General features: G+C 36.8%; 3 protein-coding genes and 1 pseudogene across 4 annotated transcripts; all 4 read left to right on the top strand.

Annotated features, from left to right (window-relative positions):
* The first annotated feature begins 49585 nt into the window (after positions 1–49585).
* On the top strand, positions 49586–52842 carry LOC113288424 (putative F-box/LRR-repeat protein 23). Of its 2 annotated transcripts, none has more exons than XM_026537454.1 (3): positions 49586–49672; positions 49846–50215; positions 51949–52842. In XM_026537454.1, exons 2-3 carry the CDS (start codon positions 50169–50171, stop codon positions 52580–52582), a joined length of 681 nt encoding a protein of 226 aa, XP_026393239.1. In that variant the 5' UTR covers positions 49586–49672; positions 49846–50168; the 3' UTR covers positions 52583–52842. The 2 variants fall into 2 exon arrangements, with proteins under 2 accessions (XP_026393239.1, XP_026393240.1); XM_026537455.1 differs by having other exon boundaries at positions 49624–49672; positions 49850–50215.
* A 1281-nt stretch (positions 52843–54123) lies between these two features.
* Positions 54124–55264, top strand: LOC113291094 (annotated as a pseudogene).
* Positions 55265–55408: 144 nt separating this feature from the next.
* On the top strand, positions 55409–56407 carry LOC113291095 (putative F-box/LRR-repeat protein 23). The gene is made up of 2 exons (XM_026540666.1): positions 55409–55746; positions 55861–56407. Exons 1-2 carry the CDS (start codon positions 55409–55411, stop codon positions 56405–56407), a joined length of 885 nt encoding a protein of 294 aa, XP_026396451.1.
* A 137-nt stretch (positions 56408–56544) lies between these two features.
* On the top strand, positions 56545–58364 carry LOC113291096 (putative F-box/LRR-repeat protein 23). Its single transcript, XM_026540668.1, has 2 exons — positions 56545–56588; positions 57536–58364. The coding sequence occupies exons 1-2, from the start codon at positions 56545–56547 to the stop codon at positions 58362–58364; spliced, it is 873 nt and encodes a 290-aa protein (XP_026396453.1).
* Positions 58365–64457: the final 6093 nt, after the last annotated feature.

Below are 64457 nucleotides of genomic sequence, written 5' to 3' on the forward strand. Positions count from 1 at the left end.
ACATGTTTGATACCTTTCAAATAAGGAAAAGTAGAAGAGGCATGCACGAAAAAAAGTTGTATTGGTAAAACACTTTTACTTGCTAAAAATGACAACGGGGACTTGTTATACAATACAAAGATCACCAAGTTGTAACATGTTCATATCGTAAGAACTCTCGACTTTGGTGAAGCCACTTCATCACTAATTATTAACACACATTTTTGTGTCTTTATCTTTACTCGAGAATAATATTTTGTTAATACCAAAATTTAACCAAAGAGTACAAAAAACTCATTTTAAAGGGTGAGAATAAAAAATTTATCTAGACTTTAAGCTTTTATGGATACACATTTATGTGTCTAGTTTGATCTAAATTCGTTATTTAGTTAGCACTTGATTGTGTACTTATGCTGGTAATTTATGATAGACGCATTCATGTGTCTAATATGTCTCAATTCTATATATTGTTAGTGCTCAATTTTGTATTTATTATGGTGTTTTATGTGTGTAGATATTTTTGGAAAAGAAACATTTACTGGAGAAATCACCTCGAAAAATTACTAAGGGCACCTAGAAATGCGTTAAAGGCACCCTGAGGAGTTGATAAAAGCGCCCCAAGAGTTTTTCACTATTTACAGCCCAAAATTATTCTTTGTACCCCATTTATTGCTATTCGCACCCGAAGAATTGATAATTGTACCCCAAATTTCTAAAGGGACGTCGGATTTGGATAAGGGGCAGTCATCTTCTTCATTTGAATTTCTAATTTTGGCGGGAAAAATTAGGGTTTGGCTTTGATAATTAAAGGGGTTTCACTGAGACTAAGGTCGTGTTTGGTACCCTGAATATCTCATCCTAGGTGGGTTATCTAGTAAAAAATGGTTAAAATGTGTTTGTCTCACTGAAATTCCAATCTTGGATAAGGATTAATAAACCTTCCTTGATTTTAGGAAGCTGACAAGGTGAGGTTATGGTATTCTTTTAAGTACCTGGGATACAAATATCCTTACCTGGGTTAGGTTGTTATTTTCCTTTAAGATAAGTAGTTGTCTAAAAAATAATTCTTTATGTTGGTTGTTATTTTCCTTTAAGATAAGTAGTTGTCTTAAACATAATTGTTTATATTAACCTTTTTCTAGCTGTTATTTTCCATTAAGATAAGTAGTTGTCTTAAGAATAATTGTTTATATTAACCTTTTTCAGGAGTCAAACAAACACAATCTAACCTAGCCTAAGAATGATATAATTTTAGACAAATAACATAAATACTAACCAATAACAAGGTTATCATAAACTAATTTAAGATACACTATTCTAGAATATGTTATCCCATTTCCAAGCTCCCAAACAGACCCTAAGTTACTGAAATTAAATGGGTTTGCTCTAATTGATTAAACAGAGTTGGTAATAGTCTTTGTTTTAACCAGAATTGGCTAGATAATCGGGATTTCATGATAAACTGAGTTCTCAATTTTGGCTGGAAAATTTGTTCTTCATGGCAGAACTAGGGTTTGATTTTTAAAGTTATTAGATGGAGATTCAACCACTGGATTTTCTTTAGATGGGCATGTTAAGCCGAAAAAGGAAGATATAGTCATTAGATTCAAAGGAATTGGGATGGATTGATGGACAGAAGCAAATCAGGGACTGGAGTTGTTTTCGAGATTATGTGAAGATTTTGGACAAACCCGAAGAAGATTAAATAGTTGCAATCGATCATATTATCCTGTTTCATCAAAACATGGATGGTAAGTGATTTGGTTTCGAAGAAATATGAAGTATTATGTGGATTTGATCAAAACAGAGTATGAGCAAACTCAGGTTTTTCTTGGGTTTATTCGTGGAAGATACGTGGAGTTATCAGCCATGCACGAGTTTAACTCAATTTGTTGCGAGAAATCAGAGTGTTGGGAGAGAGTCAACAGCTGCAGACGCGTGGAAAAGGAAAATATAGAAATTATTCCCGAGAATAATATCTTTTCGTTGTGAAGATTTGTGCAGTTATGACGAAAGATTTGGCCCATGTCGAGTATATATAAGTTGCGGGGAGCTTGTAGAAAGGAGTACGGAGAGTTTGGAGGAAAATTGTGGAGCTAGAGATCGAGAAATTGGAGTTACAGGAAGTTATCTTCTGCTGCTGTAAGAACACGATGAACAATAGTCAGTCCAAGTCAGTCGTGAATCAGTCAATCGACGACGGTTCAATAATTTTTATTTGAACTAGACTTCTTGCAATTGTACTTCGTTAGTAGCTGAACTTATCAATTCAGTCGTTAAAGACTTTACGCGACCGCATAATCATTGTAAGCAATTTTTATTCTTTTTGAATCTAATGAATAATCAAAATTTCTCTGATTTTGAATTCATGAGTAGCTAAATATATTTTGTAGGATTTTGGAAGAAGCTATTTTCTAAGAGCAATTCTTAGTAATTATTTCCTTTGACATATTCACTCCATTTTTGTGCTTTAAAATTATTAAAAAATTTCTCTTCTTTACATGCTTCCTAATAATTGTTATGGGTAGTTTTGCTATCTATCTTTCACAAGCGAAAGAAAATTAGGCTTTAGAATAGCGATGAAGGTCAATAAAAGAGCTTGTAACGTTATATCTTCCAGAGCATGAGATTGAGTTCGAATTGTTTTGAGTAATTATGAGTATTGTGTCAAAGATAAAATTATTGAGTTTACAACCATAAGAAGTAGTGAAATCCAAGACCCTAGATTCATCTCTCCTTGGTAAAAAAAAATAGAATAGCATTTTCTTTTATAATCTTGAAACCCATCCTTTGAAAAGTTCAAGAATCGAACATTCTACTTACGACTTCTAAAACTACATCATTTTATGTGTTTGTAGGTGTTTTTGGTAAATAAACTTTTGTGGAAAAAATGGCTCGAAAAAATGTTAAAGGCACATGTGGAAAGTGATAAAGGCACACGTGAAAAGTGGTAAAGGCATCCACATTTTGGATATGGGCATCCCAGTGGCTAAATGCACTCGTGTTCTAGATACGAGGGCACCCGTCTTCGTCACCAATTAAAATTGTTTTTGGCGGGAAAGTTTCAGTCTTATCTGCGAAGTTTTCTCTTCTCTTAATCAGGATAATTACCGGCCTGTTATGACTAAATAGGATTGATAATTGCGTTAGAAATGGAAAAAAAAAATGAGTTGATTATTTTAAGATAACACAGGGGCTGGAGATATTATCAGGTTTCTTTTGGTCTTATTTTGGGAAGTTAGGTGTTGTTAAGAGAAGATATACTCTCTGAGATCCGTATCTTTCAGATTTGGGAGTTTTTTAACAACCCAAAGATGTGTAAACAGAACTAACAGAGACAGAAATAAAATAAAAAAAATAAAATAAAGATATTTTGGAAATTTTTGAAGATTTCTTAGCCCCGTGTGTATAAATAGGGTGTTGGGGGTCACTGATGGAATATTGAGAGTTTGGGTGAGCGGCAGAGCGAAGAATACGCTGCAGAGAAAGTTTCAGAATTCTTCTGCTGCCGCAAAGAGGAAAAACACGATGAATATTTGACAACAACATTTAGTCATAGAAACCGTAGCCTACTCAATTGCAGCAGAAGACCGTCGATTATGCTATAGTCTTATTTAATTGTTTCCTTTATAATAGTCAATTTGCAACACTTATAAACGTTGCAATTTCGTTGTTTTATTCTTTCTTTTTTTTTAGATTTTGATCTTTTAAGCACTTTTGACCCATGGATCAATATTTTGAGAGTGTTTGAGCATGATGAGCTAACCTCAACACCAGGACAATTGAGGAAGCCATATTCCATAATTTTTTGGTAATTATCATTGATCCTTACGACTTTTTGTACTTGTTTTAATTGACTTATGAGTTTTACCGATTAGTTGTGATTTTGATTAATGATGTATGCTTAGGCTTAGATTTTTTGATGAACTATGCTTATCATTTGTAACTAATGTTTTAGAAATCTATTTTTGACAAGAAAATTGAGTCCATAAAAGAGCTAAAATAGTTAAGAATTTTAGTTTAGATGCATCACTCGAATATGATAAATGGTGGAAGCCCGAGTCCCACTTTCTCTTAATATTGTTATCATATTTTATTTATTTGCTAGTTTAGATTAGGATTAGATCTATATCAAATCTTAATAAATCCGAGTAAACGATCGTATTTACCACTTTAATAAAACTCGTCAACTTTTTGTGTCGCGGACGTTGACTTATTTTTACATTTGTTTTTAGTAGCAGTTTTATTATTAGATTTTTATTTCTTTTGTTCTATTTTATATTTTTGGATATTTTATTATTTGTTACACGTTTTGTATAAAAAAAACTTGTATCGAAGGAAAGGTTCAGATTTGTGATTGTCTAAAGACTTAGAGGATTAAAGCTAGAGACAAAGCAAAAAGAATGGAGAAGAAGACAAATAATTTTATTTTTAATTTTATTTTTATTAGTTTTCTTTTTATTTAGAAATTGTATTAGGGTTTGATATTATTTTTTTGTATTTTTGGACACTTTTTGAACTTTATTTTTGGGGTTTTATTTTTAAACCTTACGGAAGGGTGGTATTAAATATAAACTGCAACAGGTAATGACGACAATTACGATATCATCTCGTCCTTTTAGGTTCACACACTGATATGGGAATCGGTGGTCTGAGTCAACCTTAGCGGTTTGTTGCCCGTCTGGTATTGGAGGTAAGACTCTAACCACCCACAAATCCCATGACAGTGGGTTTTATTGGACTAATTTGTAATGCTCGCTCGTTTTGCAAGGCCATGGCCAGGCAATACATAGTCCTCATAAGCTAAATATGGTCATTTACAAATGATGCGCAAGAATATGCATCATCGACCATGCCATCGGAAATGCATCAAGGTAATGCACTACTTAGTTCTCAACATGGCATAGTGATGCATAGGCATCCTATGATCTATCAACAAGGCTACGCAACAATAAATGAATCCTTAGTATCATTTGTGTTATGCCGGAAAATATATGAAGCTTACTCATGTGAATAGTTCGCATATGCACCTTTGACCAATTACCTCTCCTTATATATATCTTATTGACATTTCTACAACCGAAATTTGGGAAGGATTTTTACATTCACCAAGTGCCAGTTTTACTAATAATTGTTGTTGCCAAGTCAAAGTCTCGTGAAGCGCCATGATAGTTGTGTTTCTTTTCTGTACCATGGGCCAACTCGAATGTTAGACAATGATGGTGCTACATTGCTTCGGACGGCCTTCTATGACCTGATGTACCATTGTGGTGCGATATTGCATTGGCCAATATGACTTACATATTGCACCCTAGTAGAACAATGTTGTCTCTAGGCCAATCTTATCCACGTAATGCACCATGGTGGTGCGTCATTGTACCTAGGCCTATGTTCCTCTTGATACACAACATAAGCTTGAGATAAAGCTGCTTCTCAAGACAATGACACATATTTGGGTGTGCGCAAATACCAAAAGTGAAAATGTGGGGGTCTAACAACCACACCCAACAATTCTTTTGTAAATATGAGAGGACTTACTCCAATACACTTCTAGAGAATCAACTAGACAGTCAGACTCAATCTAGATAAAAGTACAGCAGAGAGTATTATATCTCTAACTCTTTAATTTAATCTGCAATCATCAATTAGAAATCTGCGAGCCCGATTGAATATAGAGGAGTAAACTTGAACGGTATCAAAAACCAATGTTCAAGTTTCAATCAATGTAAATCCACAACCAAAGTTTTGATATTCTAATTGATTGATATTAACGCACAACCTGTGATATTTCAATTATATAACAAAATATAATGAGGAAAAGAAATAACACAGATACACCAGAATTTTGTTAACGAGGAAACCACAAATGCAGAAAAACCACGAGACCTAGTCCAGTTTCACCACACTGTATTAAGCCTCTACAGATACTAGCCTACTACCAATTAACTTCGGACTGGACTGTAGTTGAACCCTAATCAATATCACACTGATTCAAGGTATAATTGCGCTCCTTATGTCTCTAATCCCAGCAGGATACTACGCACTTGATCCCTTTAGCTGATCTCACCCACAACCAAGAGTTGTTACGACCCAAAGTCGAAGACTTGATAAACAAATCTGTCTCACACAGAAAAGTCTATAGGAATGAATAAATTTGTCTCCCACAAAAATACCCAAGAGTTTTTGTTTCGTCTTTTGATAAATCAAGTTGAACAAGAACCAATTGATAAACCGGACTTATATTCCCGAAGAAAAACCTAGTGTTATCAATCACCTCAGAATAATCAAATAGTATGATGACGAAACTAGATATTGTGGAATCACAAACGATGAGACAAAGTTGTTTGTGACTACTTTTCTATCTTGCCTATCGGAGAAATAAATCTCAAGCCAATTTTACAATTATACTCGTATGATAGAAACAACAAGATCAGATCACATAATTACAAGAGAAGTAGTATCGGTCTGGCTTCACAATCCCAATGAAGTCTTCATGTCTTTAACCTACAGGGTCTCGAGAGGAAACTTAAGGTTAAAGGAGAATCGACTCTAGATATACAACTAGTATCACACATGAGGTATGGGGATTAGGTTTCCCAGTTGTTAGAGTTCTCCTTTATATAGTTTTCAAATCAGGGTTTGCAATCCAAGTTACCTTGGGAAAAAAGCATTCAATAATCACCGTTAGATGAAAAACTTGATTCAACCAAGCTAATATATTTCAACTGTTAGATCGAACTTAGCTTGTTACACACAAATGAAAGGTACCCTCATTTAGGTTTATGAACCGTACCCAAACGTGTACACTCATGTTGGCTCATCAAATAGTTAACCGAGGTTAGCCATATGGTTACTCTCATATTAACCTTATTCATCTTATCCAGAACTAGTTCAAATGACTCAAATGAAACTAGTTAAAAAGTTGTTCAATTGCATAGAAGATACAATCAAAATCAAATCTGTTTGATTCACTTGATCAATCATGAACATTGTAGCCACGGTTTGCAAATATTGCATTTCTTAAGATTTAAATGTTTAAGTTCATTAACTAACCGATTTAACAAAATAACCAGCTTAATTATGCGTACGGGTGCATACTTAAGCAACCGTATTTGAGTTTGTCAAGTTTCCAAACTCAGCAGAATTTTTCGGTTGGAAAACTTACGCCAGTATGCGTACGGGTACGCATACTTAAGGTGATCAATTTAGGAGTTTGTAATTCCTAAACTCAGCAGATATTTTCGGTTCGAAAACTCCCTCTAGTATGCGTACAGGTATGCATACTTAAGGTGACTAGTTTAGGAGTTTGTAATTCCTAAACACAACAGTTATTTTCGGTTCCAAAACTTCTACCAGTATGCGTACGGGTACGCATACTTATCTCGTCCCATTTACCAATTTTGTATACACACATATGCATACACTTGGTTCCCGGTTTATGGATTTATACACTAATGTGAGAACACACTATATATGCTTATATCCAAGGATGGTTATCTCATCAACTCTTAATTTCAATCATTGAAACTTTCTTAGAGGACGTTATATAATTTTTTTTCACAAACTATTTTTCGTCAAAGCGATTTTCAAGTTATTGAAATTATCATCACGAAACGTTCCAAGGTAACATCAAATGATTGTATCACACAAACCATGTTAGATGTAACTCAGCAATTTTCATATGATCTTATTCGGTCTTTCATCACGAATGTAAGATGAACATGGTTAAAGCGAAAGCTTGCCAACACATATTTCGAGAAATATATAAGCGAGATAGACTCAGCTCGAAATTTCAAATGTGTGTAATAGAAAACTAAATTGTAACACGACTTATGTCTCAATATAGGAGATATAGAAGAAATAGAATTTCCAAGTGATAGATGAGTTTAAGTCTCCACATACCTTTTGTTGATGAAGTTCCACAAGCCCCCCTTAGTAGTTCTTCGTCTTCAAATGATGAACGCTGAGAGATATACTATCTATGTCCTAGTCCGAGACATCTATAAATAGGCTAGAAATCAAGACTTATAGTTTTGATTACTAACATTGACAAACATGCTTTAGATAGCAACGCATGCGAGTTCGACCGAGAAATGCTCTAATAATTCCCCCTTTGTCAATTTTAGTGACAAAACTATCAATACATATGGATTACAAAATAAATAAAACTTGAAGCTTCTCGTCCACATGCTTGATCTCCTTGGCATCTTCAACAGACTCGAAATCTTCGTCACTTCCAAGTACTCCAATGATTCCAAAGGTTGTAAGTTTAGCATCATTGTTGTTGAGGATCCGTAGCTATACCAATGAGAAAACAAATGCTCTCAATCATTGTTATACAGTTTCATAGTATTATTACACAGTATCAAAGTTCAATTGTATCACAACTTTGACAACAATACTATGGTGATATGTATCGCTCCCCCTTAGTCAATACTTTATCTCAACAAGAAAACCACTCCCCCTTACATAAGGATCCGTAAACCATATGTATTTGTAGTATGAACTACACATTAATTCTCCCCGTTTTTGTCAATAAAATTGGCAAAGGTACGAAATTTAGTGGGATCCTAATAAAATTTCCACGGAGATACTTCAAGACCAAATGTGTATTAACATACCAACAAATTTAGATGCAATCATAAAGCCGAAGCTAAATGCATTCATCAATGAGTTTATAAAGATATACAAGATAACCCCTAAAATATTCCACAACCGCACTCCCCACAAAGATATGGAAATTAAGTACAAGTTCAAAAGAACTCTCCCCATAAAATGTCATTCCCAAAGGAACAACAAAGGCGACCTTGCTTTTACAAGAAAATAAGGATTTCTTTGGATATAGCCGAATCACATGAAAACATGAATTTGTATCCAAATAACACAATTAAATTAATCACAAGAGAACCCATGATTAATTCAATCGGAATACACAACTAAATTAACCACAAGAAAGTGATCAATTCAATCGGTCATGCTCAACATAAGAGAACTTGCGGAGCAACACAACTAAACGAATCATGGAAATGATCCATTCAATTGATTATGCTCAATCATAAGCAAACTTATGGAGCAACAAAGTACATACACAAAGATGTGGATCAGAGATCGACCAATACTACGGAATATACAAGGATTCGTTCTATCTTTCGTCATTATTTGCATAATGACATATAACAGACTTTAATCCTTGTGAAACAAAAGTTTTATCCTTTCTTTTATCAAAACAATGACAAAAAGGCTTTTAACTTTTGTAAGTAAAAATTTCATTCTATTTTTTATCAATACATTCATATCAACATAATAGAGATAACTTTTGAACGAGTATGGTATAATCATAGTTAACGGATGCAAACACACATATACCATAACAATTTGCAATATATAAAACCATAAAGATTAAAATTGCAAAAATCATCCTCCAAATAATTTAGAATTTAAATTAAAAAAACTAAAAACATTGAAGATGAAAACGTCTGGAACTAGCTATGTGTAATCACAATAATGGCTATTCCAAACCCTAGTTATTCTTATAAACAAGAAAAAAGAATAAAAATTCTCAAAAGAAGATTTACTAGACATTGAGACCTCTGAAGAATTCTTTATCGTCCCCGAACTTCTTGTCGTCCACAACCATGGGAACATAAGGTTCGTGAAGAAATGAGTTAATTCAACCAAACCTTCAAGGATGATGATGTCGAATCAGGGTCTTCTGAATTTCAAGAGTTCTCATAACAAGAGCCTTTATTTGCTGAATCTCCTTCCTTGTTTCCTTAAACTCTTCAAGAACACCAGAAAACTTATGAGAATTTGAAGGAACAGTTCTTGGCTTCCTCACATTCCTTCGTTTTCTTTTCAAAGTTGGAGGCACTGGAGATTTCTCTTTTTCCTTCATGATTGATGACTTAACAATCATATTAACATCTTTTCCATCAGAAGACATGATGCTTGGAGTATCCATACGTGCATGGGTTTGTGAGAGGAAATCACAATTTAAACTCAACAGGCAATCTTAGATGAAAAGAGTTTCAGAGAAGGAAAAAGGAATGTATGGTTACGGAACCTTTATCCACACATGTTCGCGCACGCACAATCACAACCCTAAAAGGAGTATAATTGTCGAGAATAACCCTTATTTATTGAATGACAGGGAATTCCAAATTGCAAAAACTAAGAAAATAGGAAACCAAAACTTTTCTTAAAGCCTTAGGAGTGCATAATATTGTCTCTTTTGAGCAGGCACTTGAGACAAGAAACACTAATCAACACAACCAAGTTGTGCTGCGGTGAACAACAATCTGTCCAACATGTTCCTTTTGAAAGGAATTCATAGAATCTTGTTTATCAAGAAGTTTAGACCATACTCTCTTTTTTAATGGTCTTGACCTATATTTGGAAACCAACTTCTTTGAAGAAGATAAAATCTTACATACCTCAGTGGCTTTTTGAACAAGTTTAAGCTTGTCTGCCAGACGATTTTCTCTTCGTTAAATTTTATTGACGTATCTCATCTTGTGTTTGTACTTGAAACACTTAGAAAGTTCATGACCTTTGAGTGAACAATACGAGCATTTCAATGGATAAGATGATTCATATTCCCGAGATGTGCACGCAGCTAGACACAGATTGGTACCTGAAAAATCAAACAGAGAGTTTCCAATAGAAAGGTCAATTTTTACTTCCAGATTGGTTGAGTCTTCTTATGAAAGAATATCAAGATTGATATATGCATTGCTACAATTATCAAAATAACTATTTTCACAAAGAAGTGTAACACTTGATTTTCCGTATTCATCAGAATCATAGTGATCTGACATTTCATCAAGGGTTGCAGGAAGACCTTTGTTCCCAGTGTATTTTCTACGGTTTGGACACTCATTGGCAAAATGACCGAAACCCTTACACTTAAAGCACTGAGGCATGTCCTCGTCATCAGCCTCGTCAGCATCCCTGTTTTTAGGAGGAATGCGATTATGAGGTTTAACTGGTGACCTAGGTTTGTCTCTGGAAAACCGTTTACTTCTCTTCAATAAAAGATTTCTAAACTGTCTTGTGATCAAAGAGACTGACTTATCAAGATCTTCATCCGATGAATTAGCCTCAGAAAGATCATCCTCAGAGACATAAACACTTTTACTTTTATCAAGTAATTTGGTGTTCTTTAGTGCTTTAAATGCAACATCCTTTCCGGTTTTGGATGTATGCTCATGATCAAAGATCTTTAGCTTTCCAACCAATGTATTTGTGGAGAGCGTATTAAGGTTATTTCTCTCAACGATGTCATGCTTCTTAGAATCGTATCTAGATGGCAACGATCTGAGAATTTTCATCACAATGTCCTTTTCAGGAATAGTCATGCTTCTTAGAATCGTATCTAGATGGCAGCGATCTGAGAATTTTCATCACAATGTCCTTTTCAGGAATAGTCTTACCCAATGCAAAAGATGCATTAACAATTGCATACACTTTGTGATTAAACTCATCAAATGAATCTTCATCTGCTATACGAAGGTTTTCCCAATCGGTATTAAGGTATTGAAGTCTAGCTTCCTTCTCACTGGTACTACCTTCAAATACAGTTTCTAAGATATCCCAAGAATCTTTAGACCTAGTGCACGTAGTCACATAGTGCTGAAGATCTGGGGTAATGACATGTATGATGACATTCAAACCGTCGAAGTTTTGCTTTGCAGCAAGTATCTCAGTAGCGTCATATGCACCAATGTTTTTAGGCACGGTTTCATTTCCAACTGCAACAACGGGAGCACCATAGCCATTAATAACATAAACCCATGATTGAAAATCACGCGATTAAATAAAAGCTCGCACAACAATTTTCCACCATAAGTAATTAGAGCCATCGAATAATGGTGGTATGTTTATAGAGATAACACATTTTTCCATATCAGATCGCTAAAAACACAGACTTATAAGGTCTTTAACGTGTTTGCCTGCTCTGATACCAATTGAAAATGCGGGGGTCTAACAACCACACCCAACAGTTCGTTTGGCAATCTGAGAGGACTTACTCCAATACACTTTCTAGAGAATCAACTAGATAGTTAGACTCAATCTAGACAAAATTATAGCAAAGAGTATTATATCTCTAACTCTTTAATTCAAACCGCAATCAGCAAATAGAAATATGCGAGCCGATTGAATATAGAGGAGTAAACTTGAACGGTATCAAAAACCAATGTTCAAGTGTCAATCAATGTAAATCAACAACCAAAGGTTGGATATTCTAATTGATTGATCTTAAGGCACAACCTGTGATATTTCAATTATATAACAAAATATAATGCGGAAAAGAAATAACACAGACACACCAGAATTTTGTTAGCGAGGAAACCGCGAATGCAGAAAAACCACGGGACCTAGTCCAGTTTCAACACCACACTGTATTAAGACGCTACAGACACCAGCCTACTACCAATTAACTTCGTACTGGACTGTAGTTGAACCCTAATCAATCTCACACTGATTCAAGGTACAGTTGCGCTCTTTACGTCTCTGATCCCAGCAGGATACTACGCACTTGATTCCCTTAGCTGATCTCACCCACAACCAAGAGTTTCTACGACCCAAAGTCGAATACTTGATAAACAAATCCGTCTCACACAGAAAAGTCTATAGGAATGAATAAATTTGTCTCCCACAAAAATACCCAAGAGTTTTTGTTTCGTATTTTGATAAATCAAGGTGAACAGGAACCAAATTGATAAACAGGACTTATATTCCCAAAGAACAACCTAGTGTTACCAATCACCTCGCAACAATCTAAATCGTATGATGACGAAACTAGATATTGTGGTGTTGATGGTGGTTTTTAGTATAGGGCGAAAATTGTAAAAGTCTATCTACCTGACCCGGCATCAGATGTAGTAGACATTGATATGTCTATATTCCGCAGGGAATTTGGAGAATATATCAAAATCTGATGAGTGCCTATGTCTCTCTTCATATTATATTGAAACTCAAGCTTCTAGATGAATTGTTTACTAGTACAGAGCCTAATGAGTATATAAGCTCCTAGATGCATTACTCACTAATGCCGGATCCTGCCGAGTATTTTCCTATGTGATGTGGTTAGAAAACACACAAAAACTCTTGCAAGTATACAAGGCCAAGTTTTAGTATAGAAAGTAAGCAAGGGATCATTCCACAGAGACTTGGGGTGTATTGAAGTTTCCTAGACTAAAGTTATCTAAACAAGTAACTAAGTGGCAGTGAGATAGTGACAGTTACAATGGCAATGAGCCAAAGGCAGTGAAGTAAAGAATGAAAGAAACTAAGAACAACTTAACCAAAACAGAACATGGAAAAAAAATTGTGGATGGGAAGTGTAAGGAGATGGATGAGAATTCCCTTCACCTAGCTAGTTCATCTAGGTTAAGTTTTTGTCATATGTCTAGTTAACTAACCTTACAGCCTTAGCTAACCCCTAGTATTGGCTGTCTGTTTAAGGCACAACCAGTCACAGACTAACTAGGCAGTGGCTTACTAACTAATGTAGCTGATTAACTCCTTAGAGCCACCACTGACCCCTAGCATTAGTGGTCTTCTTACAGCACCACTAATCACAAATCAGTTGGGCTTTTAGGAATCTAACTAGCCTAAGCTATTTTGAGTTCAACAAAAACCATCCTAATAGCTAACCATCATGGTTCAAAGGTCTTATCTGAGGTTTAAACAGGGAAAATACATGATCATGTGAAGAGACATTACAAACATGCTAATTAACACAAACATAACATGACAGATGGATACAAAACATCACAGGAACAAACATCACACACAGAACACAACAGGATATTACACTAAACATGAACACAACATTAACAGCACAAAAATGATCATTAACAGAACTTGGTTCTGGACACACTGGCTAATCCAGGCATAACCTCAACAACACCCTCACAGCTCCTATTTATACAATTCGAATTAGGGTTACACTTTCCCCCAAATTCCCAAAACAGTGAATTAGGGTTTTTGAAATTAAAGAAATTGACATGACAATTCTCACCCATACTCCTGCTGCTCTTCTTCCTGCTCCTCTTCATGTCTTCCATGCTGCTACGCTCCAGCTCGAGCTTCCTCTGCCTATCAACCTAGTTCATCGATTTCAAAACCCTAACAGAGAGAGGGAGTGTGAAATCAGTGAAATAGGTAGCATAGGATGATGGGGGAAGGATGGGTTTTGGTTGTATTTGATGTAGGGTGGTTGTAGTGGCTGGTAGGGATGATGGCGATGGCAGAGTATGGTGGTTGCAGAGGGTGAGGGAGAAAGAAGTCGATGGAAAGAAGGAGGGGAGTGTTTGGCGATGGGTATAGGGTTAGGTTGCTCGGGTGTGAGGCGGGCTCATCAGATTTCGATGTTAGGCGAGTGATAGGCGTTTGATCGATACATCTGAAATGCATCCAACGATAAGATGGAACATAGCCTTTAGCGACCGTCGGATGAAGAGATACAACGAAACTAACGGCGTGAGATGGAGTTAGGTGTTGTAGTGTTGGTCAGGAAATTCAGACTTTGATGCACGAAGAGGAGGCGACCGTTGGATGATGATATGGATCCAATCTGACGGCTACATGAGAAGTGGGTTATGGATTTGGGTTTTGGTTTGGGAGATAAGTTGGGCTTGGGATAATTCTGAGCCCATTTCTTCTTTAAGAACAATTTCTTCCTCTTCAAGCCCACTTCTAGCCTTTTGGTCTTGTGCACAACATTCTTCGCGGCTTCCTTGTGTAATTCCTCCCGGCTTTTCACCACTCTTCAGCTCTTTTCCGCTCCGCAAGTTATCCAGACTTTATTTATTACCTAAAAATGCAAAATTAAGTAAGAAAAATATTTATTCTTGAAAACAATGAAAATACAGAATATGGGATAAAATGTAGAATTAATGCACAAAAGATGAGTTAAATGCCAAGAAAAATATATAGAAATATGCACTTTTTAGGACTCATCAAATACCCCCAAACCTGAATTTTACTTGTCCTCAAGTAAAACAAAACTAAGGAAATCCTACCTATACCACTGTCGCTGGTCTCTCGAATGCATTTAGCATATGCACTATGCCTTTTAAACCACTAAGTGTCCCTAGTGGACGAGTGAAGTCTCGTGAAGGTTTGCTTAGAACGTACCTACAAAGTTCTAGGACAAAATATAAGCTCAGATTCCATCAAATGTGACATGTGCAAGACAGTGGAAGCTCACAGCAAAATGGAGATGTCAATCTAGCTATCTAAGGCACAATCCTAGCACTGATAACAACTAAAGACACGTGATAAGAGTGTAAAGTGTATCTACACATGTGTAAAGAAAGATCGTATGTTATGACTACTAATCACCAAGAGATAGTTTCTTAGGCTAAGAACCAAGGTCGAAATCTAGCTAGCTGTCCGGACTTTACGAGAATTGTGAATGAGTTGGAGGTATTTCACAATTACTCGCGTTGTACATCAATGGCATACACCCTCCTTGCTTATTACAAAAAACAACAAAATGACTCTTTACATGACTCTTATTTACATTGACTACTCTCTTTTTATTTTTGGAACAAGAGATGATGGAATTAATAAATACTTGATTTTTTTGTATTTTTCTGATATATATATATATATATATATATATATATATATTTTTTTTTTTTTTTGAGAAGGAAACACTTTTGATACATATACAAAAGGAAACAAAAATTACATGACACTTTGCAAGAGGTAGCCCTTTTTGATGCACCCAGTTAAATTCGATGGTTGTCTTTCTTAATGTAACCTCCACCTTCTATCCCAACCAACCAAAGAACAAGCTAGTCAAGTTTCGTTTAGTATTCTAAAGTGATTGGCAATCGTAACTTCCTATCCAACACCTTGAAGATCGAGGCCATACATGTATTGGTAGATCGTGCGCGTGCAAATTTCTTATCACAATGTGAATTGTGCTAGAATCAGGGTGCCTAAATATCTAGACTAAGACTCCTAATAAAAATACATTTTTGCACAAGAGTCAACATTTCAAGGTAAATGAGCTCCATTTTTTATGATTTTTTTTTTCAATTTTTTAATTTTTTTGAATTTTGATTTGTCAATTTTTTTGGAATTTTTCAATTTTTTCAAAAAGAATAAGGAGTTTTGTTTTCAATTATGGCATATTGTCGAAGTATCTACTTTTCACCCCCAAACCTAAACTAAACATTGTCCTCAATGTTTCAAAATATGGAAAGAATTATAAAACAATATATGAAGAGGATCATGTTGAGTAGAGAAAAAGGAAAGAAAATACCCGATTTCGGCGAAAGCAATATTAGAACTCCGTTATTCAAGGAAAAAAAATCCAACATATTTCAGCCGAGATCATATTGGATTAGCAAAATATATACAAAAGGAACAAAAAGGGTTTTAAGAAATTTTATCTACTGGATTATATACAAAAATTCACCATACACTAACAATCTAAAGAGTTGAGGATCAACCCAAAAGACAAAGTGTAGAGGTTTCAACAGCTTAACACAATAATAATATGATAGGCATGCAAGTGAAGCTGTGAAACAAAATGAGCTACCCCCAAACCTGGATTTTTCAACGGATAAAATTTTGGAAACAAAATCTCGCAGTTTTGGGGGTTCATCATGTACAAGGTCTAACTCGAAATGAACTTTGCTATGGACGGGCAAACATGCAATTTCCAACTGTGGTTCCTCAAAGATATTATATTTAAATGCAAAATGGTCCAAGAGGACTTGGGAAGCACACAGTTCCAAACCTAGATTAGGCATTCTCAGAAAAATTGGTTTTACAATATTGGTACAAACCAAATCTAGGTTGGGTGGAAGGCCATCAGATTGTGACTCATGTAGGAGAATAGGTACGTCATTATCAATCAAATCAAAATCTCTCCTAAATCATCTACACATGTCACATCATGCTCACAATCATCAATCAAATTAGCAAGTTCACACTCAGAATCATCAACATCATCAACAAATTTATTCTCATGCATCGGCAAGTCAGGAGAAATATCACAATGTGACCTAGGTAGAGAATCAGACACATCAAATATATTTTCATGCATATTAGTGTCTACAGAAGATTCAACTATTCCTATGTCATGCTCATCTTCACAGAATAATTGTACGAATCCCATGTCAATATCAAAATCATATGAATTACAATGAGTATTAGAAAGAACAACATGCATGACGGTCGAGGGCGAGAAGCCATATGTTATTGAACCAACAGGTTCCACAATATTTTCATGTTCTTCTAACACATCATCATAATCATCATCATGGTAGCATGCATATTGGTCCTCATTAAAAGTGGTGGTGTCGTTAGTCGATTCATGTTCCTCTAAATTAGGTTCATATTCAACATCATTTACATGAATGGGACTAGACACTTCATTAGGGACAACATACATTTCCTCATGAATTTCCTCCTTTTGTAGGTGAAGCAAAATCTGATCTAAATATGCCTGAATTCGTGATGTAGATCTATCGAAGTTTTGCTCACTGAGTCTGAAAGCTTCTGTGGTGGAGTCTAAATTCATGGGAGTACAAAATTCTTCATGTTCAAATTGTGGTGATTGGTACATGTGTGCATGGTCATTAGGGTTTATAAAAGATTGATCGCAACCCTCAAAGGATTGATTATGGTCCCAATGACTACCATTCTCACAATTTATGGGCATTTCATACCTTGGATTTTCTCTAGATTGCCTAAAATTATGCAAAATATGACAATTCTCAACAGGGTGGTCTAAACTACCACATGCGGGACATGCATAGATTTCAGGTTGCCTAAGAAAATTAGATGTGACAGATTCCTCATGTGATTGCATTTCTAAAGCTGCGATTCGAGCTTCTAATTGATCGATCAGAGATGATTGTGTGGTGAGGCACTAGCAAAATGTTCATTTTCACGTTGTGGCGAATGATGCATGTGTGAATAGTCATTAGGGTTCAAGTATTGAGGCTCGGGACTTTGAAAATGTCCATAATAATTCCTATGACTATTGACATCATGGTCTATGGGAGGTTCATAACGTGAAGTATGTCCACACGCAAGTTCTCTAAGGGATTTGTTGTATTCCCCAACTGTAGACCAAGATCTAGACATGATTGGGCTCAAAAGCTAAGTAACTATATTACAAAGCCCAAAATTTGGTTTTTAATGGGTTTGGATTTTTGGGAAAAATTTGGTTTTTATGGGAATGAAAAACATTTGGTTTTTGATGGGAAACATTTGGTTTTTATGGGGATAAGCCCACTGTTTTGGTTGTGCTTTGGTGAGGCAATGGGTTTGGAGAACTGTTGTGAAACAGAGCCCAACTTTCGGCCTAGAGTTTGGGTACACGGCCCACTAACGACTTTAGAAGCCCAGAAACTAATGAAGCCCAGCTGAGTTGGTAGGTTCAGTTAACCTTGTTTAGGTTGTTTGTTGGGTTTTTGAAACCCAAAATTTTGATAGGGACAATCCCACAGTTAAGCTCAAATACAAACCCAAAAGTTAACTTAAATTACAAGCCCAACAAAAAAAATGGAAAAAATTATTACAAGCCCACAAATTAAAAATGGAAGCCCACAGGTTGGGTTCTCTTAATGGGTTTAGGCTTACTTGAAGCACAGCCCAGCTGCTCAGTTTGGTTGCAAAAGCCCAGTTGGGCTTGATCATCCTAAGCTTTGGCTTCAATACTTAAGGCCCAGTTGGGCTTGGTTCAAATCAGTTCACTTCACAAGCCCAGTTGGGCTTTATCTTACACCAGCTGCAGCAGCTTCAGCAGGGACTCAGCAGCAGCAGCAGGGATCAGCAACAGCAGCAGTCTTGGCAAGCAAGTCTCAGGAGGGGCAGTTCAGCAGCAACTCAGGGGCAACAGCTTCAGCAACAGGAGCAATTCAGCAGCAACAGGCTGCAACAGCAGCACCACAAGCACCTGGCAACTCAGAGAAGAGGTTCAGTTCCCAGAATGATGCAGTTGAAGCAAAGGAGAGGAGATTATGCAAATGATGCAGATGCACTAGAGGTGGTACTAAGTTACAGCTACAGATGCAATATGCAAGATGAGTACACTAAGATGCTTATCAGAACTACACAGCAGGTATGAGCATGCAAAGAACAGCAAGAAAAACTTCAAAAACACGGCAGCCAAGTCCCCGGCAGCGGCGCCAAAAACTTGATGTGGTTGGAAAACACACAAAAACTCTTGCAAGTATACAAGGCCAAGTTTTAGTATAGAAAGTAAGCAAGGGATCATTCCACAGAGACTTGGGGTGTATTGAAGTTTCCTAGACTAAAGTTATCTAAACAAGTAACTAAGTGGCAGTGAGATAGTGACAGTTACAATGGCAATGAGCCAAAGGCAGTGAAGTAAAGAATGAAAGAAACTAAGAACAACTTAACCAAAACAGAACATGGAAAAGAAATTGTGGATGGGAAGTGTAAGGAGATGGATGAGAATTCCCTTCACCTAGATAGTTCATCTAGGTTAAGTTTTTGTCATATGTCTAGTTAACTAACCTTACAGCCTTAGCTAACCCCTAGTATTGGCTGTCTGTTTAAGGCACAACCAGTCACAGACTAACTAGGCAGTGGCTTACTAACTAATGTAGCTGATTAACTCCTTAGAGCCACCACTGACCCCTAGCATTAGTGGTCTTCTTACAGCACCACTAATCACAAATCAGTTGGGCTTTTAGGAATCTAACTAGCCTAAGCTATTTTGAGTTCAACAAAAACCATCCTAATAGCTAACCATCATGGTTCAAAGGTCTTCTCTGAGGTTTAAACAGGGAAAATACATGATCATGTGAAGAGACATTACAAACATGCTAATTAACACAAACATAACATGACAGATGGATACAAAACATCACAGGAACAAACATCACACACAGAACACAACAGGATATTACACTAAACATGAACACAACATTAACAGCACAAAAATGATCATTAACAGAACTTGGTTCTGGACACACTGGCTAATCCAGGCATAACCTCAACAACACCCTCAAGCTCCTATTTATACAATTCGAATTAGGGTTACACTTTCCCCCAAATTCCCAAAACAGTGAATTAGGGTTTTTGAAATTAAAGAAATTGACATGACAATTCTCACCCATACTCCTGCTGCTCTTCTTCCTGCTCCTCTTCATGTCTTCCATGCTGCTACGCTCCAGCTCGAGCTTCCTCTGCCTATCAACCTAGTTCATCGATTTCAAAACCCTAACAGAGAGAGGAGTGTGAAATCAGTGAAATAGGTAGCATAGGATGATGGGGGAAGGATGGGTTTTGGTTGTATTTGATGTAGGGTGGTTGTAGTGGCTGGTAGGGATGATGGCGATGGCAGAGTATGGTGGTTGCAGAGGGTGAGGGAGAAAGAAGTCGATGGAAAGAAGGAGGGGAGTGTTTGGCGATGGGTATAGGGTTAGGTTGCTCGGGTGTGAGGCGGGCTCATCAGATTTCGATGTTAGGCGAGTGATAGGCGTTTGATCGATACATCTGAAATGCATCCAACGATAAGATGGAACATAGCCTTCAGCGACCGTCGGATGAAGAGATACAACGAAACTAACGGCGTGAGATGGAGTTAGGTGTTGTAGTGTTGGTCAGGAAATTCAGACTTTGATGCACGAAGAGGAGGCGACCGTTGGATGATGATATGGATCCAATCTGACGGCTACATGAGAAGTGGGTTATGGATTTGGGTTTTGGTTTGGGAGATAAGTTGGGCTTGGGATAATTCTGAGCCCATTTCTTCTTTAAGAACAATTTCTTCCTCTTCAAGCCCACTTCTAGCCTTTTGGTCTTGTGCACAACATTCTTCGCGGCTTCCTTGTGTAATTCCTCCCGGCTTTTCACCACTCTTCAGCTCTTTTCCGCTCCGCAAGTTATCCAGACTTTATTTATTACCTAAAAATGCAAAATTAAGTAAGAAAAATATTTATTCTTGAAAACAATGAAAATACAGAATATGGGATAAAATGTAGAATTAATGCACAAAAGATGAGTTAAATGCCAAGAAAAATATATAGAAATATGCACTTTTTAGGACTCATCACTATGCTATTGATATGGCATGACAATTTTTGTTCACTCGCAGCAGAGCAGCACGAATTTCTAAGTATCAAGGTTAAGGTCCTTACATAAAAGTACTCAATCGGAAAGCATACTGCTCTATGGAAATAAACTTAAAGAACTCTGTGTCAGCACATGACATTCAATCAATTTTGTGATAATTCAGAAGATTCAGATATTACCCTGACTAATTTGGAAAAATTAGGTTTTTGCGCCCTGCGCAGTGTATTAGACCTCTCTGGTCGAAATTAAGCTTAGACGAACTAGGCAATTAATCCGCATGGATTAGTAGGTGCAAAATCCTACCCAAAATCAGAAAACAAGTAATAAAAGGAGCCACGGAATAGGAGCACCAACAAAGGGAGGTGTAGCCATGCCATAAGCCAGCAGGCGCCACTTGCAAGTTTCCACACCCCATGTTGCCCGACCGGCCTCTGTTTCCCGTCGACCAATCAGGTCTCTTTAAACCCGCCACACGCACATGAGTTGCAGCTGGGCCTATACTTGCCAGCCCTATTTCCCATCGACCAATCAGGTCGCTTTAAATTTGCTACGCGCAATGGAAGTGTGGCCGCGCCCATGCTTGTCCGTCCCATCTTTTTATCGACCAATCAGGTCGCTCTAAACCTGCCACGGTATTAAAAGAGGCAAAATTGCGCCACATGGTCACAACGCTAAATTGGCTTTCCAAAACCGCGCCAACATGCCAGTGGCATGCCAAATGTTCCATCCCGCTCCGCATGCTAATGGAATGCCAAACATGCCAAACGTGCCACTTTGTCGCAGCAGCATGTCGAACGTGCCATAAATAGCGCACCTACGTGCTAACCCACCATCTGTTCGTGGCCAACAGACTTTCAATCAGGGTATCCTAATCAGAAACACGACCTTGATTTAGTGGCGTTAGTCGAAACCCTAATTTCCAGTCGTGGCCTAAATTACGCCACTTCGGGCCCCACAACATGCCACGAGCCATGCGGGACCTAGGAAACCATAGGAATGGCGCCATACCATGTCCACTCGTAGTAACCCTTGCTCTTATGGACGTTCCCGCATTATGGCCTTGCTATAGTTACTTTTGCGTGGTTGTGGCACCGTTTGCACAAAAAACGTGCCTCGGTCACATGCCACACGCACTAATTAGGGTTTCGGCATCCCAAACCATAATTTAGGTAAAGTTGTTGCGCCAACCAAGCCAAGTAATGATACCCAGAGCATTGGGATTTATGTGGCAACTGGAATTAATGTTGCCAAGCCATATTTGGGTCTAACACCAAAGTGCCAAAATCTAGCGGCCATGGCTACGTCAGACGCTACTTGCACCACCGTGCCGCTGGCATGCGCTAACTATGCCAACCATGCCACTGACACGCGCTGAATATGCCACTACGCTATTGGCATGTGCCAATGGCGCCACTGTGTTATTATCAGGCCCAACAGAATATGGCCATAATCAATGGCCACCCTCTCTCATGAGTCACAATCTCAGTCGTCCAAATTCTCCACAGAATTGACAGGTCTGTGGCAAGTCTTAGGAGACTATCCAAGACAAGCTTAATAGCGTCACATGTTATTCTCCTGCGGCAAGTCTCCTGACTTTGAATTGCCACACATAACACTCTGCTACACGTTTTCCACGAAAACAATCGAGACATCAAACATGTCACAAACTGGGGGATGCTCATCAGGGTATTGGTCAGGCGGTTTACAGCGTGCGGCATGCAACACGTTCATTATAAGAAAGCATCAGAAAGCAGGGCAGTTAGTGGCGCCAAGAAGTTGTGGGTGTAAACTAACCCGTTTCCTTCATAGTGGGAACGTGGTTTCTGGCATTTGCACATTACCCCACTTCTCCATCACTCAATCATTCGTACTTTCTATGAGATCAGAGTGCGCTCAATATGACTTGTATAAATAGTTTTTACCTATTTCGACCAAACGGCAATAGAGTTTTGGGATAACAACATCACAGTATCCAAAAACATCAAAGAACTGATATCTTACATTCCGCAAGCCAGTTCCACGTTATGATACAAGTCATAAAATAGCCACACCTTCATAATTAACCATTCTGGTCTCAACACCTTCTTCGCTTCCTTCCCTAAGACCAACCCTTCTCCTTCACTTTGTGACCGAAGCAAGACTGAAACGACCATTTCTTGGTTTAGGCCAGGATTGTACAGATTGATCTCTCGAATCTAAAGTACTCTCGTGCAGTGAATTTGTTTTAGGTTTAGATTCGTTTCTCATCCACACACCCAAATTTACCAAAACCAGCAGAAACAATTTTTACCCATAAACATGTGGAATCACAAACAATGAGACGAAGTTGTTTGTGACTAATTTTCTATCTTTCCTATTGGAGAAATAAATCTCAAGCCAGTTTTACAATTTTATTCGTACGATAGAAACAATAAGATCAGATCACATAACTACAAGAGAAGTAGTATCGGTATGGCTTCACAATCCCAATGAAGTATTCAAGTCGTTAACCTACAGGGTCTCGAGAAGAAACCTAAGGTTAAAGGAGAATCGACTCTAGCTATACAACTAGTATCACACAGGAGGTATGGGTATTAGGTTTCCCAGTTGTTACAGTTCTCCTTTATATAGTTTTCAAATCATGGTTTGCAATCCAAGTTACCTTGGGAACAAAGCATTCAATAATCACCGTTAGATGAAAAAGCTGATTCAACCAAGCTAATATCTTTCAAACGTTAGATCGAACTTAGCTTGTTACACACAAATTAAATGTACCCTCATATAGGTTTATGAACCGTACCCAAACGTGACACTCATGTTGAATCATCAAATAGTTAACCGAGGTTAGCCACATGGTTACTCTCATATTAACCTTATTCATCTTATCCATAACTAGTTCAAATGACTCAAATGAAACTAGTTAAAGAGTTGTTCAATTGCATAGAAGATACAATCGAAATAAAATCGGTTTGATTCACTTGAATCAATCATGAACATTATCGCCACGGTTTGCAAATGAAAAGACGAGGGTACCTAAATATACCTAAATCTAAAACTTTTCCTACCTATAAGTCCTTTCTCCAAAAGTGATTTTCTATGGACTGAGTCGAGACAATGCAACTAATCGGTTCACACTTCATGTGATCGTCTATGGATACGATATCGAGACAATACAACTTACGAAGTGTGTTTACTTGATAAAAAGGTTCGGACTTAACCAAACACAATAGGATTCACTTATCAGGTAAATAGGAATTAACGTTTGTGTGATTTACTTTAATTATAATAAAACAATTATAATGCGGAAAATAAAAGTAAATGACACAACAATATTTTTTTAACGAGGAAACCGCAAATGTAGAAAAACCTCGGGACCTTGTCCAGAATTGAAAACTCTCAGGATTAAGCCGCTACACAAAATTACACCTAACTTCGTATAGTTGAGACCAAGAAACTAAACTTATAGTTCACCTAGTTCCGTCTGTATTCCCATGCCTCCAACTTATAAATAAGTCACGTACTTGGATCAATTCCTTTGGTTCGTATTCCAAACAGTAAAGGAAAAACAAATGTGTTTGGTATCAACTCTCTTCAACCAAGTGATATGAGTCGGACAAAGGCTCTTCTGTTTATCTTAACATAAACTCCTTCGTCAGGTCCTTAGATCTATCTTATATTCAATTACCGAAGTAATCATTAAGATTTTGTAATCAACACTCTTAATCCAAAGAGTTGTGTTGATGATGATCTACTCAATTAATCAATCCAATTCTATCACAAGGATAATACCAATTATTAATTGGATCCTCTTTTTACCGAAACAAGTATTGTGTACACCAAAGATTATGAACCCACAAATCAGAAATCTTCAATATGTTCTTCGTCTTCAAATCTTCTTAAATCTTCAATAAACACCTGCACACAATCACTTGAATCTCTTGTGATCAATCACGCACAGAACGGAGTCTGTTAACAATAGATTATCACAAGATCGTATTTAGAACAATAAATAGTCTAAAGATCCCTGTCGAAACTCTGAACTATCTTGAGTGAATATTATATCAGAAGAGAAGATACTCAAGCATAAACAAACTAGGTGCAATCAAAGTTCAACCACTGTTAGTCAATCAAATCAATGAAAACAAAAGATAAACCACAATTATCTAGTTTCCCACCAACGGTACTAATAGGGCTTCTCAATCCCAAAGAAGACTTTAAACTGAGCGGCCTTAAGATAGTTCGCCTAATTAGGTTACTCTCCTCTCCGAATAGGCGGCTTCACCAGTAGCAGCACAACAAGAGGTAGTTTGTTGTTACAAATGATTAGTTTGCTAGAAATGCAAACTTCAAGTATTTATAGACTAGGAAGTTTGGACACCAAGGAATTTCCAAAACCGAAAATACTCTCAAGATATTCATGAAAGCACAAATTCGGTTTCCATAATTCCTGAAAATGCTCTGTCCAAAAATAACGATCGAAATATCTCAGAAAATCTTTAATTAGTAAATGCATATTACTAATTCTTATTTTCCTAAAAATTAAATTAATAACCTTAATTAAAATATTCTTAACTTATTTATGTTTTGATCCTGGGATTCTCTTCCCTTAGCTATTAAGGAATAACTTTGAACACCTAAATAATAAACATTCACAACACGTGTTCAAAGTTGTCGACATCCTTACTTTGTAAGTCCTCTTTCATACTTACAACCTTGAAACCGATTTGCCACACTTCCAAACAAGTTTATAATTGGTTCATTTGACTTTCAAGAACTATGTGCTTGATCAAATAACATTCAATTACAAAACATGGGTGTAACGATTCTACCAAAACAAGTTTCGGTTCTACCTCCATGTGAGTATTATGCATAGTCACACTAGCTTTCCAAAATTTGGCCGACTAGGTACTAGGATCGGTTCCTCACATATATATGGTATCTAACTTTAATGTGTTGCACATGTCCATAGGATCGGTTCCCCTTTGCCTAATAACGTGTTGCACATGTCCATAGGATCGGTTCCCCTTTCTGATATAAACCTGATGCACCTCATACAAGGATTGATTCCCCTTTGTGATGTATTGCACCTCTTACTAGGATTGGTTCCCCTTTTCCAAGATTTGGTCAGACATAAAATCACAAACTCGATCATACCATCTCAGATGATTACTTAAGATCGGTTTCACTAATAAAAGTCATACCAATACATAAGTCAGGCCTTTGTGAATAGTTTTACCAAGAACACAAAAAAGTCATGAGAGGTTCCACTAATCACACATATTGGTTGTTCATAAGATATGCAATGAATATAACAAAACCAATATAACACCTGGAAATTTCCTTTTCGATTTACAAACCAAGTTCATGAATTTACTTCCTTAGAACACATGTAAAACATTGTTCCCTAGGATGAAATCCTCACCTCATACCCATACATAATCATAATGATATTCAAATGATTATGGCGATGTCATATCTACAAAGTTTAATGGTTAAGCAATAAACCTCATATTGTATTCCTTAATACTATGTCTATCTAGAGTTCAAACATGCTTCGCAGTTTTTGTTTTCAAATATCACTAACCTCAAGTGGAAGAATGATGTTGTCGTTGTATCTCCTTGCTTCTCCACATCTTCAAGTCTTCTCAATACTTGTAATGTCTCATATCCTAATACTCTCAAGCTAACCTATACGAATTTGACTCTAGTACATAATCAAGCGACTCTTAACAGGAGTTTTGATTCACTAAAATATGACAATCAAACTTGACATACCAATGCTTGGTGGGTTCAACCGAGATATGGTCTAACAATATCCCCTTTGTCAATTTTAGTGACAAAACTCTTACATCATATGGATAAACAAATTACAAGAATTCATTACACATACGCTTGATTCCTGAATTCAACAACCTAGTAATCTGCATACATTCAATCCTAAAAAATGTCGTTGTTGACATTATAATAACAAAGCTAATACTCCCCCTAAGGAAGATGGGTACATATTCATCCGCACGTCTTTGTTATACCACTTAATATGATATGTTACTCTCCCTTAGTCTGTGCTTTCACTCTTTCGTTTAGATAAACGTTTAAGCATCAATGTTCTTTTCCTTAGCGTTACCAATCAACGTAAAATCAATGCCAGTATCACTTGTTTACTCCATATATTTATCCCCATTTTTGTCACAAAATGACATAGAAACTAAAAAATAAAGGACAACACGAAAAGAATCTCAGAAATCTCAAAATAGACTTGCAACCTGTAGAGTTAAGCATGAGGGTTACACACACCATGTTCTGATAACCAGTATCAAAACCCAAACTACAAATAGTTTTATTTTGATATGTTACCAAAGAACAATTTTCCGAAACAAGTTTTCCACATTAGTTTAGCAAACCAAAAATCAACTAAGCATCTTAGTTCCTTTGCTAAACAGATTGTACAAAAACAATCGCTTATTCGATAAGACCAAAATAAAGATAACTCTATTTTTCTCATCAGGTTCTAATTATCCATAAACTTAGACCTTTCAATTTTAAACAAGACAAGTACTAGGTTAGTTAACTAGCATTTCTTGTTAAGGCATTCGATTAGACTTGAATAACTGAAACATCACTTCGATAAATCTAACTAAGATCAGAATTAACTTAGTTTCTCTTATCCGGAATCGAATTGGACTAAACAACTCATCCCGTAAACCTTTTCTTTCGTTAAGCCATAAATAAACCAAATAAATCAACTTGCATAATTATTCACCTCAACCGGAAGCAATTGAAACAACATAGACATTAAAACACCGCAATTGCACCGAAATTTTGTAAGCCTAAACAATTGATATCACACAATAAAGCAAGATAACAATAGTTTTTCTTAACCGGAACCAATTGAATCACACATACATCCATACACACATAATGGAATAAACATCAATTGTATCGGAATTTTGTTAAGAAAAAGCAACAAATATATATGAAATAAACTCAGGGCTTTTCTTAAACAGGAAAACGATTAACTAACAAACTCGTTACCTCAAATTTCACATCCACTTCTCCAATAAGTTTGCATCTTCGTCCAGGGAGAATTGATATCGAAATATCCTCATGTTGCTATCCTTATGCAAAAACAAAAGAATAACAACAACCAACCTTTACCAGAGAAAGGTTGAAAATCGGTTTTAACAATTGCAAGCAAAAGTTGAAAACCGTCGAAACACATATGCTTTTATTCTAAACCAAAACGATTCAACATATTGTGACTTTTTCACATATTGTTTCTACCAAAACCCCTCATGATTCTTTGATAAAGCCTACCAACATGGGCTAGAACTTAATCCTGCTAAATCAAAAAGTCACCCAAACCACAAGGGTTCACAACATTATGATATCGAATATTAAGGTAGTAAAACTAAAATCAAACATCCCATAAACATACATAGCAATAATATAAAAGCATTCAAGCACAGGCTATGTAAACCAAAAACTATCACAAGAAAAATTATAAATCAAATAATTTTATTCATAATAATTTTATTCATAATAGACCAATACAATCATTGAAAGAAATCAAAAATTGATGTTTATTTCTCTCTTTCTCAGTTCTTGTGACGATTGCTTTCAAAAACCGGATTCAAATCCTTCTGAGCACTTCCCTTTTCAGTAGTAGAATTGTTCACCTCCAACAGTTGAGAATGAAGATTAGCTAGTACTTCTTTTGAATCCTTTATCATAAACTCATGATATCTTATGCAACCTTTAACAGTAAGAATCTGTTTTCTTAGAGAATCTTGAGAGTTATCATGAAGAGAAACATCATGAGTTTCAGTCATAACTGATGCACATAGTGCTAAATTATCAAGAGATGACCCTTCTTTTACTGATTTCTCCATTGCAGTAAGATATTTTTTTCGGACAGGAAGAAGTTATATAAGATGGGAGTAATCAAGGAATAATTTGGTTTATGGAAACCGAAACTATTTTTCCCCAAAGATATCTAATATTTTTCACATAAGAAACAATTATGAACAACCTTCCCAGATTTATACTTCCTCACAATCAGAATTTTGGGAAGCAAGTGAGGATGCATTCTTCAATACAATCAGTTTGTGTTGAGGTGAGAGTTACTCTCACCATAGGTGACAAAGACATCCTTTGGATGACTTATAAGCACAATAGACTGTGCTTCCTTGCGTTCTTTCTTTCTCTTGTGATTGCACGATTTTGCAATTTCCTTTTGAGATCTAATAAACTTTTCATCCTTCAAAAACTTTATCCCTTTAAGAAGAGTCTTGATAAATTTATTTTGATAGAGTTTTCCACGAGAGATTGTGGTGTGGTTATTTCCTCCATATAAAGAACGTGATGTCCTATTATCAGAAGAACTTGTTTCTGATTCTTTTGGTATTTCACCAAATTTTTCTTTTTCAGATTTTACCATACAGGTTTTATCTGAAAGGAACTTCAAAAGATTTTCAAGTACCAGGCTTAACCTTTCATTTTCCTTAATTCCCAACTCAAGTTTTTCTAGGAGTTGATTAGACTCACTAGAATCATCACAGTTAGAGTTGGAAAGAAGTGCATTGCAATTAGATATTTCTTCATTGGATCCTTCCTCTGGAATATCATCAAGGGTGGATACATATGTCTTATTGCACTTTCTAGTTCTTCTTCTGGGACAATGTTTTGCCATATGTCTGAATTTATGGCACTTGAAGCATTGTCCTTCATCATTACCCTTTTTATGGCAAACTGATAATGTAACAGGAACACGTTTATCAATGGATAAAATGTTCTTAATTCGTTGCGTTAAAATCACAATAGTTGAGCCAAGCTCTTTTTCAACGGGTGCTTTAACCTCTTGGCAACATTTTTTAGTTTGATTTTTCAGCAGAATTTCTCTATCAAAGATCTTTAGCTTTCCTACAAGAGAGCTTCGAGAAAGTGTGGAAAGGTCATTTCCTTCTATTGTGGCATGTTTCTTAGACTCGTATCTGTATGGTAACGATATGAGAGTTTTTCATACTATTTCCTTTTCAGTTATGGCCTTTCCATGGAAAAATGATGCATTAACAATATCAGAAGGTTTAGAGTTAAACTCCTCGAAGGTATCGTTATCATCCATATTGAGATGTTCCCATTCATATGAAAGGGAAAGAAGTCTAGATTCTTTTCCAGATTCATCTCCCTCGAATACAGTCTCATGAATATCCCATGCTTCTTTAGAAGTTCTACAGGCCAGTACATGATGTAGAAGATCATGACTAATTGTATTTGTGATAGCATTCAAACCATCTGAATTCTGCTTTGCAAGAGCCTTTTCTTTGTTCGAAAAATCTACTAAGCGTTTAAACTCAGTTTCCGAATTTTATATCTTTGGACGAATATAACCATCGATGACTAATATCCATGTATTAAAGTCTCGTGATTGAAAAAAAGATCTCATAGCAGATTTCCACCATAGATAGTTTGTTCCGTCAAATCTTGGAGGTATGTTAATTGAAGTCGATTCATGAGAACTCGAGTTCATTCTTATAGGTTGGCTCACACCAAACACAAAATGTTAGATCTTTTTGTGTTTGCCTGCTCTGATACCAATTGAAAATACGAGGGTACCCAAACATACCTCAATCTAAAACTTATCCTACCCATAAGTACTTTCTCCGAAAGTGATTGTCTATGGACTGAGTCGAGACAATGAAACTAATCGGTTCACATTTCGTGTGATCATCTATGGAAACGAGATCGAGACAATACAACTTACGAAGTGTGTTTACTTGATAAAAAGGTTCGGACTTAACCAAACAAAATAGGATTCAATTATAAAGTAAATAGGAATTAACGCTTGTGTGATTTACTTTAATTATAATAAAAAAATTATAATGCGGAAAATAAAAGTAAATGACACAACAAGATTTTGTTAACGAGGAAACCGCAAATGCAGAAAAACCCCAGGACCTTGTCCAGAATTGAATACTCTCAGGATTAAGCCGCTACACAAAATTACACCTAACTTCGTATAGTTGAGACCAAGCAACTAAACCTGTAGTTCACTTAGTTCCGTTTGTATTCCCACGCCTCGAACTTATAAATAAGTCACGTACTTGGATAAATTCCTTTGGTTCGTATTCCAAACAGTAAATGAACAACAAATCTGTTTGGTATAAACTCTCTTCAACCAAGTGATATGAGTCGGACAAAGGCTCTTATGTTTATCTTAACATAAACTCCTTCGTCAGGTCCTTAGATCTATCTTATGTTCAATTACCGAAGTAATCGTTAAGATTTTGCAATCAACACTCTTAATCCAAAGAATTGTGTTGATACCGATCTACTCAATTAATCAATCTAATTCTATCACAAGGATAAAACCGATTATTAATTGGATCCTCTTTTTACCGAAACAAGTATTGTGCACACCAAAGACTATGAACCCACAAATCAGAAATCTTCAATATCTTCTTCGTCTTCAAATCTTCTTAGATATTTAATAAACACCTGCACACAATCAATTGAATCTCTTGTGATCAATCACGCACAGAACGGAGTCTGTTAAAAATGTATTATCACAAGATCGTCTTTAGAACTACAAACAGTCTAAAGATCCCTGTCAAAACTCTGAACTAATTTGAGTGAATCTTATATCAGAAAAGAAGATCCTCAAGCATAAACAAACTAGGTGCAATCAAAGTTCAACTACCGTTAGTCAATCAAATCAATAAAAACAAAAGATAAACCGCAATTATCTAGTTTCCCACCAACTGTAGTAAGAGAGCTTTTGAATCCCAAAGAAGACTAAACTGAGCGGCCGTAAGAAATTTCACATAATTAGGTTACTCTCCTCTCTGAATAGGCGGCTTCACCAGTAGCAGCACAACAAGAGGTAGTTTGTTGTTACTAAGGATTAGTTTGCTAGAAATGCAAACTTCAAGTATTTATAGACTAGGAAGTTTGGACACTAAGGAATTTACAAAACCGAAAATATTCTCAAGTTATTCATTAAAGCATAAATTTGGTTTCCGTAATTCCTGGAAATGCTCTGTCCAAAAATAATGATCGAAATCTCTCAGAAAATCTTTAATTAGTAAATGCACATTACTAATTCTTATTTTCCTAAAAATTAAATTAATAACCTTAATTAAAAGATTCTTAACTTATTTATGTTTCGATCCTGGGATTCTCTTCCCTTAGCTATTAAGGAATAACTTTGAACAATTAAATAATAAACATTCACAACACGTGTTCAAAGTATGTCGACATCCTTACTTTGTAAGTCCTCTTTCATACTTACAATCTTGAAACCGATTTGCCACACTTCCAAACAAGTTAAGAATTGGTTCATTTGACTTTCAAGAACTATGTGATTGATCAAATAACATTCAATCACAAAACATGGGTGTAACGGTTCAACAAAAACAAGTTTCGGTTCTACCTCCATGTGAGTACTGTGCATAGTCACACTAGCTTTCCAAAATTCGGTTGATTAGGTACTAGGATCGGTTCCCCACATATATATGGTATCTAACTTGAATGTGTTGCACATCATAGGATCGGTTCCCCTTTCTGATATAAACCTGATGCACCTCATACAAGGATCGATTCTCCTTTATGATGTACTACACCTCTTACTAGGATCGGTTTCCCTTTTCCCAGATTTGGTCAGACATAAAGTCACAAACTCGATCATACCATCTCAAGTGATTACTTAAGACCGGTTTCACTAATAAAATTCATACCAATACACAATTCAAGCCTTTGTGAATAGTTTTACCAAGAACACAAACAAGTCATGAACGGTTCTACTAATCACACATATTGGTTGTTCATAAGACATGCAATGAATAACAAAACCAATAACACCTGGAAATTTCCTTTTCGATTCACAAACCAAGTTCATGAATTTTCTTAGAACACATGTAAACATTGTTCCCTAGGATGAAATCCTCACCTCTTTCCCATACATAATCACAATAGCATTCAAATGATTATGGCGATGTCTTATCTACAAAGTTTAATGGTTAAGCAATAAACCCCGTATTGTATTCCTTAATACTATGTCTATCTAGAGTTCAAACATGCTTCACAATTTTTATTTTCAATATGCACGACTTGAAAGATACGTTAGGGAATGAAACAGTTCAACTCAAATATCACTAACCTCAAGTGGAAGGATGATGTTATTATTGTAGCTCCTTGCTTCTTCACATCTTCAAGTCTTCGAAATACTTGTAATGTCTCATATCCTAATACTTTCAAGCTAACCTATACGAAGTTGAATCTAGTACATAATCAAGCGACTCTTAACATGAGTTTTGATTCACTAAAATATGACAACCAAACTTGACATACCAACACTTGGTGGGTTCAAACGAGCTATGCTCTAACAACAAATATTGCATTCCTTAAGATTTAATAGTTTAAGTTCATGAAATGACCGATTTAACAAAATAACCAGCTTAAGTATGCGTACTTAAGCAACAAGATTTGAGTTTGTCAAGTTTCCAAACTCAGCAGAATTTTTCAGTTGGAAAACTTCCGCCAGTGTTCGTACGGGTAGGCATACTTAAGGTGACCAGTTTAGGAGTTTGTAATTCCCAAACTCAGCCAATATTTTCGGTTCGACAACTCCCTCTAGTATGCGTACGGGTATGCATACTTAAGATGACTAGTTTAGGAGTTTGTTATTTCTAAACACAACAGTGATTTTCTGTTCGAAAACTTCTACCAGTATGCATATGGGTATGCATACTTATCTTGTCCCCTTTACCAATTTTGTATACACACATATGCATACACTTGGTTCCCGGTTTATGGATTTATACACTAATGTGCGAACACACTATATATGCTTATATCCAAGGATGGTTATCTCATCAACTCTTAATTTCAATCATTGAAACTTTCTTAGAGAACGTTATATAGTTGTTTTTCAAAAACTATTTTTCGTCAAAGCGATTTTCAAGTTATTGAAATTATCATAATGAAACATTCCAAGGTAACATCAACTGATTGTATCACACAAACCATGTTAGATGTAACTCGACAATTTTTATATGATTTTATTCGGACTTTCATCACGAATGTAAGATGAACATGGCTAAAGTGAAAGCTTGCCAACATATATTTCGAGAAATATATAAGCGAGATAAACTCAGCTCGAAATCTCAAATGTGTATAATAGAAAACTATATCGTAACACGACTTATGTCTCAATATAGGAGATAGAGAATAAATAGACTTTCCAAGTGATAGATGAATTTAAGTCTCCACATACCTTTTGTTGATGAAGTTCCACAAGCGCCCCTTAGTAGTTCTTCGTCTTCAAATGATGAACGCTGAGAGATCTAAGATCAACTACACTATCTATATCCTAGTCCAAGACATCCATAAATAGGCTAAAAATCAATGATCACTAACATTGACAAGCATGCGAGTTCGACCGAGCAATACTCTAACAAAAAGTACAGGTGTTACACTAATATAGGAAGTTACTACGTCGTTTGGCCGGTTTGTCACATTTTTATTTTTGGGTTTTCAATGGATACTGACGCAGCGGACTTTTTTTCGTTGCTTATAACATGCATCGGTTGCACTTCTATATGACGTATAGATATGAAAAATAAAGGAAAAAGGATACGCTCATAAAATACCAATATAATTGAGAGCGTGAATACATATTTCACCATTTTTTGGTATTAACCTAGGTATTTTGACTCTTAGGATTGCATATATATTTGAAGAGTATTGTAGTGCTTCTACAGTTTTGACTCTTTTGTTCATTTCTTTATATTGAAATCCTATATACATCTTCGTGTAGAGCTGGTAAACTACCTCACACAAACAATTGTTAAATGTTGGAATGATTTTTTAGAGATTATTAGTCAACATCATCAAATCAGGAATTGAAATGAAAATTCTTTTGAGAAAGACAAGACTTTGTCAACAAGACTGCCCCTTAACCAAGACTGAACAATGCTAGAAGACACATAATGATAATTAACAAAAATGTTATTGTCACTATATGCTTGAACAAATCAAACTAGTCCAACAAAATCTGAATTCAATTTTTTTCACAACGCATTTTGGAAAAATATTGCAGCGCTGGCTCTTTTTTTTCTTTCTTTTGTTCCCCGAAAATACTTTATAACCTAAAATATTTCCCCCAAACTTTTCCTAATATCGTGTCATTGCATTAGTGGTCTTGAAATACGGGGTACCAAAATACACCACCAACTTTTTCTTAGGCAACCTGTATGGACTAAACTCAATTACGATTCCGAGAGTTACAACTTAATAAATCTCAATCAGGAATTATAAAAAGATTTTATGTCTCTTTCTATCACAATCAATATGTGAATGGAAACAAGTCCGTGAACCTGATTATACCGTGAGAGTAATCACAATTAATATGTGAACGAAAACAAGTATGTAAACCTGATTATATCGTGAGAGTACTTGGATGACTCCAAAGATCAATTAAGTCGTATTCAACAATTACGATGGACTTATCTACTTTGATTGATTTACGTACAATCTGTGATATTTTAATTATAAAGATAAACAATATAATACGGAAAAATAAATAAGACAAACACCGGAAATTTTGTTAACGAGGAAACCGAAAATGAAGAAAAACCCCGAGATCTTGTCCAGACTTTAACACCAAAGTGTATTAAGCAGACACTAGACTAATATCAAAACTTCGGACTGGAATGTAGTTGAGACCGGATCTACCGTCACAGTGATTCAGTTACAGACGCGCTCCTTACGCCTCTTGAATCTCGCAAGACTCTGAGCAATTTATTTCCTTAGCTAACGTCCTTTACAGCCTAAGAGTTGCTTCAACTAAAGACTTTAAACCAATATGCCTCCATGATTTCGTTTTGATCAAAAGATCAAGGTGAGATAGGAAATCGTTTGCAAAATACAAAGTCTAGCAAACCTCAAAGTCTGGTGTTTAAGACTCTCGAAGAGTAGCCTAGATTACTATTCACCTCACAAGTAATTCCTAATCCAATTTCAACAAAGAATCGTTATGGAGGAATATCTCGTGGAATCACAAAATCCTAGACGAAGAAACTTTCAAATTTCTATCTATCTTGCCTAATCGAAGTGAGACTCAACAATTAGTAGCAAGATCAGGATACACGAACTATCAAGATAAAGATAGTTGGACTGGGCTTCACGGATCCCTAAGCGAAGTCTTTTTAGTAACTAAACCTAAAAAATTTAAAGGGAAGGACGTCCCCAGTTTACAACTAGGACACACAAGAAGAGTGTCGAGGATTTAAAGACCCAATTTCTTGAGGTTCTCCTTATATAGACCTTCACGATCAAGGTTGGTTTCGATTTAAACTAAGGTAGCCTTGGAATCAAGCAATCAATATTCAGCATTAGATGAAAAACTTGACTTGAGATTAACATAACAGAATATACACTATGTTTAGGATAAACGGTAACCGAATCGTGTACAATGACTTGTTCATGAAAGGTTAGCCGAAACTATCCAGACGAACTATAAGCTTAACCATTTTCATATAACACTCTAAGACTTTAATCTTGAGTCACAACCATAGGTTATAATGTGATAAAATATTTCTAAATTTGTTTTTGTATAGAGTTGTTTGTTGTCGATTATCTCATAGAAATAATTTGGATGCATTTAAAAACATTGGACTGGGTAAGTACGTGTACTGTATTCCTTTTCGTGAGTATTTTTGTTACAATACGTGTACTGGGTTTGTATACCCTTAAGACAAAAACGGGTTCATGAGTCAACAGATCTTTTCTGTATGCATACTAGGTACGCGTACCATCATGGCTCAGGAGTTAACAGATCTTTTGCGTTTTGCATATTGTGTATGATCACCATCCAGAGTCCACGATTCACAGAACTTTTTGGGATTGCATATTGGGTATGTGTACAAAAAGTCGTTACCGAACTATAGCTACGCCGGTACGTGTACCGGGTACATGTACTGCAGCTTCGGACCCATAACAATATGCGCTAGTATGTAAGCTGGTACATATACTGTCATGTATACAGATTTATTGTAGTTATATATCTCTTTAGTAATCAATTTGAAACATTCCCGAATAACATCAATGCCACATATCACTGTTCCAGGCTATTTTCAAATGATAATCTTGAATCGTAATTTTGGTCATAAACAATAAGTTGTTCTTAACCAAATTCATCAAGTATGAACAAATGTTCTTAAGCTTAGTCAGCATATTTCGAGAATAAATAATCAAGATAAATTTGACTCAAATTTTTTTTTATGCATGTATGATGAGTGCTAAAAAGTGCATATTTCTATATATTTTTCTTGGCATTTAACTCATCTTTTGTGCATTAATTCTACATTTTAACCCATATTCTGTATTTTCATTGTTTTCAAGAATAAATATTTTTATTAATTAATTTTGTATTTCTAGGTTGTAAATAAAGACTAGATGAGTTGCGGAGCAGAAAAGTGGTGAAAAGCCGGGAGGAATTACACAAGGAAGCCGCGAAGAATGTTGTGTACAAGACCAAAAGGCTAAAAGTGGGCTTGAAGTGGAAGAAATTGTTCTTAAAGAAGAAATGGGCTCAGAATTATCCCAAGCCCAACTTATCTCCCACACCAAAACCCAAATCCATAACCCACTTCTCATGTAGCCGTCAGATTGGATCCATATCATCATCCGACGGTCGCCTCCTCTTCGTGCATCAAAGTCTGAAATTCCTGACCAACACTACAGCACCTAACTCCATCTCACGCCGTTAGTTTCGTTGTATCTCTTCATCCGACGGTCGCTGAAGGCTATGTTCCAACTTATCGTTGGATGCATTTCAGATGTATCGATCAAACGCCTATCACTCGCCTAACATCGAAATCTGATGAGCCCGCCTCACACTCGAACAACCTAACCCTATACCCCGCACCAAACAACCCCTTCTCCTATTCTCCATCGAATCCATCTTCTCCTCCAATCCGCTGCAGATAAAACCCATGTCCGCCATCACCATAACCACCACCTCAACCACCACCATCTCCTCTCAAATCAACCAAACCACCAACTCCACCTGCTCGAACATCATCACCCCCTCTTTCTAGCCCCCTATTTGATTGATATTTCTTCTCACCTTTCTCTGAAACCCTAGAAGAAAAATCAATCGATTAGGCGAGTCTAGAGTAGCAATTGACACATGGGAATGAAGCAGTGAAGTCAGAGGAAGATTGGGTCGACGTTGTGGGTAAGATTTGACCCATCAAATTAGGTGAAATCGAAACCCTAAATTCACTGTTTTGGGATTTTTTTTTGGATAAACCCTAATTTTTTAAATTAGGTATTTTTGAGAATTGGGTGTAAGTATAAATAGAGTTGTGATGTGTGTGAAAGGGGTTATGCCTGGATTAGCCAGAGCACCACCTTAGAGGCCTGGACTAGCCAGTGCTCTCTACTGCTACTTCTTGTTTAATTTCAAATTCAGTAATTTCAATTGTATTTGTTCACCATGTGTGTGTTGTTTGAATTATCTTGTATGATGTTTATTGTTGTTCACAAGATTAGCATGAGCTAAGTTGCACTGTCTAAGGCTCAGATGAAGCCTAGTGCACTGTTAAATGATGAATTGCTAGGATAATCGTCTTAATGCTTGTCTTGCTTGAGCAATGGGAAGAAGTCAGTGCTCTGATATGCCTGTGATTGATTGTGCTGTCAAAAGACAGTCAATGCTAGGGGCATATCAGTGAGCAAGCTGATTCTCCTCCCATTCTAATGTATGCTTAAGATCCTAATTTCAACCTAGAATTGCATTGCTTGATTATGACACAAGGTGGATTCTAAGCCCTTAGCTTAGCCACAATCCCTTTTACAGTCACTTATAAATTCAATTCTGTTTTGCTCCCTGCTCAGCTAAATTTCTTAGCTATCTTGCTGTTTATTTCTTGTATTTTGAAGCTTGCTGTGCACTGAAATCAGTGCACTGCCTTCCCTGCCCTTGGCTCATAGCCTTGGTTCCTTGCTGTTTTACCATCTCTGTTTCACTGTCACTGCAACCTTGTGACCTTGCATTTAGTTTTGCATCAATTATCAGCATAGTGAAACTTCATAACACCCCAAGTCCCTGTGGAATGACCCTGTTCTTGCACACAAGCTACAACTGACCCTGTGCACTTGCAGGTATCACTGTAGGCTATCTATTGCTCTTATTTTATACACATCCCAAAGCCTACCAATGTAGAGTCCAATTTTGTCATGCGACATTGTCTCATAAATAGAAAGATGAAAACTTGAGTAATAGGGGGTTCAATGTTCACTTATATTTTGTTGATGAAGTTCTCCAAAAGCTTCGGTTGATCTTCTCTTTCAAACGGTAGAACACAATGATTTTTGGTACTCAACTACACACTTCTATCCTAATCCGAGACTTGACTAAATGTAGACTAGAAAACAAGATTAGTTTTCATCAACTACATTTGACAACAAGCTTAAGATAGCAACACTTGTGAGTTCGACCGAGCAATGCTCTAACATGTCTAATTCAATGATAATGGACCCCCGTTTGCTCCATGGGAAAGAGAGGTGATGTCATATCATGGGGGAGTGAGTTGACGGTAAGTCAGACTGATTTTTTACAAATTGTTCTGTCAAAACTGCCGTGGATTTTTGATGTCTAATATACATAGTCCGTTTACACTTTTCTCGGAAAGACTTTTTGTTCTTAGAATTTGTTGTATCGGTAAATAATACAAATTTTCCTCTAATACAATACTTTCAAACAAACAACGTGAAAAAACAAAATTAAAACTACATCCATAGATTGAAGATCAGCCCCTCTATTAGAGGTGTGCAAAAAGTCTGGAACCGCGGATTTCACCTGTATCCGTCCGCAAAATTGCGGGTGAAACCGAATCCGCAAGATTTATGGACCGGACACGGGTGAGATTTTCAAATCCGCACTTTAGCGGTTTGGTTGCGGTTGTACTTTGAAATCCGCGGAGTCATCTGCACTCGTAATAACCACAAGAAGAATAAGAGGAGGAGGCTTCGGGCATCAATTATAGGCGTGGTAATCCAATAAATTGATTCTCGTATTGTTGTATGAGAGGAGGCTTTCGCATCGTATGTAGGCACGGCCGGGTCATCATTTATGGCTCTGGTCGTTGAACTGGTGCCAAGTGTTAAAATATCACACGATGTTAAATCATCAGTTGAAAATGCAATAAAACTAGATTGTATTGATTTTCTATTGCATCGATTCCAAACCCAATACCATCTCTCTCATGACTAATCAGTGTAAGGCGTTTGATTTTTCCTATTGCTGGGTTTCATATACAGCAGCAATGCTTACTATATAGACAGATAAAATATTTGCATGACAACATATGAAATTCTTCTGCTTCTATAGTATGCTTCAGAAATCTTGACACTTTTAACTCGGATCTTTGTTCCCTGACATCTTTGGAACTACACCTCTCTTCAACAGATGTTATACTCAATGTCTTTTCGGGGTATCGTTTCTGCAGTTTGCAATAAATCTGGGACATAATAGCAAAGGGAAAGGAGGGACTCTGGTAACAAGAAGCAGAAAAGCAATACATGAAAAGTATATAGCTAAAGACATGGATTTTTTTTTAGACTAAATTCACGGTTAATTCGCATCTGGTCCGCATGAGTCCGTTAATCCGCGGATGTCAAATACACGAATAATTAGACTGGACACGGTTGACTTTTCCAAATCCGAAACTTTAACGGATCGGACACGGGTGGCCCCTAATCCGCATCTGTTGTCCGTTGAACACCCGTACCCGCCATATAGATATTAGCAGGGGGGGGAATAATAGTTTAGTCCGTTTATATTTGGGACCAAAACAGTTTGGCCCAGCGGGAAAACACGCTTCTTGTTTGGTCCATAATTATTTAAAAATATTAAATGAACCAAAATACCCTTCTATGTTAATTTCTACTTATTTTTTTGTAGCAGTTCATTCTGTCTGATGAACTCCAGACTTCATTCTTTCAAATGAACACCTAATAAAACCAAACTAAATCACGTATGAAAACAGAGGTCATTCTGTAAAATGAACACAACACAAAATTTCATTATCAGGGCTATTTTGCGTTTCCTCCCTTCCCAAGATCGCTAATTACCGTTTCCTCCCAAAAAAGATTTAAAATTAGTGTTTCCTCCCATCGTTAGTTTTTCCATCCAATTTCTCAAGTTAGCTGAGTCAGCGAGAATATACACGTGGCAAAATTATACGGGTGTCATATAAAGTTACCAAAATACCCCCATCTGTTTCATTAAACTAAACTATATCCACCACATATAGCTCCGAATTTTCGTGAGTAGAAGATATAGGAAAAACAATCCCAAAACGATTACTGTGAAATCTTGGGTCTGATCGTTGCCAAAGATGATTTTGAGAAAAAAAAGAAAAAGGAAGATTAGAGTTTGGGTTTAACTGGATTTCAACGATTGGGTTCAATTAGCAAAAATCCTTTCCGATCGGTGATGGCGTACTGATGCCGGAGAAGAAGGAGAATATGTGGTATTTCTTAGACATATACAAAAAAAAAATTAAAAAAGTCATCATCGGTTACCATTCATTACGTTAAGTGGGAAACGTGTTTAAAGTTTGTTTTAAGTGAGGGGATATTTTGGGTAGAACATAAAACACGTGTACAATTTATGCCACATGTGCACAGGTGCTGACTCATCTAACCCAATAATGGATGGAAAAACTAACGATGGGAGGAAACACTAATTTTAATCTTTTTGGGGAGGAAATGCTAATTAGAGATCTTGGGAGGGGAGGAAACGCAAAATAGCCCTCATTATTATGACAAAAAACAGAGTTCATTATTTCAAATGAACACCTGATAAAACCTATATGAAAAGAGAGTTCATTCTTTCAAATTAAGACCTGATAGAACCTTTAAGAAAACAGAGTTCATTCGACAAAATGAACACGTATCAAAAACTAACTAATTCAAACCTAGAGTTGAGTTCAGATGACCACCTAACAATTCAAGATCTAAAAAAAGAGTTCATTCTTTACATAAAAAAAAAAAAAAAAAAAAAAAAAAAACATAAAAATCAGAGTTCATCTTTATCGACACGAGTTCATCTCATCAACACGAGTTCATTCTGTTTGATGAACTTCGTCGTCTTCATCATTCTTCAAAAGCAGCAGATTTGAGTTCATTATGTTCGATAAACTTCATTGTCTTTATCATCTTCAAACAACAACATAAAGAAATTATTCGTCATTTTCAACAGCAAAAAACACACAACAAACAACAACAGAGAATAACATCATCAAAGATAAATAACAAACCTAATTAAATCTTCAATAACAACAAAACAAATCTTTAAAGATGAGTTTGTGATCATCATCGTCTTCAACAACAGAGAAGAAGAAATACGCAACTCTCAACGTCTTCATCGTCTTCAATAGCAACAGAAAAAATTCTTCATAATCAATCTTCATCATCTTCACAATCAATCTTCATCGTCTTCAACAACAAAATCAACAAAAATAAATCTCATCGTGTTCCATTATCAACCTTCATCATCTTCATAAAACCTTAAAAAAAATCTACGTCGTCTGCAAAACATCAGCAGAAAAGAAAAAAAAAGGAGAGAAAAACTAGATCTGAAACTAAAGAAGAGAGAGAAAGTGAATATGAAAATAAAATATTTTCTACTGATTTTTTTTTATATATATGTGATGAACATGAGCATAGAGATTATAGTGTAGTTGTGAGAATAATTCTTTGTATCTTCATTGATAGGCAAAAGCCTGATTTATACATGTTTACACAACTAGATAAGGCAAATAAAAGATACACCTAACAACTAGATAAGGCAAATAAAAGATACACCCAACAATATCTAGGATATATACAGAAAGAATATATATGCAGTTACAACCAAATAACAAACACAATAATGTCAAGATATATCATATCTTGACCATATCTTAACAATATGGTCCCATAATAAAAGGTATTTCTGCCACTATAAAAGGAGAATTACATCATCCATGACGTCATTCTGCATAAGAATTGTCCACCCTAAGACCAAACAATAATTTCTAGGACCCAACAACAATATATATTTTAAAAAAGAACCAAATAGACAGTTGACTGAATCAACTGAACTAAACTCCCTCTAATATATTATTCCTAGGACCATTAGGTATTTCCTACTATTAGCAGGGGCTACTTGCCCACCATAAAAAGGCATGTGAGGGGTGGTTTTTATTTTGTTTTCTGACACCATATGTTTAGAATTATTGTTTTTGAAAATGAGAATCCACAAAATAAATGGACCATTTGCATTCACGGCCAATGTATGGTGTGAGACACGTTGGCTCAGTGATTACACGCGGTTAGAAAAGCAGTAATGTGCCTCCACCCGGCGATAAGGACTCGAATGAACTTCCCGGTATTAGGCCTGAGAAGGTAGGACCAGACAGTCTAAAGCCCAGTAATAATGGGATTAAACGTTAATTTCTACTAAAATTAATCTCGTCTTGTCGAAACACAAGATTCCTGAACCAAAACAGCAGCGATCTCTCGTCTTATACCAAGGTAAGAGCAGCTACTTAAATTTTCTTATATCACTTGATTTTATTTGCTTGCCCTAGCTTCTCTGTAATCAGTAAAAATGAATTTTAAGTTTTTTATTAAACCCTAGAAATCCCAAATTGAAACCTCAGAGATTCAGCTAAATTTTAATATTTTCTCATCTGTGTTCTTGTTAGGTAGGAATTCTTGCATTTGTGGAGCATGGACTGTAATATGGCCAATCAAACTCTAATTTCTGCAGAAGAGCCAAGTCCATCACAAGAAATTAGAAACTGGCTTGAGTTGCCATCTGATGTTATATTTCATATATTTCTGAAATTAGGGGAAATTGACATCTTATTTAGGGCTCAATCAGTATGTTCTCTGTGGCGAAAAGTTTCCAAAGAGCCTCTGCTGTTCCGTTCTATAGACATGCGTAATAGATCAGATTTGTTGGATGATAGCTTGTACAATGTAGAAAAGATGGCAAGAGAAGCTGTGGATAGGAGCTGTGGCCAGTTGGTTGACTTCGCTATGGATGATTTTGGTAGCGATGAGCTCTTAGCTCATATTGCTGACATGTAAGTGAATTTGATCTGTCAATTTGTTTTGTTCTGGAATAGGTTATCGACTAAGGTAACAAACAAACATAGTAAAATAGTAAAGATGACTAGTTGGAAAAAAAGAACATTTACATTATTTGATCTGGGTTATTTGTTGTTAGGTTCCGGGCCTTGATTTGTCAGTATACATTTTAGAATATATACAGAAAGAATATATATGCAGTTACAACCAAATAACAAACACAATAATGTCAAGATATATCATATCTTGACCATATCTTAACACCCCCCCCCCCCCCCTCAGACTCAAGGTGGTGGAGTACACATCTTGAGTCCGGAAATTAAGAATCGAAGACGAGTTGCAGAGTGAGTCTTGGTGAAAAGATCAGCCACTTGAAATTCTGATTTAACATGTGGAAGAGTGATTGTACCTTTCTTGAAATGATGACGAGTAAAATGACAATCTATCTCTATATGTTTTGTACACTCATGAAAGACATCATTGTGTGTAATTTGAATAGAAGCCTTGTTATCACAATACAGTGGTGTAGGAGCAGAAATTAGAACTCCCATATCACGAAGTAGCCACCGTAACCAAATGAGTTCAGATGTGGTGTGAGCAAGTGCTCTATACTCTGCTTCAACACTTGAACGAGAAACCACACTTTGTTTCTTACTTCTCCATGAAATCAACGAGTATCCCAAGAACACACAATAGCATGTAATATATTTTCTATCTGTAATATCCCCAGCCCAATCGGAATCTGAGTAAGCTTGAAGAGTGAGATCAGACTTGGATGAGAAACACAGACCTTGATGAAGATACCCCTTGATATATCTTAGAATTCTGAGAACAGCTGCATAATGAGTAGATCTTGGAGCAGACATAAACTGACTGACTATGTGAACTGCATGACTTATGTCTGGTCTCGTAATGGTCAAGTAATTTAGACTCCCTACTAGTTGACGATACAGTGTTGGATTAGACAATAGAGTCTCATCTGTAGGACTGTATTTTACATTCAATTCAAGAGGTGTGTCAGTTACCTTATTGTCAGATAGCCCTGCACGCTGTAGAATCTCAGATGCATATTTGACTTGTGATATGAAATAACCAGTGGGTGACATGCCAACTTCAATGCCAAGAAAGTAACTTAAAGATCCAAGATCTTTCATCTTAAAACAATCACTGAGATATGATTTGAGTTCATAAATACCTTGTAGATCACTGCCAGTAATAACCATGTCGTCAACATACAAGAGAAGAATGACAATTCCTTTTTCCGACGATCTGACAAACATAGCTGAATCACAGAAGCTTTGTGTAAAGCCATACTAGAGAATTGCATTGCTAAACTTCTCAAACCAAGCACGGGGTGCTTGTTTGAGTCCATATAATGCCCGTCGAAGCTTACATACTTGATTAGGTTCATGAGGCAAACCAGTAAGAGGTTGCATGTAAACCTCTTCTTGTAACTCACCATGAAGAAACGCGTTTTTCACGTCCATTTGATGAATCCCCCATTGTCGTGCTGCAGCAACAGCAAGTAATGTACGAACTGTAACCATTCTGGCCACTGGTGCAAATGTTTCTTCATAGTCAACACCATACTCTTGTGTATAACCTTTTGCAACAACTCGTGATTTACATCGTTCAAACTCACCATCTGACCTGGTCTTAACTTTATAGACCCATCTGCTTCCAACAACTGATTTTCCAGGAGGAAGGTCCACCATTTCCCATGTGCCTGCCTCTGCATGTGCTTCCAATTCATCATCCATTGAATCTTGCCATTCTGGAATGGCTGCAGCTTCTATGTATGTTTTTGTTTCATAAAATGACAAAATAGAAGACAAGGAACAGTGATAGTCTGCATACTTAGCTGGTGGTCTTCGATTGCGAGGTGGCAAAGAATTTTCTTCAGAATCAGGATCTCGTTCCTGAGTTGCACTGTTAGGTTGAGTCGTAGAATGGTCTTGATCATCCGTATTTGGTGGATCAACAACTAGAGGAGATGGACTTTCAGGAGTAGATATAGGAAAAGTGCTAGGATTGGATTCACTAGGAAATGGATCAGAATAAGTGAAAGACTCAAAAGATGATGATTTGCTGCTTGGAAGTGACCAGAATGGAACTTTCTCCCAGAATGTGACATGACGAGAGACACGAAGCTTTCTATTAACTGGATCATAACAATGGTACCCTTTTTGTTCAATACCATAACCAAGGAAGACACACAAGACATTCTTTTGACCAAGTTTATGACGTTCACGTTCTGGAAGGAGTACAAAACAAGTTGAACCAAAGACTCGAAGCTCAGAATAGTTTGGTTTCTTACCATAGAGACGCTCATAAGGTGACATTCCTCCTATGACAGTTGTTGAGACTCTATTGATGGTGTAGACTGCAGTAAGGACTGATTCTCCCCAGAAATTTGAAGGAGCTGAGCCAGAAATTAACTGAGTTCTAGCTGTCTCTATAATATAACGGTGTTTACGTTCTGCAACTCCATTTTGTTCTGGAGTTTCAGTACATGACAGTTGAAGAATGGTGCCTTGGGTTTTAATAAATTCTTTGAATGGATTGGAAATATATTCCCCTCCTTGATCATCACGAAAAACTTTGATCACTTTACCAAACTGAGTTTTTATCATGGTTGAGAAATCAACATATAACTTAAGAAAATCTGCTCTAGAGTTGAATAGATATACCCATGTATAACGCGAATAATCATCAATAAAACTGACATAATACAAAGAACCTCCATTTGACATAATTGGAGATTTACCCCAGACATCAGAATGTATAAGAGCAAAAGGTTCAGTTGAGACAGAAGTGCTAAGATTAAAAGAAAGAGCTGGTTGTTTTGCCAGTTTACAAGAGATGCAATTTGGTTCTTTAACTAACCGAGTATCTCCTAGTAAGCCCTTATTGATCATATATGAAAGACGAGAAAAGGAAGCATGACCTAACCTAGAATGCCAAGACATGAAGGGAGATATTGACACATGTGTAGTGGGAGTAGCAGCTACGACATGACTTTTAGATTCCGCTGAGAGAGCAAGAGATTGAAGGAGATACAACCGACCAACTCTACGTCCTATCCCAACTAGCTTCCCGGTTTTGAGATCCTGTATAGCACAACCAAAAGGAAAACAATATGTGTTATAACCTTGATCACACAGTTGACCAACTGAAATAAGATTCATTGTAATATTTGGAACAAGAAGCACATCTGGTACATAGAAGTTATTTGAATTGTTGACCAAGCCTATATGACTTGCAGTTACTGTTGATCCATCAACAGTATGAATCTTAGAGGTGATGACAGGATGAAGACTTTCAAAAAACTTTTGATTAAAAGTCATATGGTTTGATGCTCCTGAGTCGAGAAACCATTCTGTTGAATAAATACCTGAGGAGATAGAGAAGGCAGATGCAGCTGTAGGGTTGTTACCAATTGAGAGTGCTTATTTAATCATCTCTTGAATATCAGCAAGGTTTGGTGTTGATCCACCACCAAGTACAACTAATGCAGATGATGTTGTCGATGTTTCATATGGATCTGTTGCAGATGAAACTGGAGCTGCCGTAAATATGGTAGGTGTATTGAATTTGTTTCCTCCATTAGCATTGATCCTTCTCATGTTTCTTGAGGTTGGTGAGGTGCAAAATCTAGATGAGTGACCAAATTCCTTACAATACCCACACTGTGTTGTGGGTGTGTCAGGTATTGTGGCAGCAGGTGATGTATTGGCCGATGGGAGATTGCAGTTCCTTGCCAAGTGTCCAAAGGTCTTGCAGTTATGACACTGTACTTGAGACATATCACGTTGCACTTGAGCATTTGAGTTTCTTGGAAAATTGTTAGGGATGGATCGTGAGGGCACAACAAATACTCCTGATATCTCCGGTGTGATTCTTTTCCTTGTTTCTTTTGTAATAAGTTCAGACAAAGCAACTTCCACCGTGGTAAGAGGTGAACGATGAAGGAATGATGCCCTAACAGACTTAAACTCATCATGCAAAGCCATTAGAAACTGAACTAAACGTGTTTCCTCTCTATACTTCTGCCACAATTCCAAATCTACGGTCCATATTGGTTCCATGAGTGCTAATTGATTCCAGATTAAAGACATCTCAGAATGAAAAACAGAAATAGACTGATCATGCGATTGTTTCAAGATCTAATATCTTGTTCGAGTTTATACCTCTGAGCAAAGTTGATTTGGGCGTACCTTTTCGAAAGAAAATCCCATGCATCTTTGGCTACCTCAAAACTTGTGAGTTGCATGCTTATGGAAGGAATGACTGTGTTTCCAATCCAAGTGAGAATCCTGTGATTGTTAATTACCCATTCTTCTTTTGGATCCTTTTTATGTGTTTCATTTTCTTTCCCTTTTTCAACAGAACTGCTTGTTGTAGGTTTCTTTTATATACCATCGACATACTTCCACATACTCTTTCCTTTAAGAAAACTCCTCATGAGAAATGACCAGTGATTGTAATTGGTTCCATCAAAACGGATAGTGATAGGTTGAGAATCTTCTCTTGACATAATTACTATGTTTTCTTTGGGTTGTATTTTCTCTGGATTGTATTGCAGCGGAAACTGGTTCTCAGATCTTTCCTAGCTCTGATGCCATGATGAACATGAGCATAGAGATTCTAATGTAGTTGTGAGAATAATTCTCTCTATCTTCATTGATAGGCAAAAGCCTGATTTATACATGTTTACACAACTAGATAAGACAAATAAAAGATACACCTAACAACTAGATAAGGCAAATAAAAGATACACCCAACAATATCTAGGATATATACAGAAAGAATATATATGCAGTTACAACCAAATAACAAACACAATAATGTCAAGATATATCATATCTTGACCATATCTTAACAATATGGTCCCATAATAAAAGGTATTTCTGCCACTATAAAAGGAGAATTACATCATCCATGACGTCATTCTGCATAAGTATTGTCCACCCTAAGACCAAACAATAATTTCTAGGACCCAACAACAATATATATTTTAAAAAAGAACCAAATAGACAGTTGACTGAATCAACTGAACTAAACTCCCTCTAATATATTATTCCTAGGACCATTAGGTATTTCCTACTATTAGCAGGGGCTACTTGCCCACCATAAAAAGGCATGTGAGGGGTGGTTTTTATTTTGTTTTCTGACACCATATGTTTAGAATTATTGTTTTTGAAAATGAGAATCCACAAAATAAATGGACCATTTGCATTCACGGCCAATGTATGGTGTGAGACACGTTGGCTCAGTGATTACACGCGGTTAGAAAAGCAGTAATGTGCCTCCACCCGGCGATAAGGACTCGAATGAACTTCCCGGTATTAGGCCTGAGAAGGTAGGACCAGACAGTCTAAAGCCCAGTAATAATGGGATTAAACGTTAATTTCTACTAAAATTAATCTCGTCTTGTCGAAACACAAGATTCCTGAACCAAAACAGCAGCGATCTCTCGTCTTATACCAAGGTAAGAGCAGTTACTTAAATTTTCTTATATCACTTGATTTTATTTGCTTGCCCTAGCTTCTCTGTAATCAGTAAAAATGAATTTTAAGTGTTTTATTAATCCCTAGAAATCCCAAATTGAAACCTCAGAGATTCAGCTAAATTTTAATATTTTCTCATCTGTGTTCTTGTTAGGTAGGAATTCTTGCATTTGTGGAGCATGGACTGTAATATGGACAATCAAACTCCAATTTCTGCAGAAGAGCCAAGTCCATCACAAGAAATTAGAAACTGGCTTGAGTTGCCATCTGATGTTATATTTCATATATTTCTGAAATTAGGGGCAATTGACATCTTATTTAGGGCTCAATCAGTATGTTCTCTGTGGCGAAAAGTTTCCAAAGAGCCTCTGCTGTTCCGTTCTATAGAATGCGTAATAGATCAGATTTGTTGGATGATAGCTTGTACAATGTAGAAAAGATGGCAAGAGAAGCTGTGGCCAGTTGGTTGACTTCGCTATGGATGATTTTGGTAGCGATGAGCTCTTAGCTCATATTGCTGATATGTAAGTGAATTTGATCTGTCAATTTGTTTTGTTCTGGATTAGGTTATCGACTAAGGTAACAAACAAACATAGTAAAATAGTAAAGATGACTAGTTGGAAAAAAAGAACATTTACATTATTTGATCTGGGTTATTTGTTGTTAGGTTCCAGGCCTTGATTTGTCAGTATACATTTTTGAACAACTTTAATGACAGTTTATTAGAGAGTTGTTACAACGGAGGAGGTAGTATAATGCATTTGATCAGCCATTTTATGCTCTTGGAATTATAGGTCAACCTTGGGTTTCAAAAGGCCTAGTAGTTACAGTGTGTACTTTATTTGTTGAGTTTAAGTATTTGTTGTTTGTGGTGTACCACTCTTAGCATGGTTATCGGTTGTGTAAGATTTATCCTTTGATCAATCCTTTTTCTTGAAAATACTTTGGGGTACTTGGAACAAACATCTTAAAATAGTAAAGATGAGTACATGGAAAAAAAAAACATTTACATCATTTGATCTGGATATTGGTTGTTAGGTTTCGGGCCTTGATTTGTCGGTATACATTTTATAACAACTTTATTGACACTATAAGGAAAAAAAAAACTTCATCTCCAACCCACCTGCATTTTTACCTAGCCATCTCTTATTTTCAAATGTATACAAGATTTTATTTCGTATTTATTGACCCAAAAAATATCAAATTTCCTTTTTCTGCCGGAAACTGTACTGTTCTTCTGACTGAATTATGAAAGTGGGGTTAGATTATTCCGATAATGGCCTAGGCTCTAATGGAATCAATCTCTCAATTAATCCTTTAGAGTGACCTTAGATTTTGGTTTCAGGAATTTGGGGTTCATTCCATGATATTATGGTCATTTCTGAAATTTCCAGTGTGATATACAAAGCTCATAATCGTTCCATTTGATGTGTGGATTTTTTTTTTTTTTTTGAAGCATACTTGATGGTATGATGAAGTGGGTTGGTTTTTTAGTTCGGGGTTTATGTATTTTTCATCTGGAATCATGCTAAATTTGAGCAACACTTCACTGTTCATGACTTCATGTTTGAGTGATTTTTCTAAGTTTCAAATTCTACAATATCTTTGGTAATCTTACTCTTTATGGCTTTGTGATGATTAGGCTGTTCATTGCCATATTCTTGACGGTAGGTGTAATCTCACTGGATGGCTAAACTACATAAATCATGTTCTAGATTACATGGTTGCCAAACATTAAAATGATTGTATGTTTTGATAATTTGAGTGTTTAGATCTTGTTTTTTGTTCTCTTGCCGTGATTGAATTTGATTATCTGTTACTAGAAATTTTAGATCTGTTTGATATAATGTGAAGATTTTTTTTTGGTTATTTTGTATGATTAGTATTGGTCAAACATGATTAATTCAAAGTATTGTGTGACTGCATGATACTAAGTTTGTAGCTCGCTTCTCGGTGGCTCGTGAAAAGAAGGAAAAAAAAATCTCAGTTGGAAAAAAATGGAAGAAAGAAATCATTGTAGTTTTAATTTTGTAAGGAAAGATGACTAGGATGGGTAGACATCCTCTATGTGAACCTCTAGAACAAGAGGTCGAGCAAGAGGATGTCTACCCAAAACTATGCCATGTCATCTACAAGTTGGTCATAGAGGTTAGGGTTGGAGAAAGATTTCAGGGATTTTGGATGTGTATCTTATGTGTACAATTTTTTTTTTCTCACACACGTTCTATTGCGGAAGCTTTAATGATTTGTTTTTCAGGTCTGGTGAATTAAGATGTCTTCGGCTTGTATCTTGCCATCAAGTTAGGGGTGAAGCGTTGTTTGCCATGGCCAAGAAAGCTGTCATGCTGGAAGAACTTGAAATATGCCATTGTTCTCTCTCAGAGGATACACTTATAGGTGTTGGTAATGCATGCCCTCAGTTAAAATCGTTGTGGCTCCACCGTCGAGGCTACAGGTGGCCGCACATAGAGTGTGATAATGAGGCACTAGCCATAGCAGGTAACGTGCCTGAACTGCGTCACCTTCATCTTTTTGGGAATAAATTGACAAATGTGGGCTTGAAGGCCATTCTCGATGGCTGCCTGCACCTTGAATCTCTGGACCTCCGTCAGTGCTTCAACATTAATCTAGAAGGGGATCTGCTGAAGAGTTGTAGAGACAGGCTTATAAAAGTAAAGCTCCCTAATGACTCCACTGATGACTGTGAATTTGATGCTGCAATTGATGATAGATCTTATGAATTTCCTGAGGGCAGCTGCTACTCCGAATTAGATCATGGAATATTTAGTGACGATGATTTCGGGTACAACCCAAGCTTTGATTTCGATCAATACGACCCTGACTTGATTTATGACAATGAATTGCCATTCGACCAAGACTACTATGGTTAGTTCTGTAAAGTATTGGTTTATGACTGTGTGAATGGGTGTCCTCTTACAAAATGGTTTTCCTCTTACGAAATGGGTGACTAGTGTCACTTCCTTGTCTCTTAGATAGATTTCTTCATTGTATCAAATGATGTTTCCTGTTTTAGGAACAATGAGGGCTTTGAGTCGTGGCTACAGCCTACAGGTATCCACACAGAGAACGGTGAACAGGAGGCACTAGCCATTGCAGAGAACATGCCTCAGCTGGTCGTCTTCATCTTTTCGGGAACAAATTGACCAATGTGGATGATGATAATGAAACTGACCTATCATTAGTTTGGTGAAGTTTTGACAATGACCAGAGTGAATGAGTGTCTTCCTCGACTCTTACTTCAATTTTGTTTTGCTTCATTTTGCCAAATGGTCTTTTGAGTTTTGGAGTACTTGTGTTAGCGTAAAATGGAACCCGATGGTTTAGTAAGTTTTTTCGACTTAGGCGGTCAGCACTGCCACTGCAGCAGTAGAGTCTCTTGAATCGAAAGCATAATATGGATGCAATAGATTGCAAAATGCTGTGGTGCAAGTTCTCGGCCAGAATAGAGTTCTTTCTGGTGTACGCCTATTTAGCTTTTGCTTGCCTTTAGTTCTGACGTGGGATCCCTAATCACGTTTGAATGAAATAACCGTATGCGGGCTAATCAAAATGTTCGGCACCATCGCAGCGATTTTCTAACAATCCAGAAATAGTTGGCACCTAAGAAATTTAGGCACGTTGGCCCATTTATCACATGTGTTTACAAAAGTGGCATCATGTTGGTAATTCTTGGTCCTCCCCAGCGGTAAATGGGTGTTTGAGAAGTCTCCAACAGATTTTCTGAACCAAAGCAGCAGCAGCATTTCTTTAACGGAAGTACGTTCTAATTTATCTACGACACACTTGAAACTTCCTAGAAGTGTTAGTGAACTAGCACAACTCCATTTAACAGCTTGGTAAAGGGGCACATCCATCTTTCTTAACCACTGTCATTGTGGAGATAAGGACAATTGCACCTAGAATTTGTTTTATCGGCAAAATAACCGACAAACATATTTTTCCAAAGTGACGTCGTTTGGTTAGAATAATTTGCCAGGTTGCGCCTCGTTTCGGTGCAGTTCATGCATGCGGTGCGCTTTCCAACATTTTCGAAACTAATTCGATTCACTGCGACTTTGGGATTTTAAAATCCTTTGACTTGGATTACTATTCCAAAAATGTCAATTGATGGAGATAGGAAATGTTTCTTTTGTTTATTTCCAAGATAAATTCGTTCTTGGTAGTAACAACCACATCATTCTATTCTTCCTTTGATGTTGAATGTTGACTAGAGAAGATTGGAGTAATTTATTGGCGTTTCAATTTTTAATAGTTAGAAGTTGAAGAAGTTAAAGCAATGATCTAAGAGCTCTATAAATACTGCTCGTAAAACCTCCATAATCTCCTTCTTTCTCGCAGCAGCTGCAGCAGCATTTTTTTCTTCTCTTTCTGCTATTTCTGGCGTAGGTGAGAATTCTTGCATCCGTGGAGAATGGATTGCATGCTGAACAATCAAATTCCGATTCCATCTGAACAAGTTAGAAATTGGGCTGAATTGCCTCATGATGTTGTATCTCATATATTCTCAAACTAGGGACAATTCATATCTTACTTAGTGCTCAATCAGTATGTTCAACTTGGAGAAAAGTTTCCAAAGAGCCTTCGTTGTTTCGCTCTATAGACATGCGGAATAGGTCGGATTTGTTCGATGGTAAAATGTACGATTTGGAAAAGCTGGCAAGAGAAGCTGTGGATAGGAGCTGCGGCCAGTTGGTTGAGTTCTCTATGGACGGTTTTGGTAACAATGAGCTGTTAGCTCAGATTGCTGATAAGTAAGTATTCTGTCTTTTTTTTTTCTTTTTTTTTTCAAGGTCTTAAAGGTTTTTACAACTGTTGTCATCCAAATAATTTAGCATATGAATGTTCTTTGATCTGGGTTATCTGTTGTTAGGTTGACGTAATCCAGTTCATTCCTTAGAACGCTGGGCTAAATATGTCTTGTTTTCAGGTCTTGTGAATTGAGATGTCTTCGGCTTGTATCTAGCTATCAAATAAGAGGTGGTGCATTGATGAACGTGGCCAAGAAAGCTGTCATGCTGGAAGAACTTGAGATACGCCACTGTTCTCTCTTAGAGGATACACTTCTAGCTGTTGGTAATGCATGCCCTCAGTTAAAAACGTTGCGGCTCAACAGTCGAAGCTATAGGGGGGCACACGTTGAGACTCACTGTGATAACGAGGCACTAGCCATTGCAGGGAACATGCCTGAACTGCGTCATCTTCGTCTTTTTGGCAATAATTTGACCAATGTGGGCTTGAAGGCCATTCTCGATGGCTGCCTGCACCTTGAATCTCTCGACCTCCGTCAATGCTTCAACGTTAATCTAGAAGGGGATCTACTGAGGAGTTGTGGTGACAGGCTCATAAAATTAAGACTCCCGAATGACTCCACTGATGACTATGAATTTGATGATGCAATCGAAGTTGGATCTAATGAATTCTCTAAGCGCAGCTACTTCTCTGATTTCGATCAATCCACACGCATCTACTACTCAAGGGAACTTAGTCATGTGGCTCGGTATCACTCGTGGTTAAAACCACGGTTGCCATTCTCGAACCCTCTATTATTTTAATAAACTCCCCAAGCGATAAATACGTTTCCCAAAAACATAAATAGTCTCTGCCTGGGAATATCCGTGCAACCACAATTTCCTGAACCAAAGCAGCAGCAGCAGCAGCAGTTATCCTTTAATTTACTCCCAACCTCGAGAGAAATCATGGACAATCAAACTCTGCTTTCATCAGCCGAAGAAGTTAGAAATTGGGATGAATTGCCTCCTGATATTCTGTCTCATATATTTCTGAAATTAGGGGCTATTGATATCTTATTTAATGCGCAGTCAGTCTGTTCAGCATGGCCAGAAGTTTCCAAAGAGCCTTCGCTGTTTCGTTCTATAGAAATTTCTTTAGATATGCAGAATAGGTGGAGACATGCGGGTTTATTTGAAGATCGCCTGTACCAGTTGGAAAAACTGGCAAAAGAATCAGCAGATAGGAGCTGTGGCCAGTTGGTTAAGTTTTCTATGGAGCGTTTTGACAGTGATGAGCTTTTAGCGTATATTGCTGATAAGTGTAACATAACTCTGAATTTGTTTGGTTTTATTTTGGAAATATGATTTTCTTCTTTTCATGTGAATTCTTGGATGATTTTTATTTCGTTTTTTTTCAGGTGCAGTGATTCCTTGAGATGTCTTCGGCTTGTTTCTTGCGACAAAGTTAGCGAGGATGCGTTGGTTAACATGGCCAAGAAAGCCGTCCTGCTGGAGGAACTTGAAATATGCCACTGTTCTTTCTCAGCGGATATGCTTAAAACTATCGGGAAAGTATGGCCTCAGCTAAAATCATTCCGTCTCAACCGTCGAGGCTACAGGTTTCCACACAGAGAGCGTGACGACGAGGCACTAGCCATTGCAGAGAACATGCCTCAGCTGCGTCGTCTTCATCTTTTTGGGAATAAATTGACCAATGTGGGGTTGAGGGCCATTCTCGATGGCTGCCTGCACCTTGAATCTCTCGACCTCCGTCAATGCTTCAACCTTAATCTTGAAGGGGATCTACTGAAGATTTGTGGAGATACGCCTATAAAAATAAGGCTCCCAAATGACTCTACGAATTTGATGATGCAATCACATACGGATATTATGATTTCTCTGAGAGTGAATACCAGGATTTCCTTAACAAAATTGCAGGCAATCTTCGATTCTTTAGGCATTTAGTTAACATATCAACAACTTGTTATAAGTTTCATATTAGAATTAAGACGGAATGAAGATTAAATTTATATCTTATATCTAACATGTAATAAAATCTGTTAAATATGTTATTATCTCAAAATTCCTTAAATATACGATATATGCCTTATATGAGAGCTTTAGTAAATGATATTACTATCACATGGTAAGTAGGGGTGTAAATTCGGACAGGCCGGGCCGCCCGACCCAAAAACTAAGACAGGCCGGGCAGGCCAGACTTAATATTTGTGAGCCCGTAAACAAACTCAGGCCGGACACAAGTAGATAATTTGCTACCCAAAGACCGCCCAAAGCCCACTTTTTATACGGGCAGGCCAGATCGGGCCGGACAGGCCACTATTTTGATTTTTTTTTTAAGTTTAAATTTTCAAATGAACGATATTAAATACAATATCCTTTCCTTTCCAACATCGCATATCGTAAGTGATAGTATTATTTTATATTTAAATTACACTGACAAATTTTTAATTTTAGCCTATAATAACTAATTAATTAAAGTACAATAAACTTTCTAATAAGAAAATATATTACCATTAATGTTTTGAAAAGGTTAATTATAAGTAAAAAAACAATTATATATTTTATTTTTCTTGACACAAAATCGACAATTATAAAATGGTAACTTTTAAGTCTTTTTAAGAGGATATTTTTTGATTAATGGCACATAGAAGGCTTTCAGGCCGGGCACCAGGCCGGGTATCAGGCCGGGCATCATAATTAATCGCAAAGCCCGAGACCGCCCAATAAATTAATCCAGGCCAGGCCGGGTGGCCCATGACGGGCCATAACAGGCTTTGGGCTACTTCGGGTACAGGCGGGCTCAGGCGGATACATGCAGGCCGAGTATTTTCGGGTATTATTTACACCCCTAATGGTAAGCTTCATGGATATCGTTTATTTGAAGAAAAAAAATAGAGAGATATGCATAAAGTCAAGATCACTACTCGTAGGTAGTATGTCTTAACATACAAAATTAAGAGTACGAATTTTATTTAATTTTATTTTATTATTGCATATGATTAGGGGACAGTTCATTAGGTAGACGGTTCATTTCATTTTTAGAACGCTGGGCTAAAAATGCTTTATTTTCAGGTCTTGTGAATTGAGATGTTTTCGGCTTGTATCTAGCTATGAAGTAAGTGGTGATGCATTGATGAACGTGACCAACAAAGCTGTCATGCTGGCGGAAATTGTCATATGCCATTGTTCTCTCTTAGAGGATACACTTGTATCTGTTGGTAATTCTTGCCCTCAGTTAAAATCGTTGCGGCTAAACCGAGGCCACAGGCGGCCACACGGAGAGTGTGATGATGAGGCACTAGCCATTGCATGGAACATGCCTGAACTGCGTCAACTTCAGCTTTTTGGGAATAGATTGACCAATGAGGGCTTGGAGTCCATTCTCGATGGCTGCATGCACCTTGGATCTCTTGACCTCCGTCAGTGCTTCTACGTTAATCTAGAAGAGGATATACTGATGAGTTGTAGAGATAGGCTCATAAAATTAAGACTCCCGAATGACTCCACTGATGACTATGAATTTTATGATGCAATCGAAGTTGGATCTAGTCAATTCTCTGATTTCAACTATGACAATGATTGCATTCTGAGCAGTCAAATTCCGGTACCAGCTTCATCAAAAAATGGGTTGAATTGCCTCATGATGTTCTATCCCATGGGGGCAATTGATATCTTGCTTGGTGCTCAATCAGTATGTTTTGTGTGGCGAAAAGTTTCCAAAGAGCCTCATCTGTTCCATTCTATAGACATGTGGAATTGGTCGGATTTGTTCGATGAAAACGTGTACGATATGGAAAAGATGGCAAGAGAAGCTGTGGATAGGAGCTGCGGCCGGTTGGTTGAGCTCACTATGGTTGGTTCGGGTAGCGATGAGCTTTTAGCGTACATTGCCGATAAGTAAGTGAATTGTATCTTTCAAAAAAAAAAAAAAAAATTGGATTTGTGACTTGCTTGATTCATTTGCATTTTTGAATTGTGTTTCCTTCTGTTTTGTGTCGATCCTGTTTAGAAATATGAAATTGTTCTAATGTCGAGTCCTGACCAATTTAAAAACGCACATGAAATGGGATGAACTGAGAGATTTCATTTTGTGATATACTGTATGTAGTTGTAAGTTTCCTCACAACCACGTTCCACTATAACTATAATCAATATTAGGTAATCATCATTAAACTCTTCATTGATTATCAAGACTTAAGTCGGTTTACAAGATGGATACAAGTATCACAACAATCTTACTTGTTCCTCGATTTACTTTCTCACTCCTGATTTCTTATCTAACACTCACTAACTAGATTTCTTCCACAAGTAATAACCTCTCCTCTTTATATAAGATCTTACATAGTGGATGACAGCTAAGAGATCCTTTATTTTCGGAATCTCTATGCGATGCACTCGCTCATGTACAATCACTTGTTCTCGCACAGACCATACTTCGCACAGATCTTCACACTTTACTCGTGACTTTGCTGACATCATCCATTACGTCATCTCAACCTTGTTGTGTGCGATCTCCCTCGTTTAAGTTATATAGTCTTCACTTCGCATACTTACTAACACGTGTGATATCTCACTCCTACATTCTGCCTCTTCTCATTTCGCTTATTCTACAGGGTGAGCGATATGAGAAACTCTCACCCTATATTATCGCATATGCTTGTCTTTTCACATTTTGCTTTGCCGACAATTTTATGGAATTCCGTCTTCCCTTGTTTACACGTGTCCTTTTAACCATTCATTTTTTAACACGTCTTTTTAACCGCTTGTTTCTATCCATTCATTTTCTCGCATTAATGAGAAGAACTTTTCTCGCTAAAAAAATGGGACATATTTTCCCTATATATCTTCCTTTATCTTCTTCTTCATTCTTTTTATTTATTTTACTCTTCTTCGTCTTCTCTGCTACTGTTCTTTATTAAACAACCTCCATTCCCATTCTTTAATGGCTCCTACTGGTAAAAAGATGGAGACAGAATTTACCAAATTAAAGGACGAACTTCATTCGAAAGGTTATAGACTTTCTCTTCCTCCATCAACTGATTATTCCTCCAAACTTAATTTTGATTTGATCAACTCTGAACAGTGGAGTAATCAGAGGGTCATTGTTTCATTAGGGCAACTTCAAATTCTTCCAATTTCCCTTTATAACCATGAAATTCCTCTTTTCTAAAATTCTTGTTGATGAGAGATTCGCACGGGGAATATTTCAACTGAGTGGTGATGCGATTAGAATAGCATTGGAATATTCTCGTCGCGCAGCTGGATTAGAGTCCTCTTACCCTTATGAGGTCCGAAACAAATTGTATCGCGATAAAGTTATTGATCCCACTGAATATACTCTTGATAATTTATTCAATCATTATTATGTTGGGCTTATGAAAAGTAATTCAACCAAATGGGCCATTCGCTTAAGAAGAAAAGACGGCATTGCTGAAGATAACAGAATCATGTGAGACGTTGACTGGAATGACAAATCCAATAACAGTGCTCGCAGATCTAATGATTCAAGTTGGCTTAATTGTCTCACTATTTTAGAAGGTCCCTACATTTCTGGTAAAGCTGATGATGGTTCTGATCTTCCGATTCCCGATAATCTTTCTTCTTATCAACCTTGAAAGTTCGCATTGCCCGAGAGTGAGACAAAGAAAGTGGTATGTAATTCTCGCATAAGTATTCTCAATTTCGCATAACCCTTCTTTTAATTTCTTATTTTCCTGTATTTTTCTCTGCAGGCTGCTAAGAAGGCCAAAATTTCACGTGATGCATCACCTTCACAGAATAAGAAAGTAAGAAACATCTTTTTTTAATTTTAACAATATTGTTGCCTCTGTTTCTTATCTTGGTTATTCGCGTAGGTGAAATCTTTGGGTGATAAGACTTTGGGCAAAGGTAAGAGCATTCTGAAGAAAATCGTGTCTAAGTCTTCATCCAAAACGACTTCGTCCATGGATGATCTCTCTAAGAAGCGCAAAAGATATGATTCTTCCTCAAGTTTGGAATCCACTAGTGATGACATTCTCGCTCTTGAAGAAGATTCATCAATTGATTCTTATGCGAAAGAGTTATTAAACATTTTTTCTAGGAATATGCTGACTACTATTGATCATGAAAGATTGGATCGTGCCTTTAAAATGGTCTCAAATGTATGTATCACTCCTAACTTGGAGAATCCATCTCTTCGTGGAATTGCCTCTGCGATAAAACCAGATCTCCAATTTACACTTAATGCTATGGTAATATTCGCAATTTTATTTTTAACTTTTTCTTAGTATCCCCTCCTTTTACTTATAATGCTTCTTTGACACTCTCGCAGGGAGCTCGTTTGTCTTACGCAATTTCTGTGGATTATGAAAGGAAGCTTCTCAAGATGAAAAATGAGAATGTCAAACTTAAAGATGAGAACTCAACTAATTCTGAATTGATTCACAAGGTTCGAGAAAGAAATAATGAACTTATTGGTATGTGATTATCATTTTCTTCATTCTTCTTCTTTCATGCGATAATTCGTACTTCTTATTTTATTATGTTCGCAGACTTGTATAACCTTTCAGATGAAGCATCTAATCTCCCTGATGCTGAAATTCTCTTAGAGCATCTCAATTCTTCCCTAAATAATTATCCCACTCAAGGATTTGAGAACCTTAGCTTGGAAGAATTAAGGTTGAAATACGCTACCCTTAGGCACAGCCATAAAAATGTATTAACCTCATTCAATAGCTTTAAACATCGTTTTTATGAAAGTAGAGAAACAGTTCGAGTATTGGAAGCGAAGAAGAATAAACTTATTACTGAAAAGATGAGATCACTCTTAATGGTGCGAAAGCACTAGAAAATTTCCAAGAATTCCTTATTGAAGTTAAGAAAGAACGTGATTCAACTTTGAGCGAAAGGAACACACTCATTGAAGAAAGAAATTCAATTCGATCTAAAATGCTTATAGAGAGTGAAGTCGAATTTAGTTGGGCTGCTAGAATTCTGAATGATGCTAGGAATAATTTAGGTGTAAATGCGAGCCTTCAGGCTGAGAATTCCGCATTGGTCGCAGACATTGTTTCCAATTATGAAGGTCATTTGTTGTTCTTTAACACTTGTTCATACTTCAAGAATAACATCTTACGCCGTTTTAACTTGCTTGCTCATATTTCGCAGTGAAGGAGAAGGATTATCTTGAGATAATTAGAGATTTAGAAACTCGCTTAACTGCTAAAGAAGAAGAATCTTCTAATCGCAACTTCAGGTACCAGCAATTGAAGGAAAATTGGACTCGTATGGTTTCAAACAACAGCAATGACGCTAATCGCGCTCGTATAGCTGCTGTTAAACGAGTATGTCTAGAGAATAATATCACTGTCTCGAAGTATAAGTTTCCAGAGATTCCTGAAAATGTACCTATTCCTGATATTATAATCAGTGATGGAGAAGATGAAGATTCTAAAGAAGAAGTTAGTGATTTTGATGCTGAGCGAGAAGATGAAAGAAATGAAGATTAATCCTTCATTTTTTTTCTTGTTACAAATTCCTTTGTTGTAAATTATTCTTTCTTTTTGTATATCTTGAAGATATTAACTTTCATCCTTTTAATGCAAATCTTCTTTTCTTCGTGTTCATGTTGAAAATATTATTTCTCGCATATAAGACTATTAAATGGGGCAATTAACATTTCCTTTGCATTCCCATTCTCGCCTCTTGTTAATTGATGCATCTTGATATGCCAAGTATGATTTATATCATTTATCATAAACTTCTTCTTCTGCGAACATTATCGCATTAACTTCAATAATGTTTTCTCTTAGGTCTTATTTTGCCTTCCTATGTAAAGGTCTTATGTTGCCGAATTTCTGAGCGACGAGATCGCAGGTAGTCTTTACACTGTAGTGTATCGACCCATTGATCTCGTCTTATCTTTTTCTTGTATTATTACCTCTTCAGGTTTTATCGCATAAATATGACAAGTCTTAATACTCCCGTGAGTAAAAAGTCTCATGACATTTACGTCTTTTGACACAATTCAGCTCCCTAATGGAGGGTGCCATCCTTATCTTCCGCTCTGATTGCCCCTTCAAGGAAGCTTACCTCTACCGGGTTAAGGTTATGGCTCTTCCCATGCGGTAATTCAAAAACCAGTTGATTTCGCAGTCTCACACACACTACCTAGGTGGGGTATCTTCGGACCGAGTGCATCATAGTCAGCACTTGTCAATAGTGGCAAGGTACGCTCCAGACGCCCCGGGCACTCTTGACTAAACCGGGTACCTCGGCGCCCTGATCGAGTTTCTGCACTCCTTGAGAGAGACTTTCTCACCTTAGGCTCTCAATCTAAGATTATTATCTTAGACTGAAAATTTATGGTATCTCTCCCGGATGGGCATTTTCGTTTATTCTCACCCCAAATCTCCACAACTCAAGTTACAGGGTCGGTGTTGCTTTCCCTTGAGTCATGCTTTCTAGGTTTCTCCGACTATGACGTGCGATAGGTCTTATTTTTATATATTCTTTTGCCTCTTGCATGTATACGAACTAGGTTGCATGCCATATTCAGATTCCTAGTCTATCTGATAATAAATATCATTTATGCTGCCTTATTTTAAGGTCTTATTTAAAGATTTAACTCTTTCTTTTTTCTTTGACGTAATATCACTATATGAAATTTGAATTTTTCAATCCATATTTCCAATATTTGAGTTTTCACAACTCTAGTACAAAGATCTTTTATTGTTTTTGTATCGCATAAAGAAAAGCATGTGCATTCCTCATACTACTCTTTTTCTCTCCTTAAGATTGCAAATGTTTTGCCGAATATTAGTTCTCTATGCGAGATTCTTGGTATCCTTTGTTTTTGTCTTGAAAATAGAACTTCTGCCTCTGCATGCCTCCTTCTTCTATAGAACCAATATGTCTGATTCGCTTAGCACTGTTATTCGCAGAAGATTTTGCTTCAGTATTCTGCTTATTTGTTTACAATTAACTTCTCAGCTTTAATTTCTGCAAAAATTTGTGCATTCCTCAACTTTATATGCTGCATCTACCATTAACTTCTCAGATCTTTGACTCTCTGCGATACGCTGTTTCCAATTCCTTCGTTTACTTTCTCTTTCTTCGTACTTATCAATGTCGATTTCTTGACAATTCCTACTTTCAATTGTATCTCCTCTGATTATCCCAATGCCATTAGGCAAAGGGAACTTTATGCATTGATGAAATGTCGATGCCACTCCCAGTATACTGTGCAACCATGGTCTACCAATTAAAGCATTATAAGGTGATTCGACATCCACTACACAGAAAACAATGTCCGTTGATAGGTTCTATAGGCGAATTCGCATTGTCACTTCTCCTTTTGGCTTGTTCGCAGCTCCATTAAACCCATAAATTTTGTATGTTGAAGGAATTAACTCGTCATCTCTTCCGCCCATAGTTTTGTATGTGTGTTAGAAAAGGATATCAACAGAACTCCCAGTATCTATTAGTATTCTATTCATAACCCATGTGTTTGCTTCATCCTATTCATCATCCTCCACTTTCGGATTTGGATTAATTCCTAATCTTACCACCAATGGACATTCATGTGATTCTCCTCCGCCTGGTGTTTCTTCCGCGCTGAATGAGATAACTTGTTTTTTCCACTCTTTTAATGGTGATACTTTCACAAGATTTAGGATCTCTTTGCCTTCAACATCTCTCGCATACACCCTACTTAAGATATTATCATGGAAATCTTCTATATTCTTGAATGAATGTATAATCGAATTAGAATACAAGTTCTTCGCTTTCGCACCTACTTCAAAATTATATGTACATTCTTTCCATTATCCGCTTTATACTCATTTCCCCTTGGTGGTGGTGGTGGAAAATTCTTTGGTTGTGCTAAGAAATGGTTCAACTTTCCTTGTTCAATCATCCTTAATATGATTTTCCTTACATTTCTGCAGTTACTTGTTGTGTGACCGTGAAATCTATGATATACACAAAATTCTTTACTCCTCCCTGATTTAAA

This window comes from Papaver somniferum, chromosome 6 (genome assembly GCF_003573695.1).
Source record: "Papaver somniferum cultivar HN1 chromosome 6, ASM357369v1, whole genome shotgun sequence".
In the NCBI taxonomy this organism is placed as follows: Eukaryota; Viridiplantae; Streptophyta; class Magnoliopsida; order Ranunculales; family Papaveraceae; genus Papaver; species Papaver somniferum.

Bases quoted from the DNA above. Each gene is read 5' to 3' on its own strand.
- LOC113288424 (XM_026537454.1), top strand. From the start codon at position 50,169: ATGGATGATTTTGGTAGCGATGAGCTCTTAGCTCATATTGCTGATAT. The intron at 50,216-51,948 runs GTAAGTGAATTT...TTTGTTTTTCAG, and splicing joins TTAGCTCATATTGCTGATAT to GTCTGGTGAATTAAGATGTC.
- LOC113291095 (XM_026540666.1), top strand. From the start codon at position 55,409: ATGGACAATCAAACTCTGCTTTCATCAGCCGAAGAAGTTAGAAATTGG. The intron at 55,747-55,860 runs GTATATTGCTGA...GTTTTTTTTCAG, and splicing joins GACAGTGATGAGCTTTTAGC to GTGCAGTGATTCCTTGAGAT.
- LOC113291096 (XM_026540668.1), top strand. From the start codon at position 56,545: ATGCCTTATATGAGAGCTTTAGTAAATGATATTACTATCACATG. The intron at 56,589-57,535 runs GTAAGTAGGGGT...CTTTATTTTCAG, and splicing joins AATGATATTACTATCACATG to GTCTTGTGAATTGAGATGTT.